A 72,089-nucleotide genomic window follows, 5' to 3' on the forward strand; every position below is an offset into this window, starting at 1 on the left:
ACATGCACATGCAGATAGGGCCAAAAAATAACAACAGGGCTATAGTGAAAACATGCACACGCAGATAGGGCAAAAAAAACCCAACAGGGCTATAGTGAAAACATGCACACGCAGATAGGGTCGCAAAAAAAGAAAGGAAAATAAACAAACAAATACTTACTTTCAGCTATCCACTGCCGAAAACAGGCCAGCAAGCGTGGCGTGCGGCGGCGCAGATCCGACCACCTGCGCTCGAGCTGCCCGATCTGTCGGCGTGAGCCTAAGGAGCGCAGACGGCGGCGAACCTCCGCATAGGCGGATCGCTTCTGGCGGTTGCTGATGGGGGGAGGCTGGCTGGTGATCCACCGGTCCATCACCTCCATTAGGACCAAAAGCTCCCGCCTGGTAAACGCGGAGGCTCTCATGATGGCAATGGAGTTTTTTTTACAACAAACAGTTTTAATAAAGGCCAGAGAAAAAATTTGATTGGTTCCTGTTAATTTACCAACTACATTAGCCATTCTATTGGTTATTGTATGAGTCATGTGTCCTCCAGCCAAAAAAATATAATGTGAGTTATGATAGGCTTGATGCAGTGACATTCGTAAGGTAATTTAAATAAAGAAATGAAAAAACTAAAATATGCCTATCACAAACACATGAAAACAATAGGATCATTGGTTCAAACATGTATTCTTTATAAAGTTAAACATTGTTGAAACCGTACGTATTCTGCGGGAAAAATGACACACGGACAAGAATAAAGTTTATTGAAAATGAAAAAAAAAACGGATTGCAAACATGTGAAGAGCAATTAAGCTAATTAATATATTGATTGGCATGAAATGATTAAAGTATGTATGCAGAATGAACGAGCAGGTAATCGAAATCAGACAGGCCCACTTCCGGTTTGGACTTGTGCGAGGGTTCTCTGCAACCAAATTTGGAGATGGACAGTCACAATTTTGCTCGTTCGTTAGCTAGAGGAGGGGTTGGGAAACTTTGGGGCAGAAGATTAGATACGAGCGAACTTACGAGCGAGTGCTTGAATTTACATTTTCTCGCTCGTTCGCCGAACGAGCGTACTGCCGCTTATGAGCGGCTCTGAATGAGGGCCATAGTCAGTAGTTGGTAACAAACCCTCTGCTTGCTCGCTGTCTATTGCATAATCTTGGGGGAGTGGTTGATTTAATGCAAGATTATGCAATAGACAGCAGCAGAGCACAATATCAGACAATTTTGCCAGATATAATAATATGCCTCCCGATTTATCAATACACCTGAATCTTGTTTTTAATAGGCCAAAGGTGCATGCTATCATGGATTGGGTGGCTATGTGTGCCTTTTTATATTTATGCTCAGCAGGAGTTTGTGGATTTGACAATGGAGTCAGAATCCAGGAATAACTGCCATAGCCTAAATCACCTGTAGGGGCCAAAAAAGAAATAAAAATTAGAACAATATAGTAACATGTAGTTATAGCTACTTAATTAACACATACAGGTAACTTACCCAACAACCATCCCTCTGGCATTTGGTCTGCCTCAAATTTTGCCCTGAGGGATGAATTTCTAAAGATGTAGGTATCATGGCACGAACCAGGATAGCCAGTCACAACACTCATGATTCTTACTTTTGCATCACAGACCATGTGCACATTCATGGAATATGTATGATATCTGTTGATATAGACATGTGCAGTATTCCTGGGTGGTCTCAGCCCAATGTGTGTACAATCTATAGCTCTGAGAACATTAGACATCCCTGAGAGACTATAGAAAGCTTCATTAAGTTTGTACCAGTGTGACTCCTGGCTGGGAAGCAGATGTAGGTATTGCAGGGAGGGATCAATGCCCGCATGACTTGGGCCAGGTGCCTACTAAAGGTAGGCTGGGAGATACCTAGCACTCTACCTGAAACTGACTGAAAGGAGCCAGTAGCAAAAAAATGCAAATCTCACAGCAGCTTGTGCAGGTCTGATAAGGCATGTGACCGTGCAGTGTCTGGCTCAAGTTGAGTCTTGATGAGGTCATACAGAATCATGATGTTGGAACATGAGAGGTGGAACATCTGTATGGCCTCACCAGCAGACAAAGCATTGAGGTTTATCCAACAGTGAAAGAACCTAGGCCTGCGTAGGTTGCGGGGTACCTCATGAAGCTGCTGATGTTGCTCTGAATGATGCTCCTGGGTTCTCTCAGTCAGGTGGTGATTTGCAAACCACAGGTAGGTGCATAGCATAGCATAGCCTTGAGCAGCCATTATTCCTACAGCCAGCCTGGCCCACATGCCTTTGGGAACTTTTAAAGGCATTACAATCAATTTGCAGCAATATGATGGTGTTTAGAAGCTCAAATCGACTGTGTCTCATTCTTCTAATCATTTTGGGATTTGAAGTTTGATTTGGTGTTTGACTTGCATTCGATTTGCAAATTGAACATTAGTAAATGAAGGGATCCTATATTTGTCTATAGGAAAACATAGATTTTTTGCAGAAATTCGATTTGAAATTAAATTAATTTTTCTGTTCGATTTGACATTCGATTTGTCCTTTAGTAAATCTCATGTAAGAAAATCGAACCAAAATTTAACCTAAATCAAATGGCATTTCGAACAGAAAACAAAATCAAACCTTTGTAAATATACCTCCATGTCTGCAAATAACATTTCATGTCACTGCAACTCTACTGTATATGATATTATTTCCAGCTAAAAACTAAACACTAGAATGAATGAATACAAGAACCTACTGGTACTATAGCAGATTACAGGTAGGACCAGTGTGTGAGTTATGGTTGACCCAATTGCCTGCCACCCCATTAGATCCCAATCTTCCCCCCTTCCTCAAATACACACTTCTTACCTAGTGTAGAGAAGGAGCAGTGTCTTCTCTTCTTGGGACTGTGGGCCTGATTCAGAGCCGTACGCTCTGACCAGAGCGCTCGCTCTGAATCAGGGCTGTCCTAGTTAAATTTGGAGCGTCCTCCTGGATGCTCGCATAGCTGTGGGTTAACACCCACAGCTTATCCGAGTGTCCATGATGATGGTCGCGATGGTCAAGACCATCCCGACCATCGGGCTAGCGACGAGACCCTGCGGTAGGGTCTCGCTGCCGCAAGTCCTGGAGTGATTTTGGCTCTATCAGAGCCTAAATCACTCCCACTGACATCACTAGTGATGTCAGTGGGGCCGGACCCAGACGGTAGGCATTCCCATGGGAACGCCTCTGTCTGGGCAGCCACGCCCCGGCACGCCCACCAAAGGGGGTGTGCTGTCAGTCACTATAGACAGCACGCCCCCTTTTGGTGCGAGACCATGAGCGACGGCTTCCCCTTCCCTGAGCAGCCTCCATCGTGCGCATGCGCATTTGGGTAACATCGACCTGCTTGCGAGCATCCTTCGCTCGCGAGCGGGTCTGAATGAGACCCAGTGACTCTTATGTTGTATATTTAAAAAAACATGCTCAGTATTCAAACCAAGCACTTCAGAAACAGGGACTGCCACATTTGTGACTAAAGCACTTTATTCCCCACACATACCAAGCTACCAGCAGCTAACAGAGTTATTAATCATCTCTACAAATGGAAGATGTCATTATTATCCTCATCCTCACCCACACCCTCAACTTCATCAGTGGTAATATAATCATTACACAGTATAAGCTCTTCCCCACTGGAATACATTATTACAGAAGTCTTTGTACTGTAGTGTAATTGGTAGCCTCCGATGCCGATCACTCACAAGGTTTCTGGCTGTGCTAAACACTCTTTCCAAGTACACACTGCAGGGTTGGCACCTTAAGTAAAGCAAAGCTAGTTTGTACAAGGGGCTGTAAATTTACTTTTTTTCTCCCAGTATGCAAAGGGCTATGGGACTGATTCAGCAGCGAACGCAACTGTGATTAAGAATGCAATCGGCTGATTGTTGCATTCTGCGCATGCATATGCATCGCAGTGTATATGCAAGAAAACTCCACTGTGATCGGGAATGAGATCACAGTGACTACACAGACCAATTGCAGAGTGATTGATAGGAAGTACCGTTTGAGGGTGGTGATGGGGGAGGTCGGCGAAACAAAGGCGCGCCAGTGCGTTTGAACGCCATTGCAGGGACGTGCATAAATTAGCCACTGTGATGCCATATGCAGCTTAGGCTTGCACTGTGTGCGATGAGGTTAGCAATACCTAAGTAACTTCAGAACCTGTGCAGTGTGCATGATGCTGCGATTGTACTCGATGTAACCGATGATTTTGCAGTTTTGCTAAGTATTATGGATGTGTGTAAGGTAAGGTGGAAGTCCTTATGTTAAGCTGCTAATGGCATATCGATCGCAGTGACTATGCAGACCCATCGCAAAGTGATTGATAGGAAGTACCATTTCGGAATGGTGATGGGGTTGGGCAGTGAAACGCAGGTGTGCAAGTGCATTTGAATGCCATTGCATGTGAGTGAATAAATTTGCCACTGCAATCACATACGCAGCTTGGGCTTGCACTGCATGTGATGAGGTTAGCAATTCCTGAGTAAGGTCAGACCTTGTGCAAGTGTCCATGTTGCTGCGATTGTACTCGATGTTACCGATGGTTTTGCAGTCTTGTTTGTAACGTTATGTGGACGTCCTTATGTTGGGCTGCATATGGCATATCGATTGCAGACATTAGCATATCTTTGCAGTGAGACTGCGTGCGTAATAGATATTGCAGTTGTGATCCCTACTGATTCAGGTCCTATATAACATGCTAATTTGTACATTGTCATTAAAATAATCCTCCATCATTTTATTGATGATTACTGTATCAGATTGAGTCACAGTAGAGGCGTCAATAATTGTGGGCAATTATTTTAAGCCTGACAAGATGTTATAATGGCGTTTCACTCTGATGCACTGAGTCGACTCATCACCACTGGATCTCTTTAAAAATGTCTGTTCTTTTACTAGCAGCATTTGCAGTAGACTGAAGCAGGATATGTCATCGTATCATGTGCCACTTGAGCTTACAACTTGCTTGCAGGGAACTCTTTGTATCTCTTAAAATCTGTCATTTGCAAAGAAAGCTATAACATATGACCTACGATCAAGCTGGTTGCCAAAATGTAGTGATCCAATTTCAAGATGTTGCAAACCCTTTGGTCCTGGTAAAACAAATAAAGAACTTCATCTACAATTCCAACATATTTAGCGTAATCACTTAATTTAATCTCCTCCTTTAGTTTCACTAGCTGATTTTCCAGTAGTTATTGTAATAGAATCACCTAACTCAGACTGGCAGTGTCTGAAGTCACTTAACTGGTTATTAGTTCAAATGGTTTCAGTAGCTTGCATTAAACAGAGAGTATGTGCTAAAATAAGGTAAAATGGCCAACTACTTTCCAGTCCCTATATCATGGCTTGTTGTGTACATTTAGATGTCTTGATGCTGTTCCTCCAGCTTCTGAATCATATAAAGGATGGAATTACACCTGGATACTACCATTTGCTTCAGTTGGTGGCATGGCAAATGAAACAGTTGTTGCAATTGCTGCAATCTTCTGCATGTCATTGCTGACAGTGGTGTAACTAGGGGGGGTCGAGCAGGACAGGTGTCCTGGGTGCTGTCGGTGCTGTGGGGTGTGAGTGTGCCACTGGCTGACATCCAGGTTAGTGCATTCCATGGCAGTACACACTAAAACAAACACACCACCACCAGCGATGGGTACATTCACTGACAGTGAGTGTACTACTTGGTGGCATTGTGTTTGTTTTTGCAGCCAATAAGAGTCAGACCAACTCTTATTGGTAGTTGCACCCAGGGCTGGCACTAAGCTGGAGCTCACTCATGAGCTCTGCTTTCCAGCTCCTGCAGTGGGTGAAGGGAGAGACATCATGATGTCATGACATCTCTCCCATAGTGCTGAGCACTAGTTACCTAGTTAACATAACCAGTTATGTTAATGTGCAATGGGCTGCAAAGCACTCCTATGTTAATAATATGGCACAGGAGGGTTAATCCACTTCTTTTGTGAAGGTTTCACACTGTGGGCATGATTCTGAGAAAGACGCACTGTCATTGTCTGACGCAGTTGAGCATTTTTTTCTACTGCATATGCATCTAAGTTGCACTGTGCATGGGTCCAGAGTCTGTGCACACAATTGCATTTCAGGCGCTCAGTCTCAGAATTGTCTTAAAAATGTATTGGGCATACTTGGGCTGTGAATGGGAGGGAGGCGGCTCTGTGGATGTACAAGCTCAGGGCCTGATTCAGGGCCGGACGCTCTTTCAGAGCGCTTGCTCTGAATCAGTGCACACCAATTGTATTTTTAGAGCGGCCTCCCGGCCGCTCGCATAGCTGTGGGTAACCACCAACAGCTAGTGCGAGCGGCCAGGGTGATGGTCGCAATGGTCAAGACCATCATGACCATCGGACTTGCAACGAGACCCTTGTGGTAGGGTCTCGTTGCCACAAGTCCCAGTGGGCTTCTTGCTCTCACAGAGCAAGAAGTCCACCAACTGACATCACTTGTGATGTCAGTGGGTCCAGCCCCAGATGGTAGCCATTCCCATGGGAACACCTCCATCTGGGCAACCACACCCCCAGCACGCTCACCAAAGGGGGCGTGCTGTCACTCACCATCGACAGCACGCCCCGTTTGGTACGAGACCTGGAGCGATGGCTTTGGTGGTGTGACCAACTGCACAGCTCTACACTAGGTAACGGCTTTTACTGGTATTGCATAAAGTCACAGACGTGCAGTGGCAGGCTGGGCCGGGGGCAGGGTGCCATGTGCCCCCCGGGCCGCAGCGTCATGCGGGCCGCGGGCAGTCTGTGTCACTGTGACACAGAATGCACTGCGTGTGTAGCGCTGACCGGACGGAGTTCGGTCAGCACTACACAGCACAAACACACAGCCGCCGGAGCCGGCAGCTGTGTATTTGCTGTAATCAGTCTGTCAGACTCTCATCGGCTGCTGCTGCTCCCACTGCGGGAGCCATCTTCCGGCTCCCACAGTGGGTAATGGGAGAGACATCGTCATGATGACGTCTCTCCCATAATGCAAAGCGGCCGGAGGAGCCGGTAGAAGTTCGGGACCAGGAGCGGAGTTTCATGTAAGTGTTTTTTTATTTTTTTATTAAGTCTCTCTCTACTGGGGGGGACTACTGGGTGCACTACCAGGGGGAGCATTACTATGGGGGCACTACCAGGGGGGGATTACTACTGGGGGCACTACCAGGGGGGTGGATTACTACTGGGGGCACTACAAGGGGGGGACTACTACTACTGGGGGCACTACACGGGGGGAGATCTACTACTGGAGGAACTACAAGGGGGGACTACTACTACTGGGGGAACTACAAGGGGGGACTACTACTACTGGGGGCACTACAAGGGGGGCTACTACTACTGGGGGCACAACAAAGGGGGGGTACTACTACTACTGGGGGCACTACAAAGGGGGGGGACTACTACTACTGGGGGCACTACAAGTGGGGGACTACTACTGGGGGCACTGCAAGGGGGGGACAACTACTACTACTGGGGGCACTACAAGGGGGGACTTCTACTACTACTGGGGGCACTGCAAGGGGGGGACTACTACTACTACTACTGGGGGCACTACAAGGGGGGGGGCTACTACTGGGGGCACTACAAGTGGGTACTACTACTACTGGGGGCACAACAAAGGGGGGGGTACTACTACTACTGGGGGCACTACAAAGGGGGGGACTACTACTACTGGGGGCACTACAAGTGGGGGACTACTACTGGGGGCACTGCAAGGGGGGGACAACTACTACTACTGGGGGCACTACAAGGGGGGACTTCTACTACTACTGGGGGCACTGCAAGGGGGGGACTACTACTACTACTGGGGGCACTACAAGGGGGGGGGCTACTACTGGGGGCACTACAAGTGGGTACTACTACTACTGGGGGCACTACAAGGGGAGGGGACTACTACTAGGGGCACTACAAGGGGAGGGGACTACTACTAGGGGCACTGCATAGGGGGGAGGGGACTACTACTATTGGCACTACATAGGGGAGGGGACTGCATTGAGGCACCACTGCTGGGGGCTCTATATAAAGGGCAATAATGGCGGTACTGCATAGGGGGAGACTACAACTGGGGCCACTATTTAAGGGGCATTGCATAAGGGTTACCACTATTGGGGGCACAGCATGGGGGGTGGACTGCTATTGGGGGCACTATATAAGGGGCACTGCATAGGGGGTAACATTATTGGGGGCACTATATAAGGGGCTTACTACTGGGGGCACAAGGGGCACTGCACAGGGGGGATCACTACTGGGGGCACTATATAAGGGGCTTACTACTGGGGGCACAAGGGGCACTGCATAGGGGGGATCACTACTGGGGGCACTACTGGAGGCCTGCATAAGGGTGTTCTCTCCTGTGGCACACGAGGGCACTACGACAGGGGACTGCCCCTAATCTTTATTTTTACCTTACTTTAATCCCATATGGACCCGCCTCCTCCCTGAAACACTTGAGGGGGGGCGGCGACCATAGCATGCACGTTCTTCGGGCACCCTGGCTACACGCTACTCCTCTGCCAGGGCCACCTGCATGCATTTGCCCCCTTGGCTAAAAGTTGCCAGCCAGCCCCTGCAGACGTGTGACTCAGAATTAGGCCCCTGTATTTTATTTACAGTTAATACATTTTTATGCATATAAATAGGCAGCAATATTATCTTTTACCACTAAAACATATATTATAGAAACCATTGAAAGACCTTTACCTTTAATATACTTTGTTAGACTGCAATAATCCCTTCAAATGTCCCACTTTTCAATGGCCTGAGTGGAACAAAATAAAAAGTTTTCTTTTTCAATAAAGTGACTTTCTGTGAAGACTAGAAATAGAAGGTAAACATTTCAGAAAACCAGAAGAAAGATTGAGCAGTCGGTTGTTTCCAAGAAAGGCACAATACTTAAATGCAACAGCATTAGATCTAATCACTGTTTGCAAGCAAGCTTTTCTATGCTTCTTAGCACACAATGCTTTCTTTTTTTCTATTGTGGCTTCAGTTGCAATTTCAGAAAAGGAAAAAGAAATCAATAAACCTTTACACCTTTCCGTCTTTTGCCCCAAAAGGTGTTTTTTGGGTAGTGTTTTGTCATTCATAAGCTGCAGCGGCAAATCCTTGACATCATTCCTGGGTAGTATTGATCACTTCTTCTGTTCTGCCAAAGGACAAATAGAAATCATTTATCTGTCTGCAGTCCAAAACAGCAAAAAGACAAAAGGATCTGTCAGGCCTCCACAACAATCAGCAGCTGAAAGTATTAGCAAGAGGCCAAGTTCAAAGGTTAGGGTTCAAACAGGTTGTCATCAGTTTCTCACAGCTCATGATGTTGGGCAAAACAGCTGGTTCTTATTAGCAGGCTGGAAATATTTGTAATAAGAGAAGACTGTACTGGATAGTAGTACACATTTATTTTTAATCAGAAGAATACACAAAAAAATGTGAAAAAGCAATAAAGCACCAGCACCTGCTAACCAGTATGGCCATAGTCACTTGCTACTAAAACATTTAGTTAACACTTACAACACGTTTTAGAAAACAGTTTTCCAAACATGAACATAAAATGTCAGTTATGTTTTACAGTTGTAGCTTGAGAAATTTACTTTTACACTAGTTTATATTATTATTATTATTATTATTATTATTATTATCATTTTATAGTATTATACTGTCTCTTTGGCTCACATAAAATGAATTGCTATAAGTGGAAGTAATGTTGCATTAAGCAGTATATATCATAGACATAAAGAACATAAGTAGCACAGATTGTTAAATATGTTTTAAAAACAGATAAGTTTACTCCACAGATTGCACGTACATTAAACATATAAAATCTGGCACAACAGAGCAACAAGCCTGTCAGAAGAGTGCTGCAATACTCAGGCAATAGAACACTCAGCACTCGTGACGACTTAAAAGAAAGACTACACAGACTCTGCTGGTTAGAAATGATTTCAAGAGTGTTGACTAACTGCTTACATATATATATAATATATAATATATATATATATATATATATATATATGGGTTGGGTATGATGTTCCCCGGCATCTGAATAGCTGCCGGTTCAAATACTGGCGCCGGAAGCCTGACTGTTGAAAATAATGACTACGGCTTGGGTGAGTAGCCTTACCCTCCCCCTCTCCCCCCTAACCCTCCCTTGGTGGTGCTTAACCCTAACCTCCCTGGGGGCATCCTAACCCTAACCTCTCCCCGGTGGTGCCTAACCCTAAACCCCCCTGCCCACACCCTATACCTAACCCTCCTGGGGTGGTGTCTAATGCTAACCTCCCCACTGGGGTGCCTAACCCTAACCCATCCTACCCGCAGCCTAACCCTATCCCTCCCGGGAGGGTGCCTAACCCTAATTTCCCCCAGGGGGTGTCTAAACCTAACCCACCCATCCCCAGACTAACACTAAAGGTAAGCTGGATACTTACCTTCAGGATGCCGGCGGTCAGGATACCGGCACCGGTATCTTCATCCTCTTTGGGATGCTGACATCAGGATCTTCATCCTGTTCAGGAATCCGGCTTCGGGATATCGGCAGCCGGCATCACGTCCACCGGCATTCTGACTACATCCCTATATGGATAGATAGGCCCCTTTACAGTAATACTGATTTTTATTATTTTTTCCAAATACTGCAATTTATCAAGACAACATCACAAGTAATCCTTACACCATCTGCACACCTTGGTTAAAACTTGGAATTTCCTAAATACCGCTGATAATTCAGGAGCCACAAGGACATTGCTGCTATTTAGTGATGGGACAAACACAAGCCCACCATTGGTAAGCCGCTTGCACTCACAATGATTAAACTAGCCGCTTCACACATCCATGTGAGTACATTGTGCATTTACCTGCAGATTAACTACTGAGGCGAGCAGCCTCTGGGTAGATTGACACTGCATAGCAGATGGAACTCATTGGGTACACACTGGGCATTTGCTAGCACTTTGACATCTGATGTAAGAAGCCTATGGTCAGTCTGATATTATATAAGTGACTGATTACACATTTTCATATCAGCCATTCAGTGGATTATAAACATTGTGTGGTGAAGCATATATTAACCACTAAATTAACCATCTTAAAGTTCTGATATGAACCACAGGTAGTTAATCCAAATTGTATACAGTGGAATCTCAAATTTCTTCCAGGGTTTGAGATCTATATCGTGGATTGTTATAAAGTATTATACAGTACTAATAAAAAGTGGGACACCAACTGCAGAGGTGGCTACTGAACTATTACATATTATCAGTAATATATTAGCTGTTGGTGATTTGTGTGTATTGGCATTTTTTATGTGTGATTACGTATGTTGTTGTTTTAACAATTTTATTAAATATTTAACTGAGGCTAATTGACGGCTCTTTATTTGGATATTTATCAGATTTTCGGGTCAATTCTGCCCGAACTTGCCCAAAAGTGCTCATAGCCCCATAGAGCTTCAAGTAAAATTGTGTCATGAGGGGTGCGAGTTCAGTTGTTGTTGCCTGCATTTTTAACATAAGGGCAACAGCAGTTTGCACCCTTTGCGGACAATTGGATTGACCCAAATATATTTTATTGTATTTTCTACTGAGATTCTTAAATAGATAAATATACCCAGATTGTTTTATAAGTAATCAACTGCCCTGGAGTAACCAATGTGGAGCAAAGGAAGGAGAATAAAGCAATTTTTAATATATTACCACCATCATAAAATGCAGATAGCAGAACAGATAACAGTATTGTGGTAGTATAATTGCATGATACAGTTGTGTGATACTTGTTAAATATATTTCCCTAAGAAAAGGCTTTGGTAAGCAGTTGCTGGTGAAACTGGCAAATCATACCAAAATGGAATTTATTGTCTTTCATGCATTGGGAAAAAAAAATAAATTCAAATCATAGATCTAAAATTCCGCAAACAATATATTTTTTCCCCATTTAGAAATCAATCCCTGTATCATCAAACACTAGGTTGTAAACTCTCAACCCTGTCTTGAGGAAGGAATGGACTATGGGCCTGATTCAGATATGTACACTTATGCCGATATTTACATAGTTTAGCAATTATCGTCCGACTGCGCATGTGTCACGGTACCTTGGCATTGCCGCTCGCTGTGAGGATTTATTTGCATTATTGACATTTATGAGCATGGTTACATCTATTTGAGCATGGTTACAAATAGTTGTAGCAAATATACAGGCGTGTCGTGACTGTTTTTGTGGCATGTCTCAGCCAACTGCGATCCCATACACATATAAAGTGGTTCTGGCATCTCAGTTCAGGCGGCTACTCTGCGTGACCATAGGGCTACTCTGTTGACCAATTATCGAATGATCTGAGACAGCATCTGCGTATATATACGTAGTTTCTTAGATTTGTGATACATATCCTGTCATCTGCAACATTTGAATATTTTCGCACAGCAGGTGTATGCAGTATTACAGCTGCGATTGCATTAGTGTACATATCTGAAACAGGCGCTATGTTCATTTTGTTAAAAAGTAATTTCTCAAAGGCAAGTAACTCTGCTTCTGTGCCAACCATTATTATTATTATTATTATTATAATCCTTTATATATATATATGGTGCCACAAGTGTTCTGCAGCACCTAACAAAGTACAAGATAAGTAAATAAGTGAACAAGAAACCAGTGACTTACAGTACAATACAATGCAGGACAGCGACAAGGATTATATACATTGCTGCATTAGCAATCATAACACTCAAGTAATCAACAGGGCATAAGCAACCAGGTGTTAGTTGCCCAAGTGGGGAGTGAGGAGTAGATGAAGGTATAAGGAGAAGCACAAGAGGGTAAAGGGCACTGCTTGTGAGAGCTTACATTGTAATGGGGAGGGGCAAACAAACAGGCGTGACACAGATGGGGTAGACAGGGAGGAAGGAGCATGAAGTAGCGGGTTAGGATGAGAGCTGGAAGGCCTTGATGAAGTAGTGAGTCTTGAGAGCCCATTTTAAGATTTATAGAGAGGTGGAGAGTCTGATGGGGAGAAGCAGAGAATTCCAGAGGTAAGGAGCAGCACGGGCAAAATCTTGTAGGTGGGAGAGGGAGGAAGTAATCAAACTTATGCTTATTGCAAATGCCCTGCTGTTGCCCAGATATACCCATTTATCCACAAATGGAGAACCAAGTGACTTCCAAGCTACTCTAAATAGCCCTGTAAATATATGGTACCCCGGTTGTTGGTGTGGGCAAAGATAATTTAGGTCTAGATGGTACCTTAAAGTAGAGATGGCAGTTTCAGTGAATCTTCCATTCCTCTCTCTGGCAATAACTCCATGAGCTTGTCCTTCTTAGGTTGAGGCAGAGAGGTTAGGCCCATACGCACAGTAAAATAACTTAATGTGACAGCCTTGATAAATAGAATAAAGTAGCAAAATTATTAATGGAGAGTAAGAGGACATGGGTCCAGGAAACAAGGTTATGCATAAAATACTAATCATCAATAAAGTGACATGCAATTGACACAAATGAAGCAGTACTGATATATGACAACATATATCTATATGGTAAAGCAATAGGCAATAGCTATCTTGACAATGGAATATACTCATTTATCCTAACTACTGCAGCACCTCTTTGGTTATGACTAATAGAAATTAGTTTCTCAATTACCTCAGCACACTATATTTTAAACACACAATAACCTTCTCAATTGCACTTAAATTTATAATGAAATAGCAAAATATATTATAATTCAGCAAACTAGCAACACCCTAGACTGATCAATCATTTACTTTAAAGTGAACTCAAAGTTCTTTCGTTGGAGTGCTCTCTTGCTAGGTGGTCACTATCCTATTACATGCATGTACTTGTAATACACAATAGGTAAAGTACCGTAGGTAGAATTAGCATCTAATGTTGATCTTTCTTGCTCCAGATAAAACAATAGCTACAGCTCTTCAATCATAAAGCACAGTAAACACAGTTCAACTTTAGAAGCACAATTATCTTCAGCACTCAATATTGTTTACATCTCTGTCCCAAGTGCACTTATAGTCAATCCTTATATTATCTCTCAAAATGTCTTCCTCTCTCTTTGCAGACTAACAGACTAAGGGCCTGATTCAGACTTTCTCATGAGCACTGAGCGCTCGCAGATGGGTCGATGTTGGCCCAGTGCGCATGCGCACGATGGACCCGGCTCCATCGTGCCCATGCATGAGACCCGGATAGCGATGGGCAAGCCGTCACTATGGGTCTCACTACAAAGGGGGTGCGCTGTCGATGGTGAGTGACAGCACACCCCCTTTGGTGGGTGTGCCAGGGGCATTCCCATGGGAACGCCTACCATCTGGTGCCGGCCCCACTGACATCACAAGTGATGTCAGTGGGAGTGCTTTACATACAGTCAGGTGCATAAATATTGGGACATTGACAGAAATTTCATATTTTGGCCTCTATTCACCACCACAATGGTTTTGACATTAAACAAACAAGATGTGCTTTAACTGCAGACTTTCAGATTTAATTTGAGGGTAATTACATCCAAATCAGGTGAACGGTGTAGGAATTATAACGGTTTCTATATGTGCCTCCCACTTTTTAAGGGGCCAAAAGTATTGGGACAAACTAAACAATCCTAAATCTAACTTTCACTTTTTAATACTTTGTTGCAAATCCTTTGCTGGCAATTACAGCCTGAAGTCTGGAATGCATAGACATCACCAGACGCTGGGTTTCATCCCTGGTGATGCTCTGCGAGGCCTCTACTGCAAATGTCTTCAGTTCCTGCTTGTTCTTGGGGCATTTTCCCTTCAGTTTTGTCTTCATCAAGTGAAATGCATGCTCAATCGGATTCAGGTCAGGGGACTAACTTGGCCATTGCATAATATTCCACTTTTTAGCCTTAAAAAACTCTTTGGTTGCTTTTGCAGTATGCTTCGGGTCATTGTCCATCTGCACTGTGAACCACCGTCCAATGAGTTCTGAAGCATTTGACTGAATATGAGCATATAATATTGAAACACTTCAGAATTCATTCTTCTGCTTTTGTCAGCAGTCACATAATCAATAAATACAAGGGAACCAGTTCCATTGGCAGCCAAACATGCCCACGCCATGAAACTACCACCATCATGCTTGACTGATGAGGTGGTATGCTTTGGATCATGAGCAGTTCCTTTCCTTCTCCATACTCTTCTCTTCCCATCAAAGTTGATCTTTGTCTCATCTATCCATAGGATGTTGTTCCAGAACTGTAATGGCTTTTTTAGATGTTGTTTGGCAAACTCTAATCTGGTCTTCCTGCTTTTGAGGCTCACCAATGGTTTACATCTTGTGGTGAACCCTCTATATTCACTCTTGTGAAGTTTTCTCTTGATTGTTGACTTTGACACATATACACCTACCTCCTGGAGAGTGTTCTTGATTTGGCCAACTTGTGAAGGGGTTTTTCTTCACCAGGGAAATAATTCTTCTGTCCTCCACCACAGTTGTTTTCCATGGTCTTCCGGGTCTTTTGGTGTTGCTGAGCTCTCTGGTGCGTTCTTTCTTTTTAAGAATGTTCCAAACAGTTGATTTGGCCACACCTAATGTTTTTGCTATCTCTCTGATGGGTTTGTTTTGATTTTTCAGCCTAATGATGGCTTGCTTCACTGATAGTGACAGCTCTTTGGCAGCAACTGATTCCAAATGCAAATGTCACACCTAGAATCAACTCCAGACATTTTACCTGCTTAATTGATAATGAAATAATGAGGGAATAGCCCACACCTGTCCATGAAATAGCTTTTGAGTTGATAGTCCCATTACTTTTGGCCCCTTAAAAAGTGGAAGGCTCATAAAGAAACCGTTGTAATTCCTACACCGTTCACCTGATTTGGATGTAATTACACTCAAATTAAATCTGAAAGTCTGCAGTTAAAGCACATCTTCTTTGTTTCATTTCAAAGTCATTGTGGTGGTGAATAGAGGCCAAAATATAAAAATACTTTCAATGTCCCAATATTTATGCACCTGACTGTATGTGTATGTATGTATGTATGTATGTATGTATGTATATATATGTATGTATATATATATATATATATATATATATATATATATAATATATTGTGATAGGATCATTGGTAAAGTGGTCTGTGGCAGGTACATTTGTCCTAGATTCCTGTATTATGTGTTTTAAACCCCCAGGAGAAAGTCTGCAGTTTAGCAGGCTTGAGTTTCGGCTTTTTGAAAAGCCGGTTTGGGACCTGGGGGTTGTGGGTGAGAGGAGAGAGAGGGCTCCACCCATGGCCACTCCAGGTTTTGGTTCTTGCAGCCTGGTAACAGGCTTGTTAGGGTTTCCACCTGAGAGTGGCCAATATAAGCCTAGTGTGTTTAGGGCTGAGTGTCTCACCTGGGAGAGCAGGCAGGGAGTTTGCTCAGAGACACTGGGAAACCTAACCATGAGTGTTGTGCTGTGCTTTTGTTGCTGGCGAGGGCAATAGGCCCTGCCAGGTTCTGGTAGTGAGGGAACTACCTGTGAAGTTAGTGCCCCGACAGGGCTAGGATTTATATTTATGTTTTCTTTATATTTCTGACATTGTACAATAAAGACTGGCACCGACCAGCTTGTACTTGCATCCAGACTGGTGTGCTTCCCTGCTGCTGTGTGTGTGTGTAAGGAAGGAGTCCTCTACCCAGGAGAGGGACCCCCTAACCTAACTGTGTCACAATATGGTGGAGAATGCGGGCAACCACACACACTGAAGTTGCAGCAAGAGGAAAACTTTCCATTTAAAAATTAAAGGGACAGACACCCAATTTGTAAGTGTGGAAATAATGCTGTGTCCTTGGAGTCCCATAGAGGAGGCGTCAGCCAATGCTCAGAGAGGCAAGGTTCAGCTTCCAACCTACACCCCAGGACAAAATGGAGGACATTATTAAGGCCTTGCTCCAAGCTACAGCAGCTCAGCAGGAGACAAACAAACTTCAGCAGGAATCTACCAGAGCTCAGCAGGAATCCACCAGGGTGCAACTGTTGGCCTTGGAGACAGCCCAGAGGCAACAACTGGTCGCCATCAAGGAAACCTGCCAGGCCATAAAGGAGGTGGTACAGCACCTGCTCGCCCGGCCCAGAGATGTTGCTACTGGTCCTCCCACCCCCACTCACTCCGTACGAGCCAGTCACTTCCTCCAAAAGATGACTTCGGGTGATGATGTGGAGGCCTATGTCACCGCGTTTGAAAGAATGGCCGAAAGGGAGAGTTGGCCCAAGGAGCAGTGGGCAAGTCTGGTGGCACCTTTTTTGTCTGGGGAGCCACAAAAGGCCTATTTCGACTTGTGCCTGGCTGATGCCAAGGACTATAAAAAACTAAAACAGGAGATCCTAACTCGCTTGGGAGTCACCACCTTTGTTTGTGCCCAACGGGTCCACCGCTGGGAGTTCCATAGGGACAAGCCTCCACGTTCACAGATGCATGACCTCGTCTATCTGTCCTCAAAATGGCTACAGCCCAAGACGCTGACTGGACCACAGATCGTGGAAAGGGTCGTGATGGACCGGTACCTGCGATCATTACCTGTGACTCTGCGCAAGTGGGTGAGCCATGCAGACCCTAAGTCCGTGGACCAGTTGGACGAGCTGGTGGAGAGGTACGTGGCGGCTGAGGAGCTGATGAGTATGCCCCACCAAGCCCCGATGGTTGACCGGCGAACTCCCACAGACACTGGTAAGACTGTTCCAGGGGAGAAGGGTGCTGGGCAGTGGAATGTACCTAAGACTGAGGGTGTGGAACCTGGAGACAGGCCTGCCAGGCCAGGAAGGTTCTTGCCCCGTAAACGACTAGACATTAATATGACTCAGTGTTTCCGATGTGGTGGCTTTGGCCATATTGCCGCTAATTGTTCACTTACAACTGAACCTATGCAATGTGATACTGCTCATGTCTACCGCAGGGGGTCTCTCTTTGCACAGACAGCCTGTATGGCTGACCGGCAGGCTGAGACTGATAAGCACATGTGTGTACTCACTGTAGATGGCAACCAAGTAGAGGCACAGACTCTGGTAGCTTGGTGACACTTATAAAAGCTGAGCTGGTGAACCCCTTGAGGCATACAGGGAAAACTGTTGGTGTGACCTGCATACATGGGGATACTCGATATTATGTTATGGCCGAGGTGAACATCGAGACACCATGTGGCTCTGCTATAGTTTCTGTGGGTTTGGTGCATGGTCTGGTGTACGATGCAATATTGGGGAGAGACTTTGCTCACTTCTGGAAGTTGTGGGAAAGCCGTTTTGTTCCAGAGGTGAACAACCCCGATCCATTTGAGAATGTTGTCGATGTAGTGGAAGAGGGAGTTTCTTCTGAGTCAGAGTTATTCCCTTTTTCTACTATGGTTGGCGAACTAGAGAATGCGGAACGTGATGGTGGCCCGCCAACTGATGTGCCTCCCATTGAGGTGGGAAGTGTTGTTGGGCCAGGTGATCGTCTGCCTGACTTAGAGGTCAGAAGAGAGGTCTTTACCGTGGAGCAGTTGAATGACCCTACTTTGGTAAAAGCCAGGGAGAATGTAAAAGTAGTTGATGGTAAACCCGTAGACCCTGATAGTCCTTTGTCCTATCCCCACATGGCAATGTGTCAGGATTTGTTATATCAGGTGACTAAGAAGGGGGAAGATATTGTGGAGCAACTAATAGTTCCCAAAGCCTACAGAAGAACAGTGTTGGATCTGGCCCATGGTCATATAATGGCAGGCCATCTAGGGGTAGAGAAAACCACTGAGCGAATAATGCAGAGGTTTTTCTGGCCCGGGCTTCATAAAGAGGTGTCTGACTTTTGCGCATCCTGCCCTGAGTGTCAGTATCATGCTCCCAGGCCACATTTTAAGGGTCCACTAGTTCCATTGCCTATCATAGAGGAGCCGTTTGAAAGAATAGCGATGGATTTGGTGGGACCCTTAATGAAGTCTGCCAGGGGACACCAGTATATTCTGGTCATAATGGATTACGCTACCAGGTACCCGGAAGCGATCCCGTTGCGCAATACGTCAACCAAGACCATTGCCAGAGAGCTAGTTCATGTCTTTAGCAGGCTGGGTATACACAAGGAGATACTAACTGACCAGGGTACACCGTTTATGTCAAAAGTCATGAAAGAGTTTTGCCGCCTGTTCAAAATTGAACAGTTAAGAACTTCGGTTTATCACCCCCAAACCGATGGGCTGGTCGAGAGGTTTAACAAGACGTTAAAACACATGCTTAGGAAAGTGGTCGACAAGGATGGTAGGGATTGGGATTACTTATTGCCGTATTTATTATTGGCCATAAGAGAGGTTCCCCAGTCCTCCACCAGGTTTTCACCCTTCGACTTGTTGTATGGGAGACACCCAAGGGGGTTACTAGACATTGCCAAAGAAACTAGGGATGGCAAGGTATTTAACCACTCTTGACCTAACCAAAGGGTATTGGCAAGTACCGTTAACCGAGAGCGCCAAACAAAAGACAGCTTTTTCAGCACCAGAGGGTTTGTTTCAGTACAAGATGTTGCCCTTTGGGCTACATGGGGCACCTGCTACCTTCCAAAGAATGATGGACAGGATTCTAAGGCCCCATAGATGGTATGCGGCTGCTTATCTGGATGATGTGGTCATTCATAGTCCTGATTGGCAGTCTCACTTGCCCAGGGTACAAGCAGTGTTGGACTCCATCTATAAGGCAGGTTTGACAGGCAACCCAAAAAAGTGTTGTCTAGGCATGGAGGAAGTAAAATATCTGGAATACACCATTGGCAGAGGCCTGATAAAGCCTCAGCTCAATAAAGTTGATGCCATACAAAACTGGCCACGGCCTCTGAATAAGAAGCAGGTGAGAGCCTTCTTGGGAATTACGGGGTACTACAGGAGGTTTATACCCAACTTTGCCACCATGGCAGTCCCACTGACTGACCTGACCAAAGGCAAACAAAAAGTCATGGTAGAATGGAGTCCTGAGGCACAGAAAGCATTTCAGGAGTTGAAAGTAGCGTTGTGTTCCCAACCAGTCCTGATGACTCCTAATTTTGAAAGGGAATTCATAGTACAAACCGATGCATCAGAAGTGGGTATAGGAGCGGTCCTGTCCCCGAACAAGGAGGATGAGGAACACCCTATTTTCTATCTAAGTAGAAAGTTGAATGCACATGAGAGAAACTATGCCACAGTGGAGAAGGAGGCATCGGCCATAAAGTGGGCATTAGAGGCTCTCAGGTACTACTTGGTTGGAAGAAAGTTCAAATTGATCACTGACCATGCCCCTTTGAAGTGGATGTCCGAAAATAAGGACAGTAATGCGAGAATTACGAGATGGTTCTTGGCGTTACAAACTTTTAAATTTTCAGTGGAACACAGGCCAGGAAGCCAGCTGGCCAATGCTGACGCATTGTCACGCGTTCATTGTTTGGGGGCTTCAGTTGTTCCGCCCCACAGGTCGAAACAAAGGGGGGGATATGTGATAGGATCATTGGTAAAGTGGTCTGTGGCAGGTACATTTGTCCCAGATTCCTGTCTTATGTGTTTTAAGCCCCCAGGAGAAAGTCTGCAGTATAGCAGGCTTGAGTTTCGGCTTTTTGAAAAGCCGGTTTGGGACCTGAGGGTTGTGGGTGAGAGGAGAGGGAGGGCTCCACCCATGGCCACTCCAGGTTTTGGGTCTCGCAGCCTCGTAACAGGCTTGTTAGGGTTTCCACCTGAGAGTGGCCAACATAAGCCTAGTGTGTTTAGGGCTGAGTGTCTCACCTGAGAGAGCAGGCAGGGAGTTTGCTCAGAGACACTGGGAAACCTAACCGTGAGTGTTGTGCTGTGCTTTTGTTGCTGGTGAGGGCATTAGGCCCTGCCAGGTTCTGGTAGTGAGGGAACTACCTGTGAAGTTAGTGCCCCGACAGGGCTAGGATTTATATTTATGTTTTCTTTATATTTCTGTCATTGTACAATAAAGACTGGCGCTGACCAGCTTGTACTTGCATCCAGACTGGTGTGCTGCTTCCCTGCTGCTGTGTGTGTGTGTAAGGAAGGAGTCCTCTACCCAGGAGAGGGACCCCCTAACCTAACTGTGTCACAATATATATATCCAAAGTATATTTAGAGAACACTCACCAGACTACTTAGCATTTTTATGCAAAAGGTAAAAAGTCTTTTAATCCATATAAAGTTTGTCGATGTTTCGGCTCACAACAAACCTTTGTCAAGACATGAATCAGAAAACCTCCAACACTGAACAAACAGCAGCTAAAAGTGTGTGCATAACCAGAGCATCTATATACCATAGATAATTAGCCACTAATTAACAATATACACTAACTCTGGAAATATCCAGAGCACTAGTTAGAATACAGCTGTACCCACCTTAGATTTAATGTGAGCAGTCTCATCCACTCAGACTCCGCCAGTGGCATTGCATTACCGCCAGGCTAAACAGTAAACACCATCAAGGTGCACCAGGCGGGCGGATGTCATCACGCATGCCCATATCACATGGTACATTGCATCAGAACATGCTTAGCAACACATACCCGGAAGTATCAACAATAACAAACTACTCCGTGTAACGCATCCATTCTAATCAGGACACACTGATCCCCAATAGAGCACACTCAGCCCTCTTGTTAACCAGTTACCTCCATTATTAACAATAGTGATACTGTGGCTATGCACACTCTTAACAATACTACACAATAGACAGACAACAATAATATTAACAATACATAAAACACAATAAATATTGGATTCTATTAGAATACAGGTTGGTATCAACATATCATAAGCTTATTCATCAAATATAAATCCTCCTCGCTTTTTATGTGCCGAGTCTACACACCATAGGAGCCCTTAGAGGTATATTAAATTTAGATGAACATAGACAAAGAATTAAGTTCATTAAGTCCTTTAAGAGCTATAGTATCCAAAAAATTTATCCACTTAGCCTCACTCTTCAGAAGGGTCAACCCGCGATCACCACCCCTCGCTGGTGGAGGAATCCAGTCAATTATCATGCACCTTAATGTAGAAATCTGATGCCCATTTTTTGGGAAGTGTACTGCCACTGGTTTGTCTGAAGATCCAGTGGCATATGCCAAACTGATTGATGAATGGTGCTGATTCATCCGTTCCCGAAATGATCTGATCGTTTTGCCCACATACAGTACATTTGTCCACATGGACACATAAGGAAATAGACCACATGGTCCAACTGGCAGGTCAGGCATTTACGAAGATAGATCTTTCTTCCATTATGAGGGTGACAAAAAAAAATTCCTGTCAGCATAGATCTACAAGTGGTGCAGCCCAGACATTTATAACATCCATTCCTCTGGGTCAGCCAATTATCATCAGGTTTCTCCCCTGGATGCATATTTGGGCGAAGTAAAAGTTCCTTCAAATTTGGACCTCTATTAACACTTAGCAGTGGTGGTGCTCTCCCTAATTTCTTAAAAGACTGGTCTGTAGTTAGTATAGACCAATTCTTCCTTATGGATTTCTGAACAACCGTCAGGTTGGTATCACATATTGTATTTATTGTAAAGGGTATCTCCATATCAGACTCCTTTCTATGTACATGCTGCTTAGCAAGGAAACGTTTGTTCGCTTTGGTAAGGCAGTTTTTGATTAGAGAATCCTTGTAACCACGTTCTTTAAATTTCTCACAGCATTCCACAATCTGTTTTTCAGCCAGAGAGTGATCAGAATTATTTCTTAATATATGTATAAATTGTGAAATTTCAATGGGTTTGGATGATGACTACTTGCCCATAAAAGGGTATTTCTATCAGTTGGTTTCCAAAACAAAGTATATTCCAATCCAGTTATGCTTTTAAAGATCGTTACATCAAGGAAGTTGATTGATTGACCACTTACAGTAGAAGTGAGGCGAATAGGACTTAAAAAACTGTTCAGACTCAAAACCATGGCGTTGAAAGACTCTTCGTCCCCCAACAAAATTAATAGGATATCATCAAATCTTTTATAATAAAAGATACTTTCAGCATATTTGTTCAAAATATAATCCCTTTCATATTGGTACATAAAGATATTTGAATAGGTTGGAGCAAAATTCGACCCCATCGTCGTACAGGCCACTTGAATATAATATTCCCCTTGATACAGGAAATGATTACATTCCAACACTTTTTGTAATAGTTCCAACATGAACTGTATTGGGGGTCCACAATATGGCCCCTCGCATAATGCTTTCTCAACTGCCTCTATCCCCTGTGTATGTGTGATTACTGTATATAAAGAGCATATGTCCAATGTTGCCAACAAATACTCAGGGGGTAGATCAGACAATGTTCTCAAATCAGTTAGTAGATGACCAGTATCACGGAGGTAGGTTGCGGCATTCTTCCCAATCGGTTGTAAATAAAAATCCAAAAATTGAGCTACCGTTTGTAATATTGAACCCCTAGCTGAAATTATGGGTCTTCCGGGTGGATCCACCAATGACTTATGGATTTTTGGTAGGGTATATATAATTGGACAAATAGGAGTTTCGACTGTCAAGAAAGCCGCAACCTCCTCATCAATCCACCCATTCATACAAGCAATGTTAATTAGATCATCTACTTCTTTCTTAATCCTCACCATTGGATTATATTCTACCCTTTGGTAGGTCGAAGTATCAGACAATTGTCTCCTTATTTCATGATCATAAGACGCAAAGTCCTGAAGAACTATTGAGCCCCCTTTGTCGGCATTATGTATCACCAAAGATGTATTACTACGTAGAGTTTTTAAAGCTAATTTTTCAGCTATAGTCAAATTCTCAAATTTTTTATTGTTAATCTTAGAGTTCTCTTTCCAATCTGTATCAACCATTCTCAAGAATGTTTTTAAACTCGCGTTAGTTGAGTTGGGATCAAAATTACTTTTGCTTCTAAATTTAGAATTAGATACCGCTTTCATCACTCTATTGTCCTGTCTGTTGTCAAAGAACTCGCTCAATCTCAAAGTTCGACCCATCTTAAATAAATCCACTGACCATTGGAATGAATCAGCTTTACAGGTAGGGATAAAAGATAAACCCTTAGAAAGTAGGGAAATCTCTGCATCAGACAGCACATAGGAAGATAAGTTAAAAATTAATTCCTTCCTCCTCTCCGACCCCTTGGTCTTCCTCTTGGTGCCCCCCCCGCCGCGGGTGCGGTCTCTGGGGGCTCTGTTGGGACCTTCTAATTGAGACCTGGTGTTGGGGCCTAAAAAAGGAGATCCTGATGGTGGGAGACTATCAGCAGTATCGGTTTCAGAGGATGAATTAGAGGTATAATTATCGAATCGATTGGCTCTGTAGAAGCGTCTTTGTTTAGGGCCCTGATTTAAATGGGTAGTTCTATCCTCACCCAAAAGCCACCGATAAACAGTGTGTGTTTGGTAATCCTGTGCCACACTTTCCAACTTATTTCTTTTAAAAGAGATCAAATCAGCTTTATATTTATCTATCTGTGATTGAATACGTTGTATCCAATCCTCAGAATTATCCGCTAACAACGTCGGTGTGAATTCACGTTCAAAAGATTTTAACTCAACACGTAATTTTTGCAATTCTAGGCCCACTTCTTCAATAACTAATGCCAATAAATCCAAAGAGCACTTATTAAGCACACCACACCACCTGACGCAGAAATTAGGATTTCTGCGTCCGATGGTTGGCGTGTTTTTTATCCTAAACCCACGCGGTATTTGTTTCTTACGATAATATTCCGATGAAAACTGCCCATGGAGAGTAAGATCTATCTCACGTCTTTTTAGTTTATTTAGTTTATGAAAAATATCCACAGGTGTTTGGGAAGGTAATTTCTCAAACTCTAATTGGTTAAACAATATTTTATCAACCTCATCATCGGTGAGGCTGATCTAAACATTCTCAGCCTCACTCAATGAATTCTCATCAAACAAAGTGATACCATGGGCCATTGCTCACAAATGACAAACCAATCTAAATGTACCAATATGTATACTTCAAAAAATTAATAAACATAACCACAGGAAACACCTCATAAAGACATATCCTGAATCCAATTACTAACAGCTACTCAGTAATCGTGTATATACATATACACTATTTTTTGTATCCAGTCGCAATATGCAATCCACATAAATACGTTTGAATGTGGTGGTAGGAAGTCCAATTCACAGTTCGAGCATAATTACTCAATCAAATATATGAAAAAATATAACAATATAAAAATAGAAAAAATAACGGGTGCAGGTTTAGAGAATACTTATTGTGTCCTCCTAGATAGTTCAGCAGGGAAACCGCACTCACAGATCTCCAATTTCACCAACTGCTGGGGTGCCACATCTCAGGGAAGTCCATCACACAGGAACACCCAAATATATCCAAAGTATGTTTAGAGAGCACACACCAGACTACTTAGCATTTTTATGCAAAAGGTAAAAAGTCTTTTAATCCATATAAAGTTTGTCGACGTTTCGGCTCACAACAAACCTTTGTCAAGACATGAATCAGAAATCCACCAACACTGAACAAACAGCAGCTAAAAGTGTGTGCATAACCAGAGCATCTATATACCATAGTGTATATTGTTAATTAGTGGCTAATTATCTAACTCCAGAAATATCCAGAGCACTGGTTAGAATACAGCTGTACCCTCCTTAGATTTAATGCGAGCAGTCTCATCCACTCAAACTCCGCCAGCGGCATTGCATTACTGCCAGGCTCAACAGTAAACACCATCAAGGTGCACCGGGTGGGCGGATGTCATCACGCACGCCCATATCACATGGTACATTGCGTCAGAACATGCTTAGCAACACATACCCGGAAGTATCAACAATAACAAACTACTCCGTGTAGCGCGTCCATTCTAATCAGGACACACTGATCCCCAATAGAGCACACTCAGCCCTCTTGTTAACCAGTTACCTCCATTATATATATATATATATATATATATATATATAATACACACACTTGTAACTCTCTGGCATGTATAAATAATTCAATATTGGGATTCACTTACATTAGGAACATATCCCTTGCTGAGCTTAATACACACAGCCTGAATATAGTCCATTTTCTCTTACCAACATGTTTCTCTTAGTACTCTATAGCTCAACCTGTGGTAGCCTCAGGTACAGCAATGTCCATAGGCTTCCATGGAAGCCAGGGTTAACACAGAAATACCTCATTCAGCCTTGTAGTCATGCACAATGTAAAAAAATCTTAGATGTTGGAACTTTGCATGCGATTATGAATCATGACAAATTTCATTAAATAAAAACAATAGATAATACAAATTTTTTGTCCTTCTGGCTACTGCTGATATGGGATATTAATGCTATTGTTAAATTTTTTCCTATTTTATTGTGTTTTTTTTATTTTAACTTGTATTTCATTCTGGCTTCACTGTTTGTATTATTGTACCATGCAAATACGCGGTGTCATTTCAAATAAGTTTCTTTGTGAAACTTCAACAAATACATGGTCACTCATAACACACTTAACATAAATCTACCCATGGGAACATCTGTAGGGGAAAACAGAATGAAATTACATGATATTTTTCAGACATTAATTTGAAATGCTTTGTGGCATACACACTGTAGTTCACCTTTCCCAGCAGTGTCCTAATCATCCTAAACAGCAGTCATTCCCTACCTATCTTATGAATATGAAATATGCCTGGACATAGACTTGAGCAGAGAAGTGACATTTTCAATTCAACAACAAGTGTATAGATTGAATTTCTCCCAGGCTAGGATTAAATATTTTGCAAAGCGTCCTTTACCTAGGATTAAAGTGGAGAAAAATACATTTATTCTTGGTTCTATACATATTTATTTTCATGAATGAGACCTTTCTTTCCATGTATCATGCATATACTGCACTGTGAAAACATCTGTATCTGCATTTATACAAAATCAGGAACATAATCTCACTTATTTATTCAATGAAAATATAAAAAATTCATATATTTGCCAATGACACAAGCAAGGTCATGAGAAACCCTGATGCTTTGAAAAGTATATCAGGGATACAAACCCATTTCACAGGGCTATTGTTGTACGCATCCTCCTGTGCATCCAACTTCATTTCCACTTCAATTTTATCAACCTTCCGCTTGAGACTCAAAGAGATTGGAAACAAGCACTGACATGAATTAGTCCTGAGATTGACTGATATAGCTTAACTCAGGGAATTATGGGTAGAACATTTACTTGCTTTTTTAGTTTTTTAAAGAACTATTCTTTGTCAGTCACCTGTCAGGATGTCACCAATCTAGTTCATGATGACAAAGAAGGAAGATATTTTGATGGAGTAAATTGCCACATGTACGGTACTGTGGTTCATCAAAATTGGCAAATAAGTCAATGTAAAAAAAGAGTTTAGCTAAAAAAAGGAATTCATATCTAAGGAAGATTTGTGAAGAATTTGTATGAAATATATTTATTGCAGAATCCTAAACACAAAAAATACTAAAGTTGTTAAAAAATTGACGTCACAATGTCAAGGCTTATTATAGCTTTAAATTCTGATCTTAAAACAGAAGAACTGTTTAAATGGAATGTAATAAAATTCAGGAAATCTTTTAGCAAACAGTGGCCCTGATTCAGAGCCGGACGCTCTGAAAGAGTGCTCGCTCTGAATCAGGGCGTTTTTTTTTTTTTTTTTTGGAGCGGCCTCCTGGCTGCTCGCATGGCTGTGGGTGACCACCCACAGCTATTGCGAGCAGCCAGGATGATGGTCGCAATGGTCAAGGCCATCGTGACCATCGGGTTTGAGATGAGACCCTTGTGGTAGGGTCTCGTGGCCGCAAGCCCCAGAGAGCTTCTGGCTGTAATAGAGCCAGAAGCTCTCCCACTGACATAACTGGTGATGTCAGTGGGGCCGCCCACAAAAAATGCAGGCGTTTGCATGGGAACATCTCTGTTTGTGAAGCCACCCCCATGCCACGCCTCCACGCCTTTTGGTGCGAGACCCAGAGCGACGGAGCTCCCATCGCTAGCCGGGTCTCGCACATGCGCACGTCGGAGCCGGCTCTGGCGTGTGTACGCGCAGTGCCCTAACATTAACCCGCTCGCGAGTGCATACCGCTTGCGAGCGGGTCTGAATCAGGCCCAGTGATCATTTGCAAAAATCACATAAAAATTACAAAGATTAATAATTTCATAGACGTAATCACATATAATATTGTGAAACAAAATTTATATAAATAAACTAAATATATTAAACAAAAGTAAATTACATCATTCACAATCATTCCATGACATTACCAGTTAACCCATATAGAGAGTGAAAACACAATAATTACAACACCTAATCAATATACTTACATATTTCCATTTTTCATTTAAAACGAATGTTTATAATGATGTGTGATGTAACTAATTGGGCAGCACAGATGGTGTAATAGTTAGCGTTACTGCCTCACAGCACTGAGGTCGTGGGTTCGATTCCCACCACGGCCCTACCTGTGCGGAGTTTGTTTATTCTCCCTGTGCTTGCGTGGGTTTCCTCTGGGTACTCCGGTTTCCTCCCACACTCCAAAAATATACTGGTAGGTTAATTGGCTCCCAACACAAATTAACTATAGTGTGTATGTGTGTGCGCATGTGATAGGGAATATAGATTGTAAGCCCCACTGTGGCAGGGACAGATGTGAATGGCCAAATAGACTCTGTAAAGCGCTGCGGAATATGTGTGTGCTATATAAATAACTGGTAATAAAGAAATAAATAATAAACTATTTGCAATTAAGGGTATCCACTTTTGGACAACTGCTTTTAAATCTATCTTCCCTTTCCTTTCTTTGATTATGGGAGTCAGATTAGACAGCATCATCATGCTCATGTTTTTATATCCAACAAGTTCCTTTTAATAGTCGCAAGACAGAAAATGTTGAGCATCAATTGAGGAGCCATTGTTAGTAGTGGGACCAGAATAGAAAAGAAAATGGTGGAGAACTGATTAACTGCTAGAGCTTATTAGTGGAATTTTTCTAGACTACTTCTGATGTAAAATATAACTACTACTACAACTAAATTATCATAATTCTGGGCAACTACTGCTGTGTAGCCCTAGAGATGTACAGTTCAGTTTTCCTGAAAAACAAACATACCCAAACTTAGGGGTTCCGAGATGAATCTAGTCCAATTTCTCAATCACTTTGAGGTTCCGAGCAGAACAGAGGGCCTGATTCAGAGCCGGATGCTATTTGCGGATCTCGTTCATAAAAAGGGGCTGGCTATTTAAATTAAGCGCTCGCTCTTTGCAGTCTGTTGACGCCTCTATGTCTGAACGAGCGAACAAAACATGCGCTCACTATTTAGGAAAAAACGCCCCCCTGGCCGCCCGCATCCTACGTCATCTCCGCTATTTATTTGATTAATCGAGTGCATCGAAAGGCGTATGAACTGATCGCAGTGCTTGTGGTTAGATTTTCCTACCGCAATCATGCGAGCAGTTCAGGCTAAAAGACAACCAAGTGACGTGGTCAATGACGCTGCTTTGTTAATTATGCACACCCTTAAAACGCCCGTTTTGACCGTTTGGCACGGCTGCGTTCGGATCTCCACTCTTCGTTTTCAAGTACCTTCCCCTGTTACCACCCACAAACGCCTCATTCTGTCACTCAAATTAGTAGGCATTCGCTATTTTGCGAGCACACGATTTTCGACCGCACTGACTGGTTCGTGCATGCGTACTAAAACCATACGCATGTGCAGATGTGCGAACATCGCTTGGAGCGAACAAGCGGCCGCTTACGAGCGGCTCTGAATCAGGCCCAGAGTCGGAGCTCGAATTTAAAACCAAACTGAGATATTGTATTGCATGTAAGTAGGTCCAAATGACATGATTGTGTCTGTTTGTATTGCTTTTTTATTGTTTTTTATCGATTTTAAAGGAATCCAAAACTGAACCAAACCCGAATCCGAATGGAACACTTGAGCGTGGTTTTGCCAAAACACGATGATGAATTAAAACCAAAATCAAACCAAAATACTGGGGTCCGAGCACATCTCTAACACTACTAGCATACAGCTACCATTGTTTGCATGTTTCTAGGTTTTAACATTTGTATTTTACAGTGCAGCTACTACTGACACATTATTATTTGTGTTGGTACATTTCTGGGTGTTGCAGTTGGCATATAATCTAACAACCCCTACTGAAGTATACAATGGGCCTTATTTGGAATTGTTAAAACCAATGGTTTATCTAAAAATACGATGGTTCTGGGACTGCATAGGAGCAGCCCCACCTTAGTTGTAGCATGATTGACATGCTGAGGCATTTTGTTTGTTGGAGTGGAGGTGCAACCATGACCATTCCACAAAACAGGGGTGTCGTCCTGTTTAGTAGGTATGCCAGGTCCAGGGTCTGCATTAGCGGATGCAGAATTTCTGATCTCAGCAGAAAGGTTTCCGATGGCCAGGGATTAGCTTACTCAGACTGGCCGAGGGCAGTGACCGATGGTCGGGTTGGTGATCCGAACCAATGTCTACGGACGCTGCACTCGGAATGCATATTTCCTACAGACACCTCCTGCTGCATTTGCAGTTTTTTTGGATTATATTGTACAGCCACTTCCCTGCAGCAGTGCAATACAGTCCACATAAGAATCAGGCCTGGTAACTGTAACTGAAGTCTAAGATGCCTCAGACAGTAAAAAAATGTTGCAATCAATACTGGGGAAATTTATATATTTTATTTTGTTTTTTCCTATCTGTAATTTCAATTGTTCAAACATTTTTTCTGAACTTCAGTTATGTAGTAGGATCCATGTTTGCACTTCTGTTTGTCCACATATTTATATTACATTGACCATAAATAATTTGATTTGGTGCTGGACCACCAACCTGAGGCACCCCTTCAAGTGTCCCGGGCATCCCAGGGTGCTGCGGCACACAGGTTGGGAACCACTGGTATAGTAGGTTACAAGGGTAATTTTACAAAAAGGCATTACAAAATTACACTTTTTGGTGAATTGTTTAGTAATTTGCAACAGTTCTTTTTAAAATAAGATTAAATCTTTGATACCTGGGAAAGTTTCATTGCGACTCTGTCAATTTCAACACAAACCCAAATTTATCATACTGTAGTATGCATATGACCCAGTGGTATGAAACTAGAATCCTATTGTGTGATCCTCCTATCACGTTGCCTGGTGGGTGAGTGCCGGACATTCTTTTTTTTCATTTACTTAGTAAGTTATTATTTAGTTATTGTCTATTATCTGTGTCTAAATTTTAATTTGTATTGGATTATACGTTGGACAATATGAACGCAAATATGTATGCAGACATATGTAAATGTCCTGGAATAATTGTATATGTTAAAAGATGTCATGTGTATTATTTTCTCAAAATTGTACTGTATCTTCTTTATTTATTTCTTATTATTTTGATGTATGGTGTTTGCTTCAATAAAAAACTTAAAAAAAAATAAAAAATAAGATTAAGTACAAAAGAGATGTCAGGACTTGTGATAGTCACTTGGAAAGGTACATTTTTATCTTTAACCTGGATTGTTTCCAGTTTGGAACTTTAGAATTTTATGAGGCAGACATTTGCCAAAAACATTTTAGGTTAAGTATTCTACTATAACATTATTCATTCATTTAATATTTTATGCAATAAAATTATTGCTAATTATCTCATTTGGAATTAATAGCAGGTTTATATAAATTAAATGCCATATTCCATAATATATCAGCCAGCATTAAAAGCTCAGAATGTATAGTCATAGAAAAGTGACTAGTGTAGAAATTAAATTGATATTCAACTTGTCAGTTGTCTTTTTATATCCTGAAATGCAGACTAATATTTATTTATATCTTTAAACATTTTCAAAATTTAATTTCATATCTCAGTTTAATCTTTTTTGTCTTTCGAGATTTTGACAGTTCTATAAAAATGTTTTTTTTCCTTGTTATTTAAAAGCCCCTTGTTTGCTTGGTGTAGCTTACAGTTAAATTTAAATTAATTACATACAAAAAAAAAATATATATATATATATATATATATATATATATATATATATATACGAGAAAAGCAAATTTTAACCAAAATATAAAATTTTGTTTGTATGTTTATAACTTTTTATTTGGCCCTACTACTGCAAAAAATACTTTTTTAACAACAGTGTTTGAAGAAACCTTTTTCCTAAAGAGAGGTGTCACTTTTAACTTTAAAAAGAAGGATAAACTGAATGTCTATATCCCTGTACCCATGATTGTCCAAGTTATATAATCAAATGAGTTTACAACCAAACAAATAAATAAATGAGTAACAGCAGATAGTATTGTAATGCAATGTAGATTGGCATAACACATACTGTACACCATTCAACAATAGCAGCAGCAGTATCCACATATAAATGGAAATATGTACATACAATAAAGAAAACCTATAGTATGAGACTTTTTTCTTTGTTTTATAACAAAACATAGAAAGTAATAAGTTGTGTTAAGTTGTGTAACTAAATGCAAGCGGTCATTCCAAAATGTATAAAGTCATTGCTTATCATTACCATATTTATTTTCAAAACTGAGCTCTTTATAATAGCTAGAAGTCACTATGGGCTATTTGTTTTATTTCTGCTTCTGGGGCATTGATTTAATTATTATTATTATTAGGGGTGTGCACCGGCCACTTTTCGTGTTTTGTGTTTTGGTTTTGGATCTGGATCTTTCTTCGTGTTTTGGATCTGGATTGGTTTTGCCAAAACCACCCTTCCGTGTTTTGGTTTCTGGGTTTTGTGTTTTGGATCTGTATTTTTTTGAAAAAAAGCATAAAAACAGCTAAAATCACAGAATTTGTAGGTTTTTCTGCTCCTATGCTATTATTAACCTCAATAACCTTAATTTCCACTCATTTCCAGTCTATTCTGAACACCTTACACCTCACAATAGTGTTTTTATGTCCAAAAGGTTGCACCGAGGTAGCTGGATGACTATGCTAAGCGACACGAGTGGGCGGCACAAACACGTGGTCCATCTAGGACTTGCACTGCAGTGGCAGACAGGATGGCAGTTTGAAAAACTAGGCCCCAAACTGTACATAATGCAAAGAAAAAAAAGAGGTGCAAGATGGAATTGTCCTTGGGCCCTCCCACCCACCCTTATGTTGTATAAACAGGACATGCACACTTTAACAAACCAATCATTTCAGCGCCAGGGTCTGCCACACAACTGTGGCTGAAATGATTGGTTCGTTTGGGCCCCCACAAAACAAGCTGGCAATTAATCTGTCCCTGCACAAACTGGCTCTACGGAGGCAAGAAGTCGTCCTCATCCTCCTCATCCACAGATTCCTCACCCTCTTCAGTGTTATGTACATCCTCATCCTCACAGAGTATTAATTCGTCCCTGCTGGAACCACAGGTCCCTCTGTACGTTCTGGAGGCTGGTCTCCCTGGAAGAGTTGATCATTCATTTTATGAACATCATCTTCTCCACATTTTGTGGAAGCAACCTCCTACGCCTTTCGCTAACAAGGTTCCCGGCTGCACTAAACACTCTTTCGGAGTACACACTGGAGGGGGGGCAACTCAGGTAAAATAGAGCCAGTTTGTACAGGGACCTCCAAATTGCTTCTTTTTCCTGCCAGTACAGGTACGGACTGTCTGACATGCCTACTTGGATGCTGTCACCGATGTAATCCTTTAACAGACAGACGCACGCTTGTCGCTGCTGCTTTGAGGATTCAAGTGCGGCTACAGCCCACACAATTCACAAAGACAGAAAAAAAAAAAGAATATTTTTATTGTTTGTGGAGCACACTTTGAGGGTTACACCACCCTCTAACAGACAGACGCACGCTTGTCGCTGCTGCTTTGAGGATGCAAGTGCGGCTACAGCCCACACAATTCACAAAGACAGAAAAAAGAAGAAGAATATTTTTATTCTTTGTGTAGCACACTTTGAGGGTGTCACCACCCTTTAACAGACAGACGCACGCTTGTCGCTGCTGCTTTAAGGATGCAGGTGCGGCTACAGCCCACACAATTCACAAAGACAGAAAAAAGAAGAATATTTTTATTGTTTGTGTAGCACACTTTGAGGGTGTCACCACCCTTTAACAGACAGACGCACGCTTGTCGCTGCTGCTTTGAGGATGCAAGTGCGGCTACATCGCACACAAGTCACAAACACATTAAAAAAATAGTTGTTTTTTTTTTGGAGCACTTCGTGAGTTACACCACCCTTTAACAGACTGACGCACGCTTGTCGCTGCTGCTTTAAGGATGCAGGTGCGGCTACAGCCCACACAATTCACAAAGACAGAAAAAAGAAGAAGAATATTTTTATTGTTTGTGTAGCACACTTTGAGGGTGTCACCACCCTTTAACAGACAGACGCATGCTTGTCGCTGCTGCTTTGAGGATGCAAGTATGGCTACATCGCACACAAGTCACAAACACATAAAAAAAAAAATTTTGATTTTTTTGGAGCACTTTGAGAGTTACAACACCCTTTAACAGACAGACGCACGCTTGTCGCTGCTGCTTTGAGGATGCAAGTGCGGCTACAGCCCACACAATTCACAAAGACAGAAAAAAAAAGAACAATATTTTAATTGTTTGTGTAGCACACTTTGAGGGTGTCACCACCCTTTAACAGACAGACGCACGCTTGTCGCTGCTGCTTTAAGGATGCAGGTGCGGCTACAGCCCACACATTTCACAAAGACAGAAAAAAAAAGAACAATATTTTAATTGTTTGTGTAGCACACTTTGAGGGTGTCACCACCCTTTAACAGACAGACGCACGCTTGTCGCTGCTGCTTTGAGGATGCAGGTGGAATCTAGACGGGATTTGGAACCGAGGACACACTACCTCCATCAATTGTCTAAATCCCACTGCACTAATGTCGGATACCGGACGCACGTCTAACACCAACATAGCAGTCAAGGCCTCAGTTATACGTTTTGCTTCAGGATGACTGCTGTCGTACTTCATCCTCATCGCTAGGGACTGTTGGAGGGTCAATTGTTTAGTAAAAGTAGTGATGTTCCTACTTCCTCTCTGGGATGATGAACAACTCCCAGCAGCAGCAACAGCACTAGTAGGAAGTGGTTCTTGATCTTTCCCTATTTTATTTTTATCAGAGAAAGTTTGGTCCTCCATTTATGTTATATTGATATATATACGTGCGGCTAAAGCGCACACAAACACAGAAAATATTTTTTTATTTTTGCTGGAGAGTAGTACACTTTGTGGGTTACACCACCCTTTAAGAAATGAGCCAGCCGGCTCTTTACTTATGGGACACAGGCGCACGCTTGGCGCTGCTCCTTTGTTGATGCACGTGCAGCCACAGTGCACACAAGTCACAAACACAGAAAATATATATTTTTTTGGTTTGGAGTGTACTTTGGGGGTTACAGAACCCTTTAACGGTCAAGCCAGCCGGCCCTTTACTTATGACACAGGCGCACGCTTGGCACTACTTTGTTGATGCACGTGCGGCTACTGCGCACACAATTCACAAACACAGAAAATAATTTTTTTTTTGGTTTGGACTGGAGTGTACTTTCGGGGGTTACAGCACCCTTTAACGGTCAAGCCAGCCGGCCCTTTACTTATGACACAGGCGCACACTTGGCACTACTTTGTTGATGCACGTGCGGCTACTGCGCACACAATTCACAAACACAGAAAATAATTTTTTTTTTGGTTTGGACTGGAGTGTACTTTCGGGGGTTACAGCACCCTTAACGGTCAAGCCAGCCGGCCCTTTACTTATGACACAGGCGCACGCTTGGCACTACTTTGTTGATGCACATGCGGCTACTGCGCACACAATTCACAAACACAGAAAATAATTTTTTTTTTGGTTTGGACTGGAGTGTACTTTCGGGGGTTACAGCACCCTTAATGGTCAAGCCAGCCGGCCCTTTACTTATGACACAGGCGCACGCTTGGCACTACTTTGTTGATGCACGTGCGGCTACTGCGCACACAATTCACAAACACAGAAAATAATTTTTTTTGGGGTTTGGACTGGAGTGTACTTTCGGGGGTTACAGCACCCTTAACGGTCAAGCCAGCCGGCCCTTTACTTATGACACAGGCGCACGCTTGCCACTACTTTGTTGATGCACGTGCGGCTACTGCGCACACAATTCACAAACACAGAAAATAATTTTTTTTTTGGTTTGGACTGGAGTGTACTTTCGGGGGTTACAGCACCCTTAACGGTCAAGCCAGCCGGCCCTTTACTTATGACACAGGCGCACGCTTGGCACTACTTTGTTGATGCACGTGCGGCTACTGCGCACACAATTCACAAACACAGAAAATAATTTTTTTTTGGTTTGGACTGGAGTGTACTTTCGGGGGTTACAGCACCCTTTAACGGTCAAGCCAGCCGGCCCTTTTACTTATGACACAGGCGCACGCTTGGCACTACTTTGTTGATGCACGTGCGGCTACTGCGCACACAATTCACAAACACAGAAAATATATTATATTTTTAGCACTTGGGGGGAGCACCCCTGATGGACAGAGCACCCCCTGGACAACACTACAGCACCTCTTTAGGACTGGGACACTGCACAGGACTTTGGAGTGGACACAGCCCCTATGGAGAACTGACTGCACAACACAGTCCAGCCAGCCCCTATGGACTTTGAAGTAGTGGACACAGCCCCTATTAACAACAGCAGCACAGCACAACACAGCCAGCCCCTATGGACTTTGAAGTAGTGGACAACAGCAGCACTACACTACACTACGCTACACAGCCCTAACTCCCACCCTCCCTCTTCACTGTCCACAGCCGAGTGAGAAAATGGCGCCGACGTGGGTACCTTATATAGGATCCAAAACCCGCGAGACTCGGAAGGCGGGAAGATGACGTTTTGCCTCGATTTCAGAATCCGAGTCAGGCGGGAAAAGTCGAGCCTGACTCGGATCGGACTCGGATCGGGGGGGCTCGGGGGGGTTCGGATTTCAGAAATCCGAACCCGCTCACCCCTAATTATTATTATTATTATTATAGGTGTAACATAATTGTTAAGGTGCCCACACATATAGCAACATTTTGCACGATTTGGCCGATTCGTGACGACGAATCGGGTAAAAAAAGTACAAATCGTGAGTTTATACTCATGAGCACTATGCCAATGCGCGTCCCCGCTCATCGAATATCGCATCTTCTGATCTGCCGTGCTGTAGGGCAGATTAGCCAACCATGAACACGATGGAAGCTGATTGTGAGGGTTTTTTTCCTCAAGATGAATCATACGATTCATCACACAATGCGGAATTTGACTGACAGAAGCCTGGACATGCCCCATTGCCATCTTGTGCAGCATCGTGTATGGAGCAAGACAGTCACACATTGAGGAGCCTGCACACTGGATTCTTGTTTTGGACAAGTTTTGGTGAGTAGTGGTACAGTTTAAATACAACCACACTGACCACCAATATGTGCTCCCCACTGCCCACCAATGTGTGCCCCCAGGTAATAAATGCATGACCCAGCAACCGCCCACCGTATTGCGCGTGAGGGAGATGAGGAGGTTGCAGAAGTCTTGGTAAGTAGTGACACAGTTTAAACCCAAATCCTTAATGTTTTTGTTGTTAAATCCCAAATGTCCAATTTAGTCAGTAGTTCACAGACAGTCCTCCTGCCATGGTACAGCACCTGGTCCATTGAAATAGGTCATGTACTCCTCCCTCACTTCTTTGGCATGTGCAGTGGATGTTGTTGTAGTTGGTGGTGCAGAGACAGATGTCAAATGTTCAATGTCCTCCAGGAGTCCTACATCTTCTGGTCTAGCTGGGACTGGTCCTTGTTAAGTAGATTTTCTTCGCAGAAAGTTGTGCAGCACACAGCACGTCATCACGACCCAGTCTATCTTCTCCACATGTAGATTGATGGTGGTGTGGAAAATGCGGAAGCGGTTGCTCATTATTCCAAATGCATTTTCCACAATGCGCTGTGCCCGGGATAGATGGTAGTTGTATATCCTTTTCTCTCTGGTCAGGCCCCTGTGTGCAAATGGCTTCATCACATGTTCATGTAATGCAAAAGCCTCATCTGCAACGAAAACGTAATTTAGGCCGTGCTTTGGCCCTCATTCAGAGCCGTACGCTCTGAGCAGAGCGCACGCTCTGAATGAGGGCCACCCTCCATAATTATGGAGCGTCCTCCTGGATGCTCGTATAGCTGTGGGTCACCACCCACAGCCTATACGAGCATGCAGTTTGATGGCCGCGATGGTCTTGACCATCGCGACCATCGCCACTGCGAGCCAGAGCCTGCGGTTGAGGTTTTCAACCGCAAGGCCCGGAGTGATTTTGGCTCTATCAGAGCCAAAATCACTCCAACTGACATCACTAGTGGGCCGGCTTCTGATGGTAGGCGTTCCATTGGGAATGCCCCCATCAGGGAGGCACGCCCCCGGCACGCCCACCAAAGGGGGCGTGCTGTCAATCAACATCGACAGCACGCCCCCTTTGATCAGACACAACGAGCAAAGGAAAGTCCTTCGCTCGTCGCATCTGGCGCATGTGCACGACGGAGCTCCCTCCATCGTGCGCATGCTCAGTGCAGACCATCGACCCACTTGCGAGCAGACAGCCGCTCGCGAGTGGGTCTGAATCAGGCCCTTTGTCTGGTCCAGTGAGGGCAGGTTGAGGGTTTTGTTGGCGAGTCTCTGGTAGAAAGCCGTCTTTTTGAAGGACCCACCATCCGAAGCACGGCCATTCTTGCCGACATCCACAAACAGAAATTCGTAGTTGGCATTCACCACTGCCATGAGAACGATGCTGAAGAATCCTTTGTAGTTGTAGTAGTATGATCCGGTGTTGGCAGGTGGGTTGATGCGGATGTGTTTCCCATCGATGGCTCCTCCGCAGTTAGGGAAATTCCAACGTTGTTCAAAATCTTCCGCGATGCTGGTCCACTCCTCCACGGTGTTAGGAAACTGTAAAAATTGTAAAAAAAGATGTTAAAACATGACTATAATATTTTTTATATCTTTTTTCCCTATATAGACTCCCACCCAAGACCCTGATTTAGCATCCACACCGGCCCTCAGTCAGCTCGGTGGTGATAGTGATCCAGAGAACAGCACACAAGTGGAAACTCAACTTCCACCTGGACCCTCATCTTCTCAACAACCACAAAAAAAGAAAAAAAAACAAGGCAGAAAGGAGAATTTTACTGAACGTGAGGACCATTTTTTACAAAACGCAGAATGGCTGCTGCAGAAACCCCCAGATGCAATAGATGATTTCACAGCTCATGTGAACAGCACATTGAGAAATCTGGATACAGACATCCAAAGAAATTTTTTTAGGTTAAACTACGACCTCTTGAGTCGCTGTATGAGCAAAAATATCTCAAATTCTACATACATTGCAGATCCAATGCTATTTTGCCCTGCCCCAAATAGGTATGTCCTCCCCCCCCTGCCCAGTTAGATATTACTCCCCCACCAAGCACCCCAAGCACCAGCACCATCTTGTATAATGCTCTGCTGGATGCAGCAGATGAGTCCCCCAATATACAGAGATGTAAATTTTTTCTTGATTTTAATATCAACAAATTTTATGAATTCTAATAGGTGCTTGCTGCATGGGATAGGGTGGTGATGATGCCATTTGGACAAGGTCACTACGCACATGGCACAAGTACACATTGCTGGAAGCCGGGGCCACAATGTGTACTTGTGCCATATGTGTATTGGCCTGTTCAAACTGGCGTCTGACCCACCCTATCACATACAGCCAGCTACCTATTGGGATTCATAAAATTTGGTGATATTTAATTTGGTTGTTTTTTTGTCTTGCTTTTAATGTCACCAAATTTTATGAATTCTATTAGGTGCTTGCTGCATGGGATAGGGTGGTGATGACGCCATTTGGACAAGGTCACTACGCACATGGCACAAGTACACGTTGCTGGAAGCCGGGGCCACAATGTGTACTTGTGCCATATGTGTATTGGTCTGTTCAAACTGGCATCTGACCCACCCTATCACATACAGCCAGCTACCTATTGGGATTCATAAAATTTGGTGATAATGTTCTTTTGTAAAGTTGTTATAAACAAAGTATTTTGCACACAGTTTAGTGCACACTTTAAGTTGCCTGCAGGTCAGTGCACATTATACTAAATGAAGGATATTTTTTTCTTTGTTTTCTAGTGCAAAGAATTTTTTTTTTACCTCTTCTAAAACAATGTGTGGTGTTTTTTTTTAACTTACCTTGCAATAATGGTACTGTAGCACTTTTACGATGGCTTTGCAGGTCTCCAGAATGATGATGCCCAAGGACTGAGGTGAGATGAGTGTCCCAAACTTCAGGTCTTCCAGTGACCTTCCTGTAACCAGGTACCTTAGGGTAGCCACCAGTCTGTCTTCAGCAGGGATTGCCCTCCACCACCTTGTGGTCCTGTCTTTTGATGTGGGGGGTCACCAGATGTAGCAATTCTTGGAAGCTGGCGTCATTCATGCGCAGGTAGTTCCGATAGTCATCCGGGTTGTTCTCCTTGATCTCCATCAGCAGAGACATGTGAGAGCGGGTATCCCTTTGTAGCAGTCACTCCTTGGTCCAGCATGCTCTCGCCTTCTTTGCTGGGCCCTCTTCCTAATCTCCTGGACCCCAGCTTCAGCGACCAACACTCTATACTGATAGGGGACGCATCAGTACAGAATTTAGGAACAGGATAGAATGCAGGTAGGTAGCACACACTTGCAGGTAGAATAAACTTTGTATAAGGCAAGCCAAATACAAAGAGCACAGTAGCAATGTACAGGATTCAGCAGGAATACACCTAGCCTCATTTAGTAGCAGAGCAGAATGTACACAGAGTTTAAAGGGTTCCTGCTGCTCCCTAGATAGCCCCTCCCATTGTTATGGCTATTTAAATTTCCCACCAATAGTCAAGAGCCTGTTTTATTTTTTTTTTCAACTTACGATTTGTTATGGCCAATCTCACAATGCGTACGATCCGATAGATCGTAAGACAGATTGGGTGTTTTTTTTCCAAAATCGTGATCACGTGAAAGTTCATGAGGAAATTGGCCATAAAATCGTATTGTGAGCACATCGGTATATGTGTGGGCACCTTTAAGATTTGTGTTATCTATGATATTTGTATAAAATTATTTTATTGCTTTAATAAGATGATGTTTAATAACAATCTAGTTCTAACTTTCTCACCATACAATTCATGTTTTTAGAAACTAAATATTTTCAAAAACTTTTTTCTTATCTTAAATAAAATAGATTTTTTTTATTAGTTGCTGAATATCCTGAGTTGGATTTCCAGTGTTGTGGACCACATGCCCAATCTCTGGAGGCTGCCTATCACATTACTCCACCAAATAATTGCACTACCAGTAGGCGAACCTACAGTATGGCACTATTAGTTAGGGGTACCTAACTACTGTCCAGTAGCATCTCTATACAGAGCTCACCTGTAACTATAACCTGTATCTCTTCACTCTTACAATGTCATCTTCCCATATTTGCACTCATTAGGAAACAATTTATTGACCTATAAGAAACAAGATATGGGGTACTCTGCACACTTAGGTGACTGCTGTTGAAAAAATCAAAAAGTGGGTCATCTACCATCAAGCTAAGAATTGGCAAAAAACATATATGATAACTTCCAACTGCACTCTACCTCTACTTTTACCACATATATTCACAAACAATGATGTAGAAAAGTATACAGTGTTATTCTATTATGGCATCATATACAGAAAAGCAAAAATATGACAGTTTTTATGAGGAACCTAATCCGGGTTGTATAATTACGACAATACTTTGTTGGTCCTGATTCATCTGTATCATAACATGTGAAAGGTATAGTCCCTGTAAGTGTCCCAAATTTCTTCTCTTAACAGGTCACTCTGTATGATAATCCTCAGAGAAGGAAAAAATAAGGACTAATAGTGTAGTAGGTTATTCTTAACAATAAGGATAGTAAATCTATCAAATGTTGGATTGTACCATAATCACTCTGAATTACAGAGGTACCCTTTCATAAAGGTATCTTTATTTATCCGGGACACTATTTCCCGAAAAAGAAGTAGCCATCTGGACACCTGTGTGGAATCAAAATATTCAGATAAGGAGGAACGTACACAACTTACAGTAAAATGTGTAATAACGTGTACATAAAGGTTTCTTTTAAATCCTCGGACCACTCTATTCTTCTGCTCTCTTTTTCTCATGCACCATCATGAATACCTTAGTCTCTTCCAATGCCACCATGCAGGACCTGGGGACTCTGTGTGTGAGCGGTCACATGGACTGATCACATGATCTGATGCCTCAGAGGGAGGTCAATTCCTTGACCTAGACTTTTATCCATCTATTTCTTTATATATCTCCTCACCATTAACTCAAAGTACAGTACACAAATGACTTCTCTACAACTGTTATATTCCCGGTCAGTCCTCTCATTTTGACTCTCTGCACTTATACTTCCAACCTGACATTCCTCTGAGTCTGCCCCAAAAGTGATCAATAATCCATTTACATCAGAGTGAAAGGAACACTTCTCTTTCTGTACTCTCTTAAGTATTGGGCACATCTTCTACATATACTTCATTCCACTGACCTTAGTGACTTAAGGGTTGATGTATCAAACAGTGAAAAGAGTGGAGAATTGGACCAGTAATACCAGTTAAAAATATATAAAATGATAGGTAGAAGCTGATTGGTTCTTATTGTTGACTTTTCCATTGGTATAAAGTCCTTAATCAGGTCTTCTCGCCAAGTTCTGAACTCAGATTTCAAAACTGGATTTTGCATGTTTTGTATTGCATGTAAGTACTTCCCTCATGATTTCAGATGTCATTTTACACATAAGAGTGTATGGAGAGAGTGTTAGCTGTACTTCATGCTGCAATACTACATACTTGTCTTCATTAGAGAGAGTTGTAGGTAGATGGAGTGAGTGGGAAGCGTGTAAAAACTGACTTGCATCTTTGCCACTGTGTATTTTATAATTGTCAGACACTAGCTAGCATCTGCAATCCAGTGCAAACAGGCTCTTGTGTATGATTGTTAGTAGTGAAATTGAAGTGAGCTGCACTTACAATTATTTTTCAAAGATTTGTTATATTCTTTTGAACTGGCATATGTTTTTGCGCATTACAGTTCTCATACAGTTGTGTAAGATCTCTAGAGCAAATGAGAGGATCTTCCACTACTAACAGCCACCCATTGTTGCCTTAGTGATTGTTATTCACACCGGTACTTATGTGGCTGCCTGGATTTAAGTCTCCAGCAGTAGAGACTTACACAACCATTGAAAGACTGCAGGACTGCTGACTGGAAACAAGGCTAATCTGAGAAGTGGCAGTCCTCCCACTACTAGGACTAGCTGGAGTGAGGCTGCAGGCAGATGGTACTTGCAGTAGTGGGCAAAGTACATAGGCAGTGAAAATAAATTATGTAGGTCTCAGGTATGTCTTGAGAGTATGGTGCAGCTGGGTTGCTAGCCATGAAGCGGCTAGACAAATTCAAGCTGTGGAGCAGGAGTGACCTGGATTGTGGTACTGCAGGATTTACAAACTATGACAAGACAGACAAGATATCCGAAGCAGCTGAGCCGCGGTCTGTGGAGTGGCTTGATAATTAGACTGGAGTCACCAGACTGCAGGCTGCAGAATGACTGGATTGAAGACAATGAGGTGACTATGCCACGGTTGAGGTATAACCAGCAGACAGATGATGATGTAGCTTTAACCACAGGCTGCAGCGAATGGTCCTAAGATGGTGATGCAGCCTATGCAGCAGTCTGAGGTACAACAGGAATGCACTATTATGTGGCAGGGCCACAGGTTGAGTAACAGAGTTAGGTTCAAGATGCGGCCTTGAGGGCCAAGGTGCGACAAGAACAACACAGTGCAGCCTTAAGGGCCGAGGCGCATCCTTAAGGTCTGAGGTGCAAAAAGAACAACACCGTGTGGCCTTGAGAGCCAAGGTGTGACAAGAACAACACGTTGTGGCTTTGAGGCCTGAGATGCGCTCTTGAGGGCTGAGGTGCGAGAAGCCTCCAACTGAGGTATGACTAAGAGACAATCACAGGAGTGGCTTAAAACACAGGCTGGAAGCAGCTAGGTACAAAACACTACTGGCTTGAATCAGCTGAACACTGACTGATGCAGCTTAGACTAGGCTGTGGTGTGGACATGCCGCAGGCTGCAGAGAGGTAGGCCACTTCTCTACAGCTACCAGGGTAATGTGACCAAGGAGCCAGGGTAATGTGACCAAGTAAACTCGATGACTGCTCTTCTCTGCAGCTATCTGGGTAATGTGAGCAAGGCTCCTCCTGTGTAAACTCGATGGCTGCTCTTCTCTACATCTGCCAGGGTAATGTGACTAAGGAGCCAGGCTGCTCCATTGTAGGTCCAGTGGCTGTTCCCTGCAGCTGCCAGTGTAATGTCATGAAAGAAGCCAGGCTGCTCATGTCTATATCCAGAGGCTGCTCTTCTTTGCTTCTTTGTAATGAAACAATCAGCTCTTCCTCTATATATACTCAGTGGCTACAGAGAGCAGCAGCCACTGGGGTATTGTAGAGTAAACAGCACTCCCCCAGTTTTTAAACATAGCAGTAAGGATGGCAATCAACCATCTTTGGTAACCACCAATGCTCGATGGTTTCTCCTATCGATGGCACAAAGCCCGGCAATTTTTTTAAATAAAATTGGTGCCAAAACACAGATTGTAGCCCCGCACCCGATTTGGTCCATCAACCCTTGAGTCAGAAAGCAGGGTACATACCATCGAGGTTAGTCACCAATGGCACCATGGATGGATAACCTACGGATGGCCATACCTACATAGCAATGGCTCTGCTCCCCCGTGTGCAGCGATTTTCCGATATATCTATTTTTCTGATATATTGGAAACTCGATTTTTTTAAATTAGTATTGAAGGTTCCATGTATGTTTTTGATTATGGTTAAATAGTTTAAAGTTCAAGTTGATGCACAACATACCATAAAAATGGCTATTTGTATTAGGGATGTGCACCGACCCCCATGTTTTGGTTTTGGATCTGTATCTCTTTCAAGGTTTTGGATCTGGATTTGGTTTTGCAAACCACCCTCAAGTGGCCATACCTACATAACCGTGCCTCGGCTCCCCCCGTGTGCAGCGATTTTCCGATATATCTATTTTTCCGATATATTTGAAAAATCTATATTTTTACATTAGTATTGAAGGTTCCATTAATCTTTTTGATTATGGTTAAATAGTTTAAAGTTCAAGTTGATGCATAGTATACCATAAAAATGGCTATTTGTATTAGGGATGTGCGCCGACCCTCATGTTTTGGTTTTGGATCTGTATCTCCTTCAAGGTTTTGGATCTGGATTTGGTTTTGCAAACCACCCTCAAGTGTTTTGGATCTGGATTTTTTAAATAAAAAATAGATAAAAAGCTTTATAAACAGCTAAAATCATGTAATTTATGAAATCCAAAACCCAAAATTTGGATTTAAAATCCGAATTCTGCACCACAAAAAGATCAGAACCGCGACCCGGATTTACCCGGATCTCGTCAGGAGATTTGAACCAGGACTCGGATTTACCTGGATTCACGAAATTCGGGTGGATTCGGATTTCTGGAGAACCGAACCGCACATCTCTAATTTGTATGGTATATTGTGTTTCAGAAAAAAAAAATCAGAAATTTGTGTTGGATAAGAGTAAAATAGATACTCTTGACCTAATTCAATCATAAAAATATTATAGTTTCTGAGCAGTTATTGGAAAAAATGTTAGCCAGTTAAGCGGTTAATACTACTGACTGCAGTTATTATGGGATTGATTAATTCCTCTTATTTACTGTGAGAAGCATCTCATTCAGCTCCTTTGGCCTCCAATACCACCTCTATGCCGATGACACACAACTATACCTCTCCTCTCCTGAATTCTCCCCTTCTGTCCTCTCTCAGGTAACCAGTTGCCTCTCCGCCATCTCTTCCTGGATGTAGGAGCACTCTCTGAAGCTCAACATGGACAAAATCAAACTCATCATCTTTCCCCCTAATAGAGTCTCCACTCCAACCAATCTCGCTATCACTGTTGACAATATAATCATCTCCCCTGTCCCCCAACTTCACTGCTTGGGTGTCACCCTTGACTCCACCCTCTCCTTCACACCCCACATTCAATCTCTGGCTCAATCCTGTCGGCTCCATCTACGCAACATCGCTCGTATTAGGCCTTTCCTCTCCCAGAATGCTACCAAACCACTAATTATTTCTCGGCTTGACTACTGCTACCTTCTCCTTACTGGCCTCCCATGTTGCCATCTTGCTCCCCTCCAGTCTGTCCTCAATGCGGCAGCTAGACTTATCTTCTTCTCCCGCCATTCCACTTCTGCTGCTCCCCTCTGCCAAAACCTGCACTGGCTCCCATTCCCCTACAGAATCCTCTTCAAACTCCTCACCTTCACATACAAGGCCCTCTCTATCTCTACTGCTCCCTACATCTCAAACCTCATCTCCTTACATACTCCCTCCCACTCACTTCAGTCTGCCAATGACTATTACCTCTCCTCCACCCTGGTTACTTCATCTCATGCACGTATCCTAGATTTTGCTCGTGCAGCGCCCCTTCACTGGAATGAGCTCCCTCACTCGATTCGGCTCTCCCTGACCTTGCAGAGCTTCAAACATGCACTGAAAACCCACCTGTTCATCAAAGCATACCCTTGCACCACATAACCGTCACCAAGTCTCTCTCCCTCCTGCCTCAGCCATCTCTATCTCGCCTACCTCCTACACTCAGGTCTCCCTCTACACACTCTTGCCTCATGTCATCTGTCAGTCTCCCCTCTCCCCTAGGTAGTAAGCTCCTAGGAGCAGGATCCTCCTCCCCACTGTCTGACAGCCTTCTTCTCTAGCACTTCTATGACAGCCTTCACCTTCCCAGCTGTATTGTGTATGGAGAATTGTGTTGCTAATTGTTACTTGTGCTCTGTTTATAAGTTGGTTACTGTATTGTAATGTAATGTTCTATGTACCCTTTACTGTATGTACAGCGCTGCGGACCTGTTGTGGCGCCCTCTAAATAAAATGTAATAATAATAATAATACAAAATAACTTTTATATATATTGTTTTGTGAAGCTCCACCTTTTGATTACATTTTATCTGAATTTATTACAATTGCATATTTAATTCTAACATGACTTTTTGCAGGGGTGTTTTATATTTAATATGGTTACAGTATATTATATATATTCCTCAACTTTACAAGTAGTTGTATGATGTCCATGTGCATTTGATCAGTTTGGTTATTATTTGTATATTGACTTTCTATGCTACATTAATAAATACATACAGTATGTTTATTTTTATATTTTTAATGTAGCGTATCATGATATCATTATTATATTTGCCATATCAGATGTGGTGTTTTGATTTTTAAAATGGCAGTTCCTCAGTAGGTGCTATTTTAAATGTGTACATAGAGAAATCCTGCTGCTATGGAAGGGATGCAACTGCAATCTTTTTAGCATGAGAAAATTTAGAGAAAATATGCTGCTTTTGCCTGCAGCACATACTGTAAAAATTGCATGGCTATATTTTAGCACAGTGGGCCTGATTCAGACCAACTCGCGAGTGATGAGCGCTCGCAAGTGGGTCGATGGTGGCCCACTGTGCATGTGCACGACAAGCCGGCAACGTCGTGCGCATGCGCGAGACCCGGATAGCAATGGGCAAACTGTCGCTCCGGGTCTCGTATCAAAGGGGGCGTGCTGTCGATGTTGAGTGACAGCACGCCCCCTTTGGTGGGTGTGCCAGGGGCGTGGCTACCCAGACGGAGGCGTTCCCATGGGAACGCCTACCGTCTGGGGCCGGCCCCACTGACATCACAAGTGATGTCAGTGGGAGTGCTTTCGGCTCTGTTTGAGCCGAAAGCACTCCAGGGCTTGCGGCAACGAGACCCTACCACAAGGGTCTAGTCACAAGCCCGATGGTTGCGATGGTCTTGACCATCGCGAACATCTTCCTGGCCGCTCGCTATAGCTATACGAGCGGCCAGCAGGCCGCTCTAAAAATTATTTATTTATTTATTTTATTTATTACCAGTTATTTATATAGCGCACACATATTCCGCAGCGCTTTACAGAGAATATTTGGCCATTCACATCAGTCCCTGCCCCAGTGGAGCTTACAATCTATATTCCCTATCACATGCGCACACACTAGGGGTAATTTGTGTTGGGAGCCGATGAACCTACCAGTATATTTTTGGAATGTGGGAGGAAACCGGAGCACCCGGAGGAAACCCACGCAAGCACAGGGAGAATATACAAACTCCACACAGGTAGGGCCGGGGTGGGAATCGAACCCATTACCTCAGTGCTGTGAGGCAGTAACGCTAACCATTACACCGTCTGTGCTGCCCTATCAAGAAGGACGGCCCTGATTCAGAGCGAGCACTCTGTCAGAGCGTCCGGCTCTGAATCAGGGCCTGTGATCAAAAGTTGAGTTAATTTATGACCTGCACCCAACTATAATTGTGTCCTCACTTTAGATGGGCCTTCCCTGCACTGCAGCCCTGCATTTTAAAAATAACACTAAAGTTTTTGATAGTAAACATAAAGGCAGTCCGAAAATATTCTGACTGTTAGGATTTCATTAAAACACGATTGAAATCATGTATGCAGTATTTTTTGCAGAAAGACGTATAAGATTTTAACAATGAGAGGGATGAAATAAATGCAGAAATACCTGGACCCAGCCACCTTAGAAAGTTAATGAAAGGCAAAATTTTATAGTATTTACCTGACATTACCAAATTTATTTTCAAAACTAAACTCTTTATAACAGCTAGAAGAGATATGTAGAAAAATACGGGGGGGGGGTGAGTAGGTTTCCCACATATTTTTGGAACCAGCATTGGGCTTCCAGGGCTAGTCCTGGTTTTCAAAATAGGGGGAAAAATGCGTGGGGTTCCCCCTATTTTAAAACCAGCACTGGACTCAATTCTAGCCGGGGTGTAATGCCACAGCCAGGGGACCCTTTCACCGGGTCACCCCGGCCAAAGCATTTATACTAAAAGCTATTCAACACAAGCTGGGGATCTCAGGCGAGGTGATGACCCCCCCCAGTAAAGGGGTCCCCACTCTCTTGAGCACCGTAGACTTTTGCTAAAGCCCGTGGCTCTTCCCTGCACCCCTGGCTGGTGGGTAAAGGGATAATAGTGTAAAGATTAGATGAATACTATTGTTTTTTTACAGTGGAAGTAGATGTGTCAGTGTGCCTGCCCTTTGGCACAGCAGGAGGCCGGCACCTACTCTATAACCCCGATGTAAAAAAAATAGTAAAGAAAACACAGTACACACCAATTGTAGAATTTACAAGTTTATTACACACCTAACACTCACTCATAAGTACCTTCTACCAGATTTTCACGTCCCCTTGTTCATAATCCCCAATACACCATGGAGGAATTTCTTCAGATAAAGCAGATGGTCCATATCAGAGAAATTTAGCAGAGAAATCATAGAACAAGAAATCGCCCATGCCATTAAACAGATGAAAGATAACAAAGCTCAAGGTCCACTATGAGACTCCTATTGGTATGGTCTTGGTTTACAGGATTTCTACTAAACCCTTCTACATAACCTATGGTTCAAGACAGGCAACAACCAATATTTGCCTTAGTCTTACTGTAGAATCCCTAGCAGCAACAATACAAATGTCCATAAATCGACTCAGGAGATTATACAATCTCTTTGTTTGCTGAAGACATCCTACTTATCCTGACAACTCCTCACTCATCCCTCCCAAAACTGTATAAATTCTTATGACTATACAATCAATTATTTCAAGTTGGAGATTCTCCCCATCTTTGTATCAATGGCAACTTTGGAACTGTTAAAAAAAACTCTCACTCAAAACTACACAAGTCAGGGTGCCTGCATGTAGCATCCAAATGAGATTACAGGCAGCACTTCCACAGTGATCCTGGCTGTAGAATGCTGTTCCTCGTATGTAATTTATCCTTTAGATAGATAGATAGATAGATAGATAGATAGATAGATAGATAGATAGAATAATCTTGTTTAATACAATGTTATATGTGAATGTCTATTAAAAGTGTTAAGACATGGTAAATCACACACTATTGTTACTTCACTGCAGTGTTTTTATTTTATTTTAGATTATCTGCAGCATGTTCTAAAGCTTACTGCTGACTGAAATAAATTCAAATCCTCTATAAATGACACTACATAAATATTCAGTAAATTAGCAGCATACTTTTATAGATGTATCATTCATTGCAGGCATGCAATGACAGACAATGTTGTAGTTGAAATATTAATGCTGACAAATTAATGATTTCTGAGTAAATGATGTAATTTTTGCACTGTTTCATTAAAATTTACTTACTTTCAGTGCCAGCCTCATTCCTTTGTCTAAAAAAAATAGAATGACTTTCTCCCACACTGGTAAATGTCTAATAAATGTATATTTTATATTTCCAAGAACAACTTTTGAATTATTGTTTATCAAATATGTGCAGTCAGCAGGACCTGTAACATCTTCAGGTACCAGGTAGTACAAAGTGACACAAATACAAATATCCTATAAATTAAAGGTCCATCTTGCGTACTTGGAATAGACAGGGCAGATTTTGAGTTGGACCGATCTCTTTTAACAGAGGGAAATGGTGAGTTTTTGCTTACAGTTCATACATAGATGCAAATTTGCATATTTTTGCATATGTCTGTCCTATTCTGAGCTTGACAGACCTTGGCCGTATCTGTCTGTCCATGTAATAGGGCATTTTGGGGCATGAACTGGGCTGTAACAATGCGATCGCATGTACTTACCCTGACTAGTTGGAGTGTCATGGGAATGACATAGGAGTGTTGAGAGAGTGTACAGTAACCAAAGCTCAGTGCAATTCTGAGTCATGCCTACGGGGAAGGGTAGCCTGTTTCTGATGTATATCTTGCAACTAGCTTGGGGCTTCTGCAACTGAAGATATTAATGGAGACGGTTGCTGCGAACGCCTTCATTAGTTGAAAGTAGGGATGTGCAGGCTCGGATAGGTTCGAGTTTGCACGTGGAGTTCGGATTTTTCCCTCCAAAAAAACGGAACTCAGAACGAGGCAAAACGTCATCTTACATGGACGAACATCATCATTCCTGGACAAAAGACCAGGAATGATGATGTTCGTCCATGTAAGATGACGTTTTGCCTCGTTCTGAGTTCCGTTTTTTTGGAGGGAAAAATCCGAACTCCACGTGCAAACTCGAACCTATCCGAGCCTGCACATCCCTAGTTGAAAGGATACTTGCATTTACATAAGGTCTTCCCAGATCACAATTTCAGATGCATCACATTGAATGGCCTCAGCAGATACTGTATACAAAAAATGGGAGAACAATATGTGTCCAGAGGCTAATGTCAGACATCAGTCAAAAAAACAATTGATGACGTCCTTCAAATTTCAAGGGAAACTCTTCTTAAAAAACCCCCCAAAAACTCAAGATACACCATGATTTTCCATTGTCTCCCACTTTAATCATAATATATGGAATTTTTCAGACCCATCAAATTATGTTTGGCCTCTGATCAGTACTGACAAATCTGTCCCTTCTCTACACCAATCAAGGACTCTACTTAATAAAAAGGGGACCTAACATCAAATCCATGCTCATACATCGTCTTCATGATACTCCAGAAGGAACTTTTTCATTAAGATCCTCCACACACACACAAGACTACTAATTTTAAATGTGTGAAGTGTAATATATGCAGATTTATAATAACAGGAGATACTCTCAGTCATCCCAAACTTAACAAAAAAACGTTCAAAATAAACTTTCATTTGAATTGCCATAGTACTTCTGACATTTACATACTGCTCTGGCCATGCAACAAAGCTTATATAGGCAAAAGTGAACGCATCATCCGAGAACATATGGCAGTACATTGATCTGCAAAAAAAAAAGCGGTCAGTTGGGGATGAGTGATCAGCCTATAGCAGATCCCATTGCCAAAATGCATCATGACCCTGAAACATTGTAACACATAGTTATTGACCATGTTCCTATCCCCCAAGAGGAGGGAATCGATCTAACCTGCTCTTGAATTAAAACAGAACCAGTGACAAGGGAACATAGTCTATCTTGCTTTTTTAACATCATTATCTAATTATATGTTCTGTTAATTATTCCTTACTGAATTAGCTATTGCATGCTGTTATCCTTTATGCAATAATTTGCATTGAATTTGTTATTGAACCATTAATATTGTGGTTTAACATTGTGTTAAGCATATCTCAGTTAGCAAAAGACATGTTTTCTGGATATACTTGTTTTTTCCTCTGTCTTCACTCTAGATTCTAGGCTGTTTCTGTTTTCATTTCTATCTCGTAATTTTCTCATGCTTTCACTCCACCTTTTCAGGTATACACATGAATGCCAACCAAACATCTAGTTAACTTTGTGCCGCTGTTACAACTATTAAATGTCCCTCTCATTATACCTATCTGCTATCAGTTCCAACATGGACAGTTACCCCCTCTCCTACAGTATTTACACCTTGCCATTGTTAGCTCTACCTATCACTGGCATTCAGGTAAAGACACAGGGCCTTATTGAGGTGGACACTAATCCCGCCCCAATTGTGTCTTTGTACGCAGTTGTACTGTGAAGTTACGCTAATGCCACTGTAATGTATATAGAGATGCCCTCCGGCTGCATCTTTAATCTGCCAATTGCATATAAAGATATTTATACATATATATGCATATACTGTATCCAACACAATCAGTGTGATTAAGACCAGTTGAGAAAAAATGTCTATTGTTACTTTGTATATATATAATATATATATATATATATATATATACATACATGCGGGAACCAGTGGTGCTGGTATATATACTTTTATTTGAAGCTCCAATAAAAGACACTCACTGCTCATCTACTGTAATCCGCTAGACTCTGCAGCTATGCAAACGATGGCCACAATGGAACAGTGGAATCGGCTGACGTCCTGCCATGTAACTCCAATGCAGTCACTCCCCGCTGATTTGCTAAACACTGTGATGTGTCATGGGGGCCGGTGGAGCTGGCTTGCTGCAAGTCAGATGATGCTCCAGTATGATCGTGCCCCCTTGTCTTTCATGTGCTGAATCTTTATCAGACGGAGTAGTAGAATACTTTGCGATAGACCTGCAGAATAGCCAGAATCCTCTTTAGACAACGATGTGTTGATTCAAAGCAAATAGTCATAGATGTAACCAAGTAGTATTGATTTATCCTCTGTAGCCTAGTAACATTCTGTTGTGTTGGCAGCTGCCCATATACACCCTAAGGGAGGGCATTTGGGAGAGAAATAAGTCTTTACACAGTGTGAATATTGCAAGCAAAAAGCAACTGTATATAAATTCACTGTAGCACAAAAACAACTATCTGTGAATTTGTACCAGAAGAGAAAGGGTTATTGAAATTGTGTTTATCTTGTATTTAGGAGAAGAAAAAAAATCTCAAATGGGGTGCTCCAGAGGTTTTATTAGCTGGGCATCCGCCTGATGGTAAAGAAATACTGCCAAGCCTGCACCTGCACAGTCTGCCAAGAAACGATCCATAAACCTGATTACTGAGGTGCCCAGGTACCTCTTCCTATATTTCCAGGTTCATTAGTGAGACAGCCCTTAAAAAAGAATAAGCAAAAAAGGGGTTATGGTACCCAAGATGCCATATGCACCCTTAAATCAGGTGATAAGGTGCTTGTCCAGGTACCCACAAAAGACGGCAAATTGTGTACACATGGGAAAGGCCCTTATGAGGTAATAGAGGTCATAGGGCTAATAAATTATAAAGTGTGACAGTTAGTTAGACATCAAATAGAGCAAGTCTACCATGTCAACTGGTCAAGCTCACAGGTGAAGGAAATGTTTCCCCAGCAGAGGCTTCCATCACGAAGGTTCTGTCTCAGTTTGTGCAGGTCCTTCCATCTTCAAACCCCAACAGACCACAGAGATTGGTAATAGTGAAATCCAAACTGTGTCCAAGATATGAGATTTTCTCCAGAATTGGTGAAGCTAAGAGAGGGGATGTTAGGAAAAGCAAAATATTTTTCAGGTAAAGAGTCTGCTTTGCCAAGTATGGCAAAGCTAAGAGGAAGGGTATGTGGCAAAGAGGGTACTTTGCCACATTCTGATGTCCACTACAGAGCTCACTTTCGAGGAAAAAGGACATATAGGGTTAAGAATCCTGCTGCTTACTAGGAAAGGTTTTACACACAGCTGTACTACCTGGTTGTGACTGATTTGGTTTGTGGAAGGTTTAAAGGATTGTCGGATCCAGTGGGTGGGGTTTCCAAAGCTGATTAGTAGCCAGATGTTAGAGTAAGGGCTGGTGTGTACAGCTAGTGTCAGAAAGCCATCTGATGTATCTAAATGTGAAGTGATAACATTTGGAAGAAGTAAAGGAAGCCACCTGCCTGTGAAAATAGTATCAAGAGTAATTCTTTGTAAACAGATTCCTTACAGTATGTATATCTAGATATATGTATGTATGTATTCAATAGCTATACCTCTCTAGTGTGTGTAGTTGTACTCTATTATATGCACGGCTTGGTGTGCATTCAACCACCCAAGGCATATGTATATCAGAGCATGACTGCACACCCAAGAGTGGTACATCTATCTTATAAAATGGCCCCTGTTGTGACAAAATAGTTCTGCATGGAGAATGATGTAGGATGAAGAATAGTTAAGAATAGACTGTTTAATTTGAATAATTTTTAATGAATAAATATTTAACTGGATAACAGTGTAATACGATAGTTGAACATTCAAAATAGGCTGTTTAAACAGTTGAACAATAATGACTACCATCATTTTAAGAGTGATTCATTTTGGAAAGAAAACGTGTTGAACAGTGAATTGTACAGCAGGAATGTTTAATGCTATTTCAGGGTCAAGGCTGGCATGTCTACTCATTTTTTGTTATGCTGGATGCTGAAGTGCCTGCTCTAGTAAGTCCTGATCAAGTTTTTTGAATAGGTCATCATTGTACCAGTCCTCTTTGGTCAGGATAGATGTCAGGCCCTTTGAGTTATGGAGTAATTTTGACTTTTCTTGAAAATTTTCTGTTAGAAATGTGTATTTCTGTCAGTGAAACAGTTTGAACAGACCATTTGAAAGGAGACCGGGTTGGAGAAATAATAGTGGTGACCAGCATTTGGGTTGATTAGCCTTGAAAAATCTGCCCACAGACGAAACGCGTATTGGCATTTCTATGATTATAGCTGGTCACACTAATATTACAAGTTCTTGTTATGTTTAATATAATGATAGTCTGATGGGAGATGTAATTGTATGCTCCATGGATTACACTGGTAGCAAGAGTGGCTGAGTGAATATAGACAGATGCACATTGCGCCACTGATGTGATGCTTTAGTTGGTGAATTGCACTACAGTTTCCAGTGTTGGAGACACTGTTATATCAGTAGGTCAACAATATTAATAGCAGGAGCGGCTGTGTGAAAGACTATACCCCAGGCTGCAATTTTAATGGGAAGTCTGTAGTGAGGATAAAACCTTTAATATAACAGGCATTATTGTATACTGAATACTCCATTCATAAGAGCAACTGCCAACTACACCTTCAGGAAGATTTATATGACAGTAACTAACACGAATACTATTTTTTACAACCCCTACAGTCGGAGTATTTTGATTGTACTGTTATAGATTAAATATGGGGAAACTATATGGAGAGGCTCAATTTCCTAATCTGGATTGAGTTTAGGATTGCCTGCAAAGAGCATAAATGTTATATGTATTAGACCAGCAATATAGGAAACTTTCTTTTTAATACACTTTTCATATCTTTTCTAGACTACTATTTTATTATTTAAAAAAAATATTATACCTTATTATGCTGCATAGTATATTTTAAAGGATACTAATAAAGATATTACATTTTAACATAAACCATCATTACTAAAAGAGATGGTTTATGTATTTTGCATCACATTCAACACCCTACTTTTTCTCTTTTTTGCTGTTACTATATCTATATATCCATAGGGTTTGTAATCTATTTCCCTATATTTATTAATCCCTCATAAATATAGGGAAAAGTTTACTACAGTCTGTAATAATTACACTATAGAATTGCATCAAGGGACAGTGGTCTCTGTATTTACAGTGAGATAGGATCTTGCTTGGAAAGTGAGTTATATACTGGTGCAGGATTACTCAAGTCTTGTTACGAACCATTGTAAACCTAAAACAGAATAGAAAAATGTTCTATGCTCACTAAATGGCTAATACCTCTGGCAGCATGTCTAGGTGTGTCCATGTCTCACGTGAAAGTATAGAAATTATATAGATCTGTACACAAGAGGGTGATCTAAATATATTCTGTATGTTTTTTATTTTATGTGGAATCAATTACTGTGATGGTCAATTTATGTAACACATTAAAATTGAGGCAGAATGCTCAAACGAAAACCTCACATGATCGTACGTGCTTAGTGAACGTTGATGATCACAATACCAGAGTTGTATAAACAATTATCATGAACAACTTGTAAGAAATAAAATGGTTATTCAGACAAAAATACCTTTAAAAGAAAAAATTATTGTCAATTGAAAGGCTAAATTACTTCAAGGGTTAAATGTCTCAAATCACAAAAAAGAAGGGTTTGTTTTAAATTAATTTATATATGGGTTGAGGTGTCACTAAGGCCTCTAATTTATACATTTATGCTGATTACCATTTGCAGGGATGTGTAGTCTCACAGAAATCCCATTCCATTTGAGTTGTTGAAAAGGGTACATTGGCATCCTGGGTATGGTTTTCTCACTTGAATGTTCATGGCCTTTATACCAACAGTCCCCATGAAGCAGGTATTTTGACTGTCAAAAATATATTAGATCAAAATATGGACATTTCTGAGATACAAGGAGAATTTATTTATAGACTATTAGATTTGTTTTCACACATAATTATTTTCTTTTTGACTCCACCTACTACTTAAAGATTCGTGGAGTGGCCATGGGAACTAGATTCACTCCCAGCTTTGCCAAACTTTATATGGGGTTCTTTGAAAATCACCATATCTGAGGTGGGCCACCTGGGGCGAATCTGGTTTTCTATGGTCGGTATGTAGACAACGTATTCTTTCTCTAGGATGGGGATCGTGCTTCGGCTAACAAATTCACTAAATATTTAAATTCTAATTAAATTCTAATGAGATGAATTTATACTTCACTTCATTATTTAGTTACTGTTTAGTTAATTTCCTGGATATAACCCTTTCTCTGAATGGGGAAAAAATATCTCTACCTCCTATACTAAAGCAGTTGATTGCAATGCCTATTTGTACTACAATAGATGAAATCATCATCTCTGGATTAATAATATACCCAAAGAGTCACATATTAGATGAAATTGTACAAATGATAGTGATTTTGAAGTACAGGTCCAAAACTCTGGAACAGCTTTTAGAAAGGTGATGAACTATTGGAGGAAGCTAAGACACATGCAACAGCAGCTCACACTTTTAAAATGGAGAATCTATATAGAATAAATAGAGATCTTGGTTTCTGAACTAAATATAAATATGGCACAAAATAATGTAATTTGTCACATTAACAACAACAATAAGTATAATATAAAGTTTTTGAAAGGAAAGTCTTCTCTTATTTTTGTGTCTCATTTCAATAATAGTTCAAGGAGTATAAGATCTACTATTAATAAAAAAAATTACAACATGAACCCATTTTGTCTTATTTAATTGAACCAAAACTCCAGATTTTCAAGAAAAATAGAATTTTGTTAGCCCCCCAGCATTGTTGTAGAAGAAGATTCCTATGAGACCTCTACCTGGTTGACCGTGAGGCCATTGGGGTGTTTCTGGTGCAATCATTATAGTTGTCTGGCATGCAATCATTTTGGAAATAAGGTTAAAATGATTTTATCAGCAATTTAAACAATTTACAAATTGTCAATCAAAATTTGTAATTTATGTATGAGGGTGGTTCAATAAGTAATGTTTTAAGACCTCTCACATGTGTTATGTCCTCTATTTCATTCTAATTAGACCACTGCTTCCCCTCATGGCCATTAGACTGCACCTCATGCCAGTCATGCTGTACCAACATCAGTTGTAAGATGGCAGGACTGCAAAAACAAAGGCAAACATTGAGGTGCGTAGTGTGATCAGATCTCTTTATCTAATGGGTACATCAGCATCAGAAATTGATCGCCAACTTGTCGAGGTGCATGGTGATAACATCATGTCACGGAAACAGGTTGGAGGTTGGTGCACTGCTTTTGATAATGGCAGGATAAGTGCTCAAGATGAAAAGCAATTCAGCCAGCCACGCACGTCCACCACAGTTGACAATTTGTTCTGCATTAAAGGTCTGATTCAATTGGATAGACACATTTGAATTAGTGATTTCCATCTCTGTGAACCATTGAAGAAGCACCTGGGTGGAAGGCAATTTGAAACCAACAGTAAAGTTCAGCAAGCCATTATGTCCTGGCTTCAGGTGCTTGACATTGATTTCTGCTATGACGGGATAAATTCCTTGGTGTAGCATTGGTTCACATATTTAGACAAGTGTGATTACTATGTTGAAAAATAATCTGTACCAAGGCCATGCTATTAATTATTTGTATGTGTACTAGATGAATAAATGACTGCATAAAGTATATTTGTGAGAAAATGGCTTCACTTTAGTCATAATAATGTAGTATTATACCAATTTATTAGAAACTTATCAGAAATGTATATAAGCTTCCCTGTATACTGAGTTGATCTAGTTGTAGAGCCTTTAACATATATAAAGAATGTACTAAAATGTTCTAGGACAAGATAAGATAATATGCTTTGCCCATTGATAGAGTCAAAATACCCCAGACTTTGAGTCACCTCTCCTTTCCCAGCCATTGAGCTTTTGGACATATTTCCTGTATTACATATCCTAATGCGTATCTTTTATCATGTGATGTGATTTTTTGGTTCAGTTTAATCTGCCTCCTAACTGATAAAGTATAAGAATGAGTACATAAACAATATTGGGAATCAGTTCTGTCACATGATGTACAGATGGGTGCGCATACATCTAGCCAGGCCTGTCAAGAGCCATGCCGGGCCCCAGTAAAAAAGGGGCATTGCTTAATTGCGGGAAGCATGGCCACGTCCCCTAAGGTAAAAAAAAGTTTTGCAGCGGCGCTGCGCACTGGCAAGGGGGGAGCGCAGTGAGCCCCCTCAACCCAGCGCATAACCAGTGGGGGGGCGTGATCAGCTTGATCGCTCCCCCCACAGGCATACTGTAGGAGACTGCCATGGCTGCTTCTTAGCAGCCTCGAGCAGTCTCCAGGGCAGCCCAGCACACAGCAGCGTGTGCTGGGCTGCTGTACAATGTAAGTAGGTGGGATCAGTGCTGGACCAGGGCCCCCGCCGGGCCCCTCCAGCAAACCCGGGCACGGGTAATTTTTGTACCCGCTCCCCCTCCCTCTCGGCGCCCCTGAATCTAGCCTCCTGACACGTTAAACAGCCCTTCTAGTCGCGCCATGCCGTGGCGTGACTCAGTAGCATCAAACGTCTTTTTGTACATCTTTTTACCTTCAAATGCGTCTTATTCGCACAAAAATGCGAATAGTTACCACAAGCAGCTTCCGCTGATTAAATTGATATACAGGTAAAGAAACATGAAAAGACATCCGGCGCTACCGAGTCACACTGACCTCCTGCATTATGTGTGGCGCGACCTGTAGCACACGGAGGATAGATGTATGTGGGCACATCTGTATCAATCGGGTATCTTTTAATAAAACAATTTTTCTTTTGCACTTCAAGCATTATTTTGTAAATCAGATTAATATTGGATTAATTGATATTTTTGTATAAATTAAAAGTTTTGAGGTGTTCATTTATAAATTGACTGCAAATGACTATAGATGAATACTAATATAGGAATTAAAAAACAGACTACAAAGTAAACAAACATATATTCTTTATCATTTATTCTCTTTAATGAGGGAAAGTATGAAGTTATACTGTAGTTTTCTTTTCTCACCAGTGAATTGTTTAATTAAGTACTCATGTGGATAATTTTTATGTTTGCTAAAATACGCAAGTTCATCATAATAAGGGTGAATGAGCACAAGTCAGTCATTCTAACTTTAGAGCTTTAGTTCTCAGGTACTGTAAATCAGACACTGAAGACAGGAAAGACATTGTAGATAAGAAAGGAAGAAAAGATAAAGCAGAAACATTGGTTCCTGAGATGAGATGGATGGCACTATGTGAAATTAAGGATTCAGCTATTAAACTGGCACATGTTTAAAGAGCTTTAAATTGGAACTAACACAGGGTCATTTACGAATGGCAGTGCTAATGTGATTGCCTATGTGTCTGTAATTGCACCTACTGTACCTATCTCTTTTTGCACATGGCAAGCCCTATTTTGCTAATTATTTATGCTACAGTAGTTTTGACATGTTATACAATTTATACATTTACTAGCAGAAGAATAGGGGAAGCCTACAGTATTTTCTTTGCTGTGCTTTTGGGTAACAATGCTGATTTGAATGAAATTGCACCCCATATCAAAAGGCATAAAATAGGTTCTCTAAATAAATGCAATTGAAGTAATATGAACAGTTGTAACTACTGTATAGCAAGATGCATGCAAGTCAGCACCAGTGTCACATGTGACATGTATACGTCAGGTTATGACACCTACACTTACACACATATTTTTAACAATTTGTTTTGCTTCCCAAAATACAAACTCACTATTAGCTTCAACTATAAATCTCTCCAATAAAACAGAAACCACTCTCAATCTCATGTATGAAAGAAAAGGCATACAAACTTATTCCTAGTGTGTGTTTAGGGAATATAGATTTATATAGAATTGTTGTTTTAAACTTGAACTCACATTATATTTAGGTGGACATATAAGCAAAGAAAGGACAATATTACCAGTTGATAACTATTTATCCCAAAAACTACAGATAGGACACTCTCACAATAAGCAATATGGATAGAAATCTCACAGCTACCAACAAGGAAGCTGGAAATAGTCCCACCACATCCATTGCAAGTGCAGAAGAACAAGAATGGGAACTACATTTTTTTAGATCTAGTAGCAAATGAAAAAGCAAAAAAAGAAAACAAACAGCAGAAATGATCTACACAAATAAGAGGAATTATGCCAACAAAACTATCAAGCCAAGCAAAAGAACGAAAAGAGGTACCAGAGGAGGAAGATTCACCATGAGAGTTAAATACAGACAGAGAAAACAGAAATGGAAAAAGACCAGCCAACAGACTAAGAAGCAAGAGAGCGAAGAAACTCATATAACACTCTCAAGAATTGACGCCACCAATTTACACCTACAGCAAGAAGGGATTTTCAATCTCAGCATGACTGAATTGACAGAAAACCACATCTCCATCCTCAGAGAAGGACTGAAGTTCGTTCAGTCGAACTAAAAAAAATAAGTTTGAGGTATTTCTAAATATACACAATTTACTAAAAAAGTTAACCCTTAAGAAATCCAACTCAATCAAAAGAAACAGAAAACCAAAGCATGTAAACATACATAGCAACCTGCGTCCCAAATCCAGCTTCTATCTGCAACTAGTGAAAGTCAAATTCATCACTACATTTGAGAAAATAGATGACATACTGTACAACAACTTAAAATACAGAAGAACACAAAAAATCCAATATCAACAAACAAGAAGCAAGAGCTTTGAGAGAACTATAATGCAACAAAGACAGCAGATAAAGGTGGGGATTGTCATAATGGACAAAGAATGATTAATTGAGGAAGCAACTCATATACAAAATGACAAATCAACATATAAAATATTAAAAAATGACCCAACGGAAATTTTGAACCAAGAACTCCACAATATGTTAAACACTGTGGCAGATGAAGGAATCATCAATAAAAAAGAAAAGGACTTTATATACAATAAGCATCCAGTTATCGCAGTCTTTTACCACCTACCAAAGATTCACAAATGCAATATAAATTCACCAGGCTGTCCAATAACCTCGGGCATAGACTCCATCATCGCCAATTTATCACAATATATTGACTACTTCCTACAGAACTATGTTGTCCAACGACCATCCCAACTGAAAGATATGACACTAACAATACAAGCACTCAGTATCATCACCTGGAATGAGAACAGATGGCTAGCAACATGTGACATTACTTATCTATACACTATGATCAATTACAAACAAGGTCTACACAGTATTAAATACTATTTAAACCAAGACAAAAACATGGAACGACGACAAACAGAATTCCTCCTAAAAGCCATACAATTCATTCTCAATAATAATTATGTATGGTTTAAACTCAGGCATTTTCTACCTACAGCAACAAGGCACATCAATGGAGACCAAGTTTGCCCTGAGTTATGCCAATCTCTTTATGAGCCATTGGGAGAACAAAAAGATTTGGAACAACATAGACTTTGGGATGAACTTGGACCTCCAGAAGAGGTATGTAGACAATATTCTATTCATCTGGGAAGAGATTGAACATTCTCTGAAAAAATTCATTACACAATTAAACAACAACAAGAGATATCTACACTTCACCATGGAATACAGAAAGACAACGTTACAGTTCTTAGATCTTGATGTACACATAAAAGAAGGAAGGATACAAACAAAGTCCCACTACAAACAAGTAGATGTGAATAGCTTCATTCTGGCAAATAGAAGACACCATCTGCAGTGGCTAGACAAAGGGCCAGTTTACACGCATAAGAAGAAACTGTTGTACTATGACAACTTCAAGAAGCAAGCAGAAGATTAAAAAAACAACTACTTGGAAAGGAATACAAAGAAGAACTAATAGATACAACATATTAAGAAGTTCTTAATTAAGAAAGAGAAACACTTTTACACTATAACAACAAAGAAACAATGAACGCTGAGAATAAATTAATATACTTTATAACATAATACAACATAGAATCTCACAACATCAAAAAAATATTTAAAAGGCACTGGAATATAGTACTGAAGTATGAGACACTTTAAACAATCCTACCACCTAGAGCTTCAGTAGTATTCAAGAAAGGCCCCAACATCAAGAAACAATTGTTACACATACAATATATAAAACCATAAAATTCCCAACAAATGTCAATCACTACTTTACATAATGGGCTTTTTCAACTGTGGAAAATGTAAAAACTGACAAACCAAAAGGAATAAACACAACACAACCAATCACATATTTCAAATCTAATGAAACAGAAGAGATTTTTAACATTTGAGAGTTTATGACATGCGACACAAAGGGCATTATCTATCTACTAGAGTGCCCTTGCGGTATGCAATATTTGGGCAAGACCACCAAACCCTTGAGACAAAGGATTTTAGAGCACAGAAGAAATATCACTAATATCAGGAATGGTTTTGAACTGCATAGCATCTCACAGTACTTCAAATTTAAACAGAATCCGGACCCCAGTCTCCTTACTTACACAGCAATTGAGAAAGTAGAACCTGGAATCAATAATGCAGAAATCAGATGGATAACAACATTATCCACAATGACACCCAATAGTCTAAACATAGACCTAAAACTACAGAACATACTCTAATTTGTATTCTACATACCAAATAGAAGAAGTCTGTGCCTGTGATATCTGCTAAGTTATTAATAGTTATAGCAACTACCCTAATCCACAAATTTATATATAGGACTAACATTGTAACAATATATAGGACTCTATTTATTAACATTATTTTTACTAAAATAAAGTGAAAAGGGGTGTTTTCACACCCTTTTCACAATATTTTAGTTTCACCTGTAGTTATTACAGGGGAATTGGAGTAGAATTAGTAAAATTCTACTCCAACCCCTAAGTATCACTTATATTTAGTAAAGCAGATCGCATTTCCCATAATTGTAATGGGAAATGTGATCCGACCAGAGTTACTAAAAATAAATTGTAAAAAAATACCGGGGGAAGCCCTGTGATAATAACGCCACCTGGAGGTGGCGTTATCCAGGGTCTCCTCCGGTTACTGGGCTCCCACTCTGCTCTATCAGGGAGAGCAGAGGCGGGAGCCGGTACCAGTAATCAGCTATGTGGTCTAAACAGACCGCAAGCTGATTGCTGTAAAAAAAAAAAAAATTTTAACATTTTTCTTACTTACCTGAATCCAGGGACCAGTGATCGGGCCTCCGGTGATGGCTCCTCTCTGGTCAGCTGGTCTCCCATAGTGCACTGCGGCCCGGTCATCACGTGATCGGGTCTCAGTGCAGTATGGGAGATCACCTGATCGGGAAGCCCAGAGAAGATCACTGGAGGCCAGGAGGATGCAGGTAAGTGTAATGAAGGGAAGGGGGGGTCGCGGGGGTCTGCGATCGTGGGGGGCGGGGCTTAGCGTCGGTGGGGGGTAGCAGCGATGGTTGGTCGGTGCATGCGCGGGCTCTTAGTCGCGGTATTTTTTCCGAGAATACCGCGACTAGAGTGCGGATGGGATCCGCAGGGACAGAGCTTTTTCACAAGCTCTGTCCCTGCAAGGGATTTATAGTAAATCCCTGTGATATTGCCTGAATTCGCAATGCGAATTCACTCGGTAATATCACACTACAATCCGCATTCAATATGCGGATTGTAGTAAATAGAGCCCATAGTCTTAAACTTTATTATGTTTGATTACTACAACAAGCACCAGTTAGAAAGAACTATGCACTTAAGATAGGTACCTTTAGTAATTCCAAAGATCATTAACATAGACTTGAAATCAGCACCACAATAGTAAATAGACCATTCTATTAAATAGCCCCATTCAATTATGCACATATCTATTGTAGTGCAGGAATATGCACAAAATAATCATTTTGATATTGACTTGTTTGTCTGATAGGAATATTTTTATCCATTCTATGTGTGTAATGATTACACACATACAGTATAATGGATAAAAATACTCCTATCAGTCAAACAAGTCAATATTAATTTAATTATATCACCAGGGCCATTTCTAGGGGCGGATGACTCATGCAATCGCATGGGTTGCTCCGACTCTGACCCCTGCTGTGGAATGCTGGCCTCTGAAGTGACCAGAGGCTAAAGAAGCCTCAGATCACTTCAGAGGCAAGTGTTTCCAGTGATGCACTGCGCGGGTGACGTGAGGAATCTGCCCAGTGTGCCTGCTGGAGATCCAGTCAGAGCGAGGCAGAGGCAGTGGCAGTGGGAGAGGAGCGCCGAACATGTTCAGTCTGGGGGAACTGCATAAGGGACCAGCCTGGAGGCACTGCATAGGGGCACTACTTCAGCCTGGGGGGCACTGCATATGGGTCAGCCTGGGGGTACTGCATAAGGGGCCAGCCTGGGAGCACTGCATAAGGGGCAAGCCTGGGGCACTGCATAGTGGCACTACTTTAGCCTGGGGGCACTGCATAAGGGGTCATTCTGGGGGCACTGCATATGGGGCACTACTTAAGCCTGGGGGCACTGAATAAGGGCAAAGCAAAACTACAGGGGGCAATGCATAAAGGGAAAAACTATAGGGGGCAATGTTTAAAGGGTAAAACTACAGGGGACAATGCATAAAGGGGAAAACTACAAGGGGCACTGTATAAAGGCCAAAACTACAGGGGCAAGGTATAAAGGGGAAAACTACAGGGGGCAAGGTATCAATGGGAAACTACAGGGGACACTGTATAAAGGGCAAAACTACAGGGGGCACTGCATAAGGGACACAAAGACAGGGGGCACTGCATAAGGGGCACAAATACAGGGGGCACTGCATATGGGGATAACTACAGGGGGCACTGCATAATGGCCACTTTTGACTGAGAGCCAGTGGGAGAGCAGCATAAGACCTGTCGGGCTGGAATGGTAAGGGAAGGGGCTGAAGTGACACATGGAGGAGCTGAAATGTGTGTTATATGAATCTTGCTTTTTCAATGTATTTTATGTGGTTCTGGATTTCAAAATGTATTTTATATGGATGTGGTTTTTAAAACAAATTTTATGTGGCTCTGGCTTTTTCAATATATTTTATGTGGAAGTGGCTCGTTTCAGTGTATTTTATCCTGAAGTGGCTTTTTCAGTGTATTTTATGTGGACCTGGCTTGTTTCAGTGTACTTTATGTGGATCTGGCTTGTTTCAGTGTATTTTATCCTGAAGTGGCTTTTTCAGTGTATTTTATGTGCATCTGGCATATATTTTCAATGTGCTGGGCTCGCTCCCAGCATGACTAAAAACATGGGTGTAACACAAGGTCATGCTCCTGAAAATGTCATACCAAAGGCATGCACATAACAATGCGGTGTGGCTTTGTGACAGCTAGGCCACACACCTTTTTGAGCATGCTGTCAGCTCTTTACTTTAACTACAGATATTTGGGAGCTCTTTACCTCTGACTGGTTAGCCACCCCTGGGTTCAGCAGTCACAGCATCTGACATTCTGTGGTCTTTTGAGACCACACCCACCTTACTGTGAGATCACACACCCTCACAATGAGGCCACGCCCCCTCCCCTGATATTGCTGCTTCTGGGGGGGTGCATTTTGACTATTCGCACTGGGAGCCTCAGACCCTAGAAACAGCCCTGCATATCACAACACATTGTGCTGGTTTAAGTTATACCCCAGTTTTATCATCACTTTTCCCTTATCCCAACAATCAAGCCCCGGTATCAAGCACGTCAATTAGGAACAAACCGCTCCCACCTGAAGGGGAAAGAACCAATGAGAGAACGCATCCACCCAATCCTGGAAGTACAAACAAGAGCCTTTCTAACAGCAGAACATAACCCTTGAAAAAAGTCAAACTGTGCCAAAATATGTTGGGACATGCAGCTTTATCATCTCCACAATTGCAACACATCTCCATAACAGGTGTCTGAGATCCCTGGGCCGCCCTCCGCCCTCCACAAGCCATGACATGGAGACCATGAAAGGACCAGTAGCCACGAGCAAGCTGCAACCCAAAAGTTACCGCATACCCAGGTACATAAAAAATGACAGCCCACTTGGCGAGGATGTGGTACAGTAAGTACCAATGGGTAACATTGTCCCCACTGCAGCTACTGCGGTCATACATCTGTACATAGCCCAAGGAGTGCTGACATCCGGGGACTATATGTATACCGAGCTTCCTCATCCATAACCTGGTGGCCGTATATCACTCACATCACCAGGAAGCACAAACCACACTGTCATCCAGAATTATCCAGACATCAAGACTGTGCACCATCAGCCATTTACTTATTCTAACAAGAGTGCTGTCCCCGCACCTTACCCTGGCTATAACCTCCCCATTCCCTCTGTTTACAATACACAACTCTCCACATAATCCACACATAACCAACACACACCCACCCAACCTCAGTACGGTCATTTATCCTCCAGTTTGTTCTGTATTTGTGGATATATATGTTCAAAATTTAGATTGCAGGCTAATATATATATATATATATATAAATATATATATATATATATATATATACATACACATACAGACACACACACACACATATATATATATATATATATATATATATATATACTTCACTCCAGCTAATTCGAACAACCAAAATGTAGTATAATTAATTATACCTATTATAATTATTCTTATACATACAAGCTTTCTTGACAAGTTTTTAAATGCAATCAAAACTATTTTTTTTTAGATGCTAGGTTGCAGTGCCTTTTTTCCACATCATTATTACCGATATAAATATATTTACATTAGAAAGGGTGAAGTCAAGTAGCATAATAATAGACATTGGGCAGTAAGCATATATATTTAAAAAAAAGATGCATTAATAATCTAAAATAAACACAAAGGTCTAGCGCTGGGTTTACTAGATTTTAGGGAATATAGATAGCAAGCTCCACTGGAATAATAAGAAAATATCTGTGTAGAACTTATTAATATGTAGATACTGGTTGAGATTCCCATATCCAAATATTCTAAATTACGGAATATTCTGAAATACGGAATTTTTTTTAGCATGATTGAGATAGTGAAACCTTTGCTTTTTGATGGTTCAATGTACACAAACTTTCTTTAAGGCACAAAATTATTAAGAATGTAGTATAAAATTACCTTCAGGCTGTGTATAAGGTGTATATGAAACATAAATGAATTTCATGTATATGCACAAACTTTGTTTGATGCACAAAAATATTGAACATTTTGTATAAAATTACCTAAAGGCTATGTGTATAAGGTGTATATAACACATAAATGCATTCTGTGCTTAGATTTGATTCCCATTCCCAGGATATCTCATTATGGTATGCAAATATTCCAAAACACAGAATATTCCGATATCCAAAATACCCCTGGTCCCAAACATTTTGGATACGGGAGACTTAACCTGTACTATAAAAATTATTGATAATAAATCATTTTCTGGTTACTATTTATAAACTATGACCACTAAATAAAATAGTTAGAGAAATGCGCTCTGAATACTTAATCCAAACTCCCTCAGCTACATGATCAGCTTTATACCTATGGGTTTGAAATTAGCATTTTATTCTGTGGAGTTAAAACCTAGACACCAGATGTTAGACTGTCAATAGTTAGACAGGGACAAAAGTCAGACACACTAAAGTTCAACATGTAAGAAGATCGACAGGGTCAAAAGTTCGACATGAAAATGCTTCGACACAAAAACAATTTTTGTTTTTAGGGTTAGGGTTAGGCACTTACCCAGACAGTTAGGGTTAGGCACCAGGAGGGAAGGTTATGCTGCCCATCCACTAGGCGATTATGAGCAATAAGTACCATCGTTATCGCTCAATCACTTGGAAGTCACCCAAAAATCGGGCAGTAAAATGTTAAAAATGAACATCTATCATTGCCCGAACATGACAGTCAACATGATGGTCAATCTGATGACCACCGTCAGGTTGCCATGTTCGGGGATGATTCATCTGCACATTCAGTGTATGCACTTCACCCCCAGGGGACGACGGCATGATTATGATGTCATAATCGTGCCGTCGTCCCCGCATCTAGTAGTGGATGGGCAGCTTAAGAGTTAGGCACCAAGAGGAGGGTTAGGGTTAGGGTGAAGATTAGGGATAAAAAAAAATTGTGAACCAGTTTATGCCGAACTTTTGTAATGTCCAGCAGCTAGTTATTATCCATTTTCCATTTTAATAGCTGACATATAATGCAGCATTGTACATTAAGAGGATCATGGCACAAATAAATTAAATACATTGACAAGGTAAAGATGGCCCTTTGTAGGTGTGGGGAACAATTGAATAACAAATGTAACAGAGAAGAGTTTGTGTGGCTGTGTTGCAGGAGCAACATTATCAAACAAATTTGGACTGGCATTTTATTGCAGCTACTGGTGGTGTGATATGGTTATAATGCAGAGAGACAGTGCAAAGTGGAAACAAGAAACCTGAATTAGTAAATTTAAAAATATTCAAACAGTCAATTGCTGCTTTCCAATATTTTTTATTTGCTATTTATCTTGATGGTGATCGACAGCTCGCCCCGTTTTGTAGGCGTGGCGGGGGGGTGGCTTCACAAATGGAGGCATTCCCAAATGAACGCCTGCTGTTTGTGGGTGGCCCCACTGACATCACCAGTGATGTCAGTGGGAGAGCTTTTGGCTCTATTAGAGCCGGAAGCTCTCTGGGGCTTGCGACAGACAATACCCTACCACAAGGGTCTTGTCCCAAGCCCCGATGGTCGCAATGGTCAAGACCATCAACCTGGCCGCTCGCTAAAGCTGTTGGTGGTCACCCACAGCTTAGCGAGAGGCCAGGAGGATGGCTCTTTTTAGAGATGCGACCACCCTCTTTCAGAGCGAGCGCTTGCATTTTGTGAGCGGCTCTGAATGAGGTCCAGTGTACACTATTGTATTGTTTTTACTTTCTTGGTTTCACACTTTATTTGTGTGACTAGTACTATGCGAACCAACACCAACCCCAGTCCTAACTTTTCACTTAAGCCCAAGAATAAGATCCCTATTGTGGATTCTGTACTTATGCTTGATAAATAAATAACTTTCTCATAATAAAGTGGTTTTAAAATCATCAATGTTTTAACCCTTTTTATAATGTCTACTTACATCTGTATCAGAATCTGACTCTATGTGTCCATATTTATTTTTGTGGTGAGCCCTTACAATAAAAAAGTGGTGGCCCACGATTCAACATTTCAACCTCTTCACTGCAGAGGATGAGTGAGGCTCATTCTCAGAAGATACAAAAGGACTGCTGAGGATTAGTCCCATTCAACCTCTGCAGCAAGGGGCAAAACAAAAATAAAAATGAATTAACCATGCTCCACCAGTCCTAATGAGCAGTGAAGATACCTAGGAGCTGCTGTGTCCACTTTGGGAAGTGAGGGATGCCCCCTTTCAAACTGTGTGCCCAAATAAAAACTAATGTCTGGTGATCACTCTGAGCTGCTATTTTTCTGTCTTAAATTTAGTGCTGACAGTTTTATCATATTACAGTGAAGCAAATAAACTATTGACTATATAAATATTTACAATTAATAACTTGTTAATCAGTGGCAAACGCAGGATTCCAGAGGGAGGTTTCCAAATGCTTAATTTTAGAGCGAGTGTTGCCTGTCAATGAAGAGGGCAGAATTAGTACTTAACCAGCTTTAACAAGCATCATATAAAGTGTTTTGTGTGTAATAATTCCAGCATATAGAGGACCAGCAATCACAGTAAGCCATTATATGCGGCAGTAGGGCCATCCTGCCTGAGCCGAATGAATTTATTTTAGATGTGGGCACCATTCCAGACTATTGGAGCAAGTCTGCGAGCCTGGAGGAGTAGCAGAAGAGCCTAGCACTGCCCTGGACATGCTGTATATGTACATATTGGGCTCTATAGCAGTGCATCTCTAACAGTGCATGTTTTCCAGATCTTCTGGTTGGTGCACAGGTTATTTATTACTGGCTGATACATGTTAATAGATCCACAGGTGGTGCTAAGTATTTAATTTGTGATACTGAGAAGAACATGCAGCACTAGTAACAATCTATTATATTACTATTTCTATTGTGGTCATGGTGTGGGCTGGGGAGGGGGATTTTCAGGCAGATGGAACCCCCCCTGTCTTTGCCTATGTTAATGTACCACATATAAAGTAGAAGTTTGCCATATCTGTTCACAATAGTGCAAGGGGGGGCGTGGCCTGACTGGCAAGCTGAGTAGAAGTGCCTCTGTACAGCTCTCCAGATAACCCCTGAAAATGCCTTGTTCCCACCGACCCTTGCTATGTCTAAGGGTCCCACCCTCATGTCTGACCGCATGAGGTCCCACTGACCCCATATCTGGACTCTGGGGGTGGAGTGCTGCTCTGGGGCCACCGAAGCCTACACTACATCCAGCAACCCCGGCCTCGATTTTGGTGCGCGGACCGGGATGACTGCGATAACCGTGATCACTGCCGTACACTGCATCCAGCCCTATATAAACCTGACTGGGGTCTTCAGACAGGCAGTCTACATTACACAGTGACTCCTGGAAAGGTCAGTAACCAGAACCGAGATTCGTGGGAGGGCGCCATTTTGGCTTCTCTCTTTCCCCACAGCACTGTCCCAGATGTTGCCCTGTGGCAGTCACAACAGGTCGCTTTCCTCCTCCTGGTCCCTCCTGCCCTGTGTACTTTACCATAACACACTGCATGTGGCTGCACTATACTGCTTATCCACTGCTAACCCAGCCTGCTATATTGCTCCCTCTGGATCTGAGGCAGCTCGTATACAAGTGTTATTTAAGCTAACCACTCTATCCGGGATTGCCCCGCTGTCAGCTGGGTGAGTTAACACATTTCACTGTCACATAAGCCTCGTATAAATCAACCTATACCACCCTATATGCCCCACCAACATAGGGTTGGGAATATTAGTGATCGACCAGTCTCCCTACAAACCAGCCAGCCAGGGATCTATGTATAAAGTCTACAGGCCTCACATGCGGCTTATCTACAGCTGAGAAGAGGATGATTCACTACTACTAATGTCACTATTAACCTCCATCGCCCACCTCTGATATTACACTACAGTGCTATTATACACACCTCCAGTTTAAATACGTGTCCTCAGCATCTATGGCACCCAAACATTAAAAGTCCTCATCGAC

The sequence above is a fragment of the Taudactylus pleione genome, unplaced genomic scaffold, assembly GCF_031769625.1.
Source record: "Taudactylus pleione unplaced genomic scaffold, aTauple2 ptg000232l, whole genome shotgun sequence".
NCBI classification, from domain to species: domain Eukaryota; kingdom Metazoa; phylum Chordata; class Amphibia; order Anura; family Myobatrachidae; genus Taudactylus; species Taudactylus pleione.